We start from the raw sequence: 68,609 nt of genomic DNA on the forward strand, positions 1-68,609 counted from the left end.
GGTGCAATAGGCCGAAGCGGCGCCAGAGGTGCGAGGGCCTCCAACGCTGCTTGCAGCTTTAATTAGGCCCGAGCACCGAAGGCGGTGCGAAGGCCTGTTGTAATTCGAATGTTTTTTCCGTATTATAATTAGGCCCGAGCACCGAAGGCGGTGCGAAGGCCTATTGTAATTGCTCCGTTTCTTCCTTATTAGGCCCGAGCACCGAAGGCGGTGCGAAGGCCTGTTGTAATTCGAATGTTTTTTCCGTATTATTAATATTCTTCTTCTCCTCAAAAGTAAATTGCATTTTAGGGGACCTGAACATGGGGGAAAACGCGCCTAATTCTGCGTACCCCCCCAAAGGAATGCGTAAATTTACGTATTTTGGGGTGCTCGGGACTGTTCGGGCAAAATTGAATGAGAGCGCCACCTATTTAATATGCCCCGCCACTGCACGTCACCAATCTTCATGAAATTCGCGACACATATTCTAAATGCTCGCGCGAACAAAAAAGCCTCCTGGAGCAACAGCCTAAAAACAACAGGAAGTCGGCCATTTTGGGTCAAAGTCGCCATTTTGGCGTTTTACTGACATTTTCAAAATCTATCTCCTCCTAGAGATTTCATCGTACCACTACCAAAATAGCTCAGGATGTCCAGAAGGCATGTGTCTTTAAAAGTTATTGAAAGTTTTCTAATAGGAGAAAGGGCATGGAGGGGGCGGGGCCTCAAAGTTTGAAGTCTCGCCGTGAAGAACAAAAGTGATATAACTTCCACATAAAACAATATATCTGAACCAAAATGGCCACGTATGATGCCACTGCCATTCTGAACACAACTAGATGTCAATATTTGGGTTATGAATTGGCCACGCCCCCTGGCGACAGGAAGTCATGGTTTTTACTCGGAGACACACTTCTCTGACGTTTTGGACACAACCAGGTCAAAGCTAGGTCAGACAGCAGAAAACAAGTTGGTGATGATATCCACTGAAAACTGTTGCTCTATGCTGCAGGGCGATACCGTGGCGCCATGGCGAACTTCGATAAGACGCCATGACGTCATAAATCACTATAAATCCCTCAATTCTCATCCAATCCCCATCAGACTTGCAGAGATTAATCAGGGTCTGGCCCTGAACAGATCCATATGACCAATTCCAGACTAGCCCTAAGCCCCGCCCACTTCCAACAGGAAGTGCTTTTTTTCAGACGCCGGGGTCCATCTTCTCCGGAATGAAACTTACACACTTGAAAGTGCTTCACAACAGGTCAAACCCTTTCATGATACTACAATAAAAACCTCAAGTTCCTTCGCCAAACGTAACCATGGCGAATAGTGGTCCGACGCCATCAAACAGGAAGTACTTGTAACTGACCCATTGTGTTATTGATCTCCATCAAACCTGGCAGGAAGGACCGCGGTCAGGCCGAGAACTCAGCCATCTTGACATATGTTGGAAAAATTGCAATACGGCTCTATAGCGCCCCCTACAAATGTTTACTTGATCATATCTGCCCACTACATTGACCGAGATGGCTGAAATCCAGTATATTGATAGAACTTGGAAGGATGTACAAAAAAGCCTCTTGGACCTATATGATAACTTCAACAGGAAGTCGGCCATTTTGAAAAAATGGGGTCATTTTTGCATGTTTCTTTGCCTTGCATTTGAACGAACTCCTCCTACAGATTTTATCGTATTTACCTCAAACTAAGTCTGAACACTCCAGAGGCATGTGTGGTTAAAAGTTATTGAAAATTCTCTAATAGGAGGTGGCGTTCAGCGGCGTCGCCTCATCAAGTTGTGATGTTTCGCCATCATGCACGGAATCCATTATTTCTGACATACAACACTCATTCTGTACCAAACTGCACATGTTTCACTTCAGTTCCATGCCGACCACATCTACATGTCCAGATGTTGTCACCTGGACATTGCTTAGCGCAGCATGGCGAGACCGTGGCGCCATAACGAACTTGGATAAGACGCCATGACATCATTACTCAGAATAAATCCCTCAATTTTCATCCAATCACCATCACACTTACAGTGATTGATCAGGGTCTGCTCCTGAACAGAAATATAGAACTACTTCTGATCTTGGCTTAAGCCCCGCCCACTTGAAACAGGAAGTGCCTTTCTCAGACACGAGGGTCACGCTCATCAGGGATTAAACTCACACACTCTACAGTGCTTCAGATCAGGTCAAACCCTTTCATGACACTACAGAAAAAAAACCTCAAGTTCCTTTGTCAAGCAAAACCATGGCGAATGGCGTCCACCGCCATGAAACAGGAAGTACTTGTAACTGACCCAATGTACTCCCTATCTCCACCAAACTTGGCAGGGAGGACAGTGGTCAGGCCTGGAACTGATTCAAATAGACATATGCTGGTATTTGGCTCTACAGCGCCCCCTATGGTTATATCATTCGCCATGAAACAGGAAGTGTCTCTAGCTCTGCTGTCAGTTGACCAGTTGAGCTGATATTTTCCTGTTCTCATTAGAGTTCCAACCTGAACATGGTTCTACATGAAAACGAATATAGCGCCACCTAGTGGCCACGTGGAATGTTCCTCTTGATAAAATCATGCTCCGCTTTGTGGGAATTTAACACAGTTTGTAAGAAAAAAGGTCATGAATGCTCCAGATGTCATCACTGGACAGGCTGAGGTGCAAGTTGATCCTCTCATGTCGAAAATCACCTCTTGATGGAGATAAACTCTGCAAGAATGGGTTGATTGCTGTGGGCAAGAGTGGCTGTGTTGCTGGAGGGAGGCTGTTGGCCGATGGGGCGGTGCAATAGGCCGAAGCGGCGCCAGAGGTGCGAGGGCCTCCAACGCTGCTTGCAGCTTTAATTCTTCTTCTTCTTCTTCTTCTTCTTCTTCTTCTTCTTCTTAAACATTGGAGGCATTTTTGGGGACCTGAACATGCACGAAAACGCGCCTATTTTTGTGTACCCCCCCAAAGGAATGCAAAAAATTTGATATTTTGGGGTGCTTGGGACTGTTCGGGCAAAACTGAATGAGAGCGCCACCTATTTACGATGCCCCGCCACTGCACGTCATCAATCTTTATGAAAATTGCTACATATATTTTAAATGTTCGGGCGAACAAAAAATCCTCTGGGAGCAACAGCCTAAAACCAACAGGAAGTCGGCCATTTTGGGTCAAAGTCGCCATTTTGGCGTTTTACTGACATTTTCAAAATCTATCTCCTCCTAGTACCGCTTACGTACCGCTACCAAAATAGCTCAGGATGTCCAGAAGGCATGTGTCTTTAAAAGTTATTGAAAGTTTTCTAATAGGAGAAAGGGCATGGAGGGGGTGGGGCCTCAAAGTTTGATGTGTCGCCGTGAAAAACGAAAGTGATATAACTTCCACATAAAACAATGTATCTGAACCAAAATGGCCATGTATGATGCCAGTCCCATCCTGAACACAACTACATGTCAATATTTGAGTTATGAATTGGCCACGCCCCCTGGCGACAGGAAGTCATGGTTTTTACTTGGAGACCCTCTTATCTGACGTTTTGAACACAACCAGGCCCAAACTGGGTCAGACAGCAGAAAACAAGTTGGTGATGATAACCAGTGAAAACTGTTGCTCCATGCTGCAGGGCGAGACCGTGGCGCCATGGCGAACTTTGTTAAGACGCCATGAAATCATAAATCACTATAAATCCCTCAATTCTGATCCAATCCCCATCAGACTTGCAGGGATTAATCAGGGTCTGGCCCTGAACAGATTCATATCACCAATTCTGGTCTAGCCCTAAGCCCCGCCCACTTCCAACAGGAAGTGCTTTTTTGTCAGACGCCGGGGTCCATCTCCTCAGGAATAAAACGTACACACTTGAAAGTACTTCACAACAGGTCAAACCCTTTCATGATACCACAATAAAAATCTCAAGCTCCTTCGCCAAACGTAACCATGGCGAATAGCGGTCCGACGCCATCAAACAGGAAGTACTTGTAACTGACACATTGTACTGCTGATCTGCACCAAACCTGGCAGGGAGGAGCGCGGACCAGCCGAGAACTCAGCCACATTGACATATGCTGGAAAAATTGCAATATGGCTCTACAGCGCCCCCTACAAATATTTAATTGATCATAACTGCCCACTACATTGAACAATATAGCTGAAATCCAGTATATTGATAGAACTTGGAAGGATGTACAAAAAAGCCTCTTGGACCTATATGATAACGTCAACAGGAAGTCGGCCATTTTGAAGAAAGTGTCATTTTGGGGGTCATTTTTGCATGTTTCTTTGCCTTGCATTTGAACGAACTCCTCCTACAGATTTTATCGTATTTACCTCAAACTAAGTCTGAACACTCCAGAGGCATGTCTGGTCAAAAGTTATTGAAAATTTTCTAATAGGAGGTGGCGTTCAGCGGCGGCGCCTCATCAAGTTTTGATGTTTCGCCATCATGCACGGAATCCATTATTTCTGACATACAACACTCAGTCTCCACCTAAACTGCACATGTTTCACTTCAGTTCCATGCCGACCACATCTACATGTCCAGATGTTGTCATCTGGACATTGCTCAACGCTGCACGGCGACACCGTGGCACCATGACAAACTTGGATAAGACGCCATGACATCATTACTCAGAAAAAATCCCTCAATTTTCATCCAATCACCATCACACTTACAGTGATTGATCAGGGTCTGCTCCTGAACAGAAATATAGAACTACTTCTGATCTTGGCTTAAGCCCCGCCCACTTGAAACAGGAAGTGCCTTTGTCAGACACCGGGGTCCCGCTCATCAGGGATTAACCTCACACACGCTACAGTGCTTCAGATCAGGTGAAACCCTTTCATGACACTACAGAAAAAAAACCTCAAGTTCCGTTGTCAAGCAAAACCATGGCGAATGGCGTCCACCGCCATGAAACAGGAAGTACTTGTGACTGACCCAATGTACTCCTGATCTCCACCAAACTCGGCACGGAGGACAGTGGTCAGGCCTGGAACTAATTAAAATAGACATATGCAGGTTATTTGGCTCTATAGCACCCCCTATGGTCATATAATTCGCCATGAAACAGGAATTGGCTCTAGCTCTGCTGTCAGTTGAACAAAGGATGTGATATTTGCCTGTTGTCATTAGAGTTCCAACCTGAACATGGTTCTTCATGAAAAACGACTATAGTGCCACCTAGTGGCCACGTGGAAATTTCCTCTTGATGAAATCATGCTCAAGTTTGTGAGAAATCAACACAGTTTGTAAGAAACAAGGTCATGAACGGTTCAGATGTCATTACTGGTCAGACTGAGGTGCAATTTGATCCTCTCATGAGAAAAATCACCTCTTGATGGAGATAAACTCTGGAAGAATGGGCATACGACTGCAGCAAAAGGAGTCGTGGTGTAGGAGAGAGGTTGCTGGCTGATAGGGCGGTGCAATAGGCCGGAGTGGCGCCAGAGGTGCGAGGGCCTCCAACGCTGCTTGCAGCTTTAATTAGGCCCGAGCACCGAAGGCGGTGCGAAGGCCTGTTGTAATTGCTCCGTTTTTTCCTTATTCTTCTTCTTCTTCTTATTAGGCCCGAGCACCGAAGGCGGTGCGAAGGCCTGTTGTAATTGCTCCGTTTCTTCCTTATTCTTCTTCTTCTTCTTCTTCTTCTTCTTCTTCTTCTTAAACATTGGAGGCATTTTTGGGGACCTGAACATGCACGAAAACGCGCCTATTTTTGTGTACCCCCCCAAAGGAATGCGAAAAATTTGATATTTTGGGGTGCTTGGGACTGTTCGGGCAAAATTGAATGAGAGCGCCACCTATTTAATATGCCCCGCCACTGCACATCATCAATCTTTATGAAAATCGCTACATATATTCTAAATGTTCGGGCGAACAAAAAATCCTCTTGGAGCAACAGCCTACAACCAACAGGAAGTCGGCCATTTTGGATCAAAGTCGCCATTTTGGCGTTTTTCTGACATTTTCAAAATCTATCTCCTCCTAGAGATTTCATCGTACCGCTACCAAAATAGCTCAGGATGTCCAGAAGGCATGTGTCTTTAAAAGTTATTGAAAGTTTTCTAATAGGAGAAAGGGCATGGAGGGGGTGGGGCCTCAAAGTTTGGTGTCTCGCCGTGAAGAACGAAAGTGATATAACTTCCACATAAAACAATGTATCTGAACCAAAATGGCCATGTATGATGCCAGTCCCATCCTGAACACATTTACATGTCAATATTTGGGTTATGAATTGGCCACGCCCCCTGGTGACAGGAAGTCATGGTTTTTACTTGGAGACCCACTTATCTGACGTTTTGGACACAACCAGGTCCAAACTGGGTCAGACAGCAGAAAACAAGTTGGTGATGATATCTGGTGAAAACCATTGCTCTACGCTGCAGGGCGAGACCGTGGCGCCATGGCGAACTTCGATAAGACGCCATGACATCATAAATCGCTATAAATCCCTCAATTCTAATCCAATCCCCATCAGGCTTGCAGAGATTAATCAGCATCCCGCCCTGAACAGATCCATATGACCAATACCAGACTAGCCCTAAGCCCCGCCCACTTCCAACAGGAAGTGCTTTTTTTCATACGCAGGGATCCATCTTCTCAGGAATGAAACTTACAGACTTGAAAGTGCTTCACAACAGGTCAAACCCTTTCATGATACCACAATAAAAATCTCAAGATGCTTCGCCAAACGTAACCATGGCGAATAGTGCTCCGACGCCATCAAACAGGAAGTACTTCTAAGTGACCCATTGTACTGCTGATCTCGACCAAACCTGGCAGGAAGGAACGCGGTCAGGTTGGGAACTCAGCCGCATTGACATATGCTGCAAAAATTGCAATATAGCCCTATAGCGCCCCCTACAAATATTTAATTGATCATATCTGCCCACTACATTGACCAATATGGCTGAAGTCCAGTATATTGATAGAACTTGGAAGGATGTACAAAAAAGCCTCCAGGACCTATATGATAACTTCAACAGGAAGTCGGCCATTTTGAAAAAATTGTCATTTCCGGGGTCATTTTTGCATGTTTCTTTGCCTTGCATTTGAACGAACTCCTCCTACAGATTTTATCGTATTCACCTCAAACTCAGTCTGAACACTCCAGAGGCATGCGTGGTCAAAAGTTATTGAAAATTTTCTAATAGGAGGTGACGTTCAGCGGCGGCGCCTCATCAAGTTTTGATGTTTCGCCATCAAGCATGGAATCCATTATTTCTGAAATACAACACTCATTTTGCACCAAACTGCACATGTTTCACTTCAGTTCCATGCCGACCACATCTACATGTCCAGATGTTGTCATCTGGACATTGCTCAACGCTGCATGGCGAGACCGTGGCGCCATCACAAGGTTGGATAAGATGCCATGACATCATTATTGAGTATAAATCCCTCAATTTTCATCCAATCAGCATCACACTTGCACTGATTAATCAGAGTCTGCTCCTTAACAGATACATGTAACTACTTCTGGTCTTGGCCTAAGCCCCGCCCACATGAAACAGGAAGTGCCTTTTTCCTGCAGCAGGGTCCCTCTCAGCAGGGATTAACCTCACACACTCAAAAGTGCTTGAGATCAGTTCAAACCCTTTCATGATATTAGAGAAAAAAAACCTCAAGTTCCTTCCTCAAGCAAAACATGGCAAATGGCGTCCACCGCCATGAAACAGGAAGTACTTGTAACTGACCCAATGTACTCCTGTTCTCCACCAAACTTGACAGGGAGGACAGTGGTCAGGCCTGGAACTGATTCAAATAGACATATGCTGGTTATTTGGCTCTATAGCGCCCCCTATGGTTATATCATTCGCCATGAAACAGGAAGTGGCTCTAGCTCTGCTGTCAGTTGACCAGTTGAACTGATATTTTCCTGTTCTCATTACAGTTCCAACCTGAACATGGTTCTACATGAAAACGACTATAGCGCCACCTAGTGGCCACGTGGAATTTTCCTCTTGATGACATCATGCTCCGGTTTGTGTGAGTTCAACACAGTTTGTATGAAACAAGGTCATGAATGCTTCAGATCCCATGACTGGAAAGGCTGAGGTGCAAGCTGATCCTCTCATGACGAAAATCACCTCTTGATGGAGATAAACTCTGGAAGAATGGGTTTATGGCTCTGGGAAAGAGCGGCTGTGTTGCTGGAGTGGGGCTGTTGGTCGATGGGGCGGTGCAATAGGCCGAAGCGGCGCCAGAGGTGCGAGGGCCTCCAACGCTGCTTGCAGCTTTAATTATTATTCTTCTTCTTAAAGGTAAATTGCATTTTAGGGGACCTGAACATGCGTGAAAACGCGCCTAATTTTGCATACCCCCCCAAAGGAATGCGTAAATTTACGTATTTTGGGGTGCTCGGGACTGTTCGGGCAAAATTGAATGAGTGCGCCACCTATTTATGATGCCCCGCCACTGCACGTCATCAATCTTTATAAAAATTGCTACATGTATTCTAAATGCTCGGGCGAACAAAAAACCCTCTTGGAGCAACAGCCTAAAACCAACAGGAAGTCGGCCATTTTGGGTCAAATTCGCCATTTTGGCGTTTTACTGAAATTTTCAAAATCTATCTCCTCCTAGAGATTTCATCATAACGCTACCAAAATAGCTCAGGATGTTCAGAAGGCATGTGTCTTTAAAAGTTATTGAAAGTTTTCTAATAGGAGAAAGGGCATGGAGGGGGTGGGGCCTCAATGTTTGACGTCTCGCTGTGAAGAACGAAAGTGATGTAACTTCCACATAAAACAATATATCTGAACCAAAATGGCCATGTATGATGCCAGTCCCACCCTGAACACATCTACATGTCAATATTTGGGTTATGAATTGGCCACGCCCCCTGGCGACAGTAAATCATGGTTTTTACTCAGAGAGCCACTTATTTGAGGTTTTGGACACAACCAGGTCCAAACTGGGTGAGACAGCAGAAAACAAGTTGGTGATGACATCCAGTGAGAACTATTGCTCTACACTGCAGGGCGAGACCGTGGCGCCATGGCGAACTTTGATAAGACGCCATGACATCATAAATCACTATAAATCCCTCAATTCTGATCCAATCCCCATCAGACTTGCAGGGATTAATCAGGGTCTGGCCCTGAACAGATCCATATGACCAATTCCAGACTAGCCCTAAGCCCCGCCCACTTCCAACAGGAAGTGCTTTTTTTTAAGACGCCAGGTTCCATCTCCTCAGGAATAAAACCTACACACTTGCAAGTACTTCATAACAGGCCAAACCCTTTTATGATACCACAATAAAAATCTCAAGTTCCTTCGCCAAACGTAACCATGGCGAATAGCGGTCCGACGCCATCAAACAGGAAGTACTTGTAACTGACCCATTGTACTGCTGATCTCCACCAAACTTGGCAGGGAGGAGCGCGGACCAGCCGAGAACTCAGCCACATTGACATATACTGGAAAAATTGCAATATGGCTCAACAGCGCCCCCTACTAATATTTAAATGATCAAAACTGCCCAATACATTGACAAATATGGCTAAAATCCAGTATATTGATAGAACTTGGAAGGATGTACAAAAAAGCCTATTGGACCTATATGATACCTTTAACAGGAAGTCGGCCATTTTGAAAAGAGTGTCATTTTTGGGGTCATTTTTGCATGTTTCTTTGCCTTGCATTTGAACGAACTCCTCCTACAGATTTTATCGTATTTACCTCAAACTCAGTCTGAACACTCCAGAGGCATGTGTGGTCAAAAGTTATTGAAAATTTTCTAATAGGAGGTGGCATTCAGCGGCGGCGCCTCATCAAGTTTTGATGTTTCGCCATCATGCACGGAATCTATTATTTCTGACATACAACACTCATTCTGTACCAAAATGCATATGTTTCACTTCAGTTCCATGCTGACCACATCTACATATCCAGTTGTTGTCATCTGGACATTGCTCAACGCTGCACGGCAACACCGTGGCACCATGACAACCTTGGATAAGACGCCATGACATCATTAATCAGTATAAATCCCTCAATTTTCATCCAATCACCATCACACTTACAGTGATTAATCAGGGTCTGCTCCTGAACAGATACATACTACTACTTCTGGTCTTGACCTAAGCCCCGCCCACTTGAAACAGGAAATGCCCTTTTCAGACACGGGGGTCCCTCTATTCAGGAATGAGTCTCACACATTCGAAAGTGCTTCAGATCAGGTCAAACCCTTTCATGACACTACCGAAAAAAGCCCTCAAGTTCCTTCGCTAAACAAAACATGGCGAATGGCGTCCACCACCATGAAACAGGAAGTACTTGTAACTGACCCAATGTACTCCCGATCTCCATGAAACTCGGCAGGGAGGACAGTGGTCAGGCCTGGATATGATTCAAATGGACATATGCTGGTTATGTGGCTCTATAGCACCCCCTATAAATATTAAATCTATCAGCTCCACCCACTGCTTTAACTAACATTGATGAAATGTGGCATATTTATAGAACATGCCAGGAAATACAAAAAAGCCTCTTCATGTCCTGATGTTGTCAACGCCATAGCCCCGCCCCCTGGGAACAGGAAGTCCCACCATTTTAACCCTTTATTATCTGTAAAACCGATTCGTACTCATTAATATCATCCTTCATGAACTCATGGTTGAAAATATAACTGACTTCTTGCAGCATAATGATTAAAATAGCTTCCTATTCCGCTGGAGTGAGGCTGCTGGCTGATTTGGCGGTGCAATAGGCCGACGCGGCGCCAGAGGTGCGAGGGCCTCCAACGCTGCTTGCAGCTTTAATTATTATTATTATTATTATTATTATTATTATTATTATTATTATTATTATTATTATTATAGAATAAGGGCTTGTTAAGTTAAAAATCTTCAGAAAAAAATCAGGATCGTCAGTGTTTGGGCCATAGATATTAAGCATTGCTACTGGAAGGGAGTTTATGTAGCCTGAAATCTTTCGATATCTACTATATGGATCTGCATTCATGGAATCTCGACGGATTGGTACAGTATGTTCTTTCTAAACAGAATAGCGACGCTTCTGGCTTTATGAGTGAATGTAGCCAAAGCTAACGGAGATAAACCTGGGAAATCTAATTTCCTTTCAGGCTTCATTGATTATTGACACTGATGTGAGTTTCCTGAAATAAAATTTTGTCTGGTTTCAACGATTTAAGATGTGAGAAGACTCAACCTCTCTTAATTACATGTCCTAAGCCCTTTAAATTCCAGAAGACCGCTGTCAAATTATTTGTGCTATGTGCACTGCTGTGGCATACTGACATCGTACCTTACATGATAATGCTATGGTATCCACCCCAAACAACACAGAATCAACTGAAAAGTAAATAAGACACAATGTACGACATACACATAATACAGTGTATAAATACCATCTAGAACCAACACATGAACAACGCACCCACCCACCAAGCACTTCCCCAGATGAAGCACTCATGTGCCTCTAGGCCTGGGAACGCTGTGCAGATGAATGGTGACTTCGCCAACTCGCTCTAGAAAGTAAGTGTGCTGCTCCGTGACCAAACATCACTAGTTCCATAACATAAAGTGAGTTAATATCAATGTCTCTCTTAATAGAACATTAGTAGAACATAACCTCTTAATTAGAACATAGAATAATAATTAAAGACAAAACGTCAAGATATTGCATTTTCCACAACATACTTTGGCTGATCTTCTCCTCAAGGAAGGTTCCTAAGACATTGTTTATAAAAGTCATTGCCTCACTAACATTAACTTGGGCAATGATAGGTCTAGACCTGGCTCCTTCAGGGGGTGGCGTTCACAGAGTGCAGTGCTCCTGGTCAATGGTCACCAGTGATTTTAAGTTATCCTCTCCAAGAAAAGCTTAGGAGTTTATATCTCGATAAATTTTACAGGTCTGCTGCTTTCTTCCTTTTCTGGTATCCCAACTATCTGAATGTTATTACGTCATGACAGGCCGTCTAGTTTAGCAATCTTCAGCTTGAGCACACCACTTTCATCCTTCAGGTCAAAAAATTCCTTCTCCAAGCGTCATGTTCTGTGGCCCCTGAAGAGTTTGTTCCAAGCATCAGCTGAAGCTAAGGACTGTGGAAGAGGGTTGGCTGGTTGGCACGGCATGATACAAACCCGGTTACTGAAGTTGTATTAAAGTCAAAGATTTAAACAAGACGACAATAGCAAGAGTATATATATATATATATATATATATATATATATATATATATATATATATATATCGCGATTGTTACACGCAAAATGTCTCTTTCCTTTAAAAGAAGGCCTACAGTTTTATAAAGAAAATACAGTAAATTCTGGTTTACAAACATCAGGGGTGTCCAACCTGCAACTCTGGACCTTCCACAATGCCTCTAAAGAAGTGACTGAAATATTTTTTTTAAATCTATCTTTCTTGTCATTTGATTGGAAACCAGGGACTTTTTTTTTTTTTTTTTACTTTACATAGTTTTCCACAAATATCTACATCCCTTAGAAGAAAGTCTGTTTATCCTCTCTTTATAAAGGTCTATGTTTTTCTTTATTTTCAAACCTAAAAATTGAAATTAAAAATGTGGTTCTTCAAAAATAACAAATATCCTATGGTTACTCTTCATTAAAATATATATTAAGTTTCCTTTTTTAAAAGTCTGGTAACATTTGCATCTCTAAAGGAGTTTTATTTAGCTGGCTGAGGGAAAAATGTCTCTTTGGATTGGAAAGGCTGCAGACCCCTGCACTAAACACATAAACAGGTTTAGCAGCAGTTTTCTCTTTAAACAGCAACAGTTAAAATATTTCTTCATATAAATTTATAAAACCAAATATTTATGAGAAAGTAGGATGAAATGTTCAGGATTTACTAACTAAAAGGTAAAAAGTCAGCAGGATGAATTTAAAGCTGTGAAGCTGCTTCCTTCTAAACACAGAAGGAACAATATGTGATGAATATCAGCATCAGGTGAACAGACAGAAAGCAGGATGAGAATCTCACAGCTTCTAGATGGTGAGGAGAGAGAAATATTCACAATATGCACAATAACTTCCATCCATGCACCTTCACTGCTTCATTATCCACATTTCTGGATATAAATTCTCTTAATCTGCATTCTTAGCTTGACTGTTTAGCTTCACCTCTGCACCTGTCTGTCCTCTCCTTGGTCCTCCTGGTCACTGTTGTCCTCCTCCTGTCTGTCCTCTCCTCGGTCCTCCTGGTCGCTGTTGTCCTCCTCCTGTCTGTCCTCTCCTCGGTCCTCCTGGTCGCTGTTGTCCTCCTCCTGTCTGTCCTCTCCTCGGTCCTCCTGGTCGCTGTTGTCCTCCTCCTGTCTGTCCTCTCCTGCTTTTCCTGTCCCTCCTCTGTCAGCTCTGCTCACTGCCCTTTTTCTTTTCAGGGCCTGAGTTTGTTCAAACCTTGCCATTTGGTAAATCCTCTTCCGCTTGTTGGGAGAACTTAGATGAGGAAACATTGTTGGCACATAGTCTGGGCTTAGTGGGTTCTGGCTTTTTGCACCTGATGAGACAGAGGTTTCAGTTAATATTACTCGACCTGTTTTCCAGGCAGCTACAACCAAGTAACCAGATGAATGAAATATCTTAAGTTGATTTAAGCACAATAAACTATCAACATTGACCTTCCACCCGAAGTTAACAGAAACTGAAAACTGTAAATGCTGCTAGTGCACAGAAGTGGCCATAAATAAAACAATAGGGAAACCGATTAAAATATCCGCTGCTGTTTTACCAATCGTCAGTTATTGTTAAGACAGCACAGACTGCAGAGGAGCGTCTTTTGGCAGCTTAGCTTGTTGTGGTGTAAGCTAACTTTTGTTGCTGTAGACCGATATGTAAGCCAAGCTAACAACTGCTATCTCTGTTGAAAGATCTTCATATGAAATGCTAATCAAATGCATTTGTTGCACAAAGGGTCTAATCGGATTTAATCTAATCACTTACTTCTCTAAAAAGTTTGTTTATCAGACCTCGCTAGCTAAAGCTAGCTCTCCTAGCTAGCATTGAAACTCACCTGATATGAAATGTACACTGCATCGGCGTCCAGTTAACCCTCCTGATCGCTGAAAGCCATCTCTGACGACGTTCTTCTTCCTTTGGTAATCGATAAAAAGCTATATCTCCGTCTCCTTTCTTTTTGTCACACCCAACTGCACAGTATTTTGATGGCATCTCCGACTACCTGTGTGGTTCAGGTACTCAGCGCAGGTACTCAATATGGCGGCGGCAAGCATTCGAACGCAGTGGAACGCGTCTGTGACGTCTGCTGCAATGTATCAATAGGAATAACAGTCTAACTTGCTGCTAGTATCAGAAATAGGTTTCCTGCAGCATGCACTAATCAATATTCCAGCTCCTGGTTTGCATAATTTTTAGATTAACAACAACTACACAAACGTGTGTCTTAAATTTGAACAACTTTTTCCGAATAAAGAAACCCCCTCTAACAGAGAGTCTGAACGAGAAGCCAGATAAAGTCTGAGACTCCCTCAATGAATGACTTCCACGCACCAAGCGCAATCTTGTAGGAGGGGGTTGACTCAACAGACAGCAGTGTGGAAAAACACTTTGGCCATGTGAGGTGGAGAGCATAATAATATGCCATGTGATAGAGCAGTCACTCATAACGATACTTCTGGTTGAAGGTGGTTCCTGGTGTAGTCCTGAAGTTTTAAAATATTATTTGTTGGCTTTAAAAGATTTGTTCACCACCTGTAAATAAATCATCAGAAGGAAGAGTGTTCAAAAATCCACATTTTTAAAGGAAGGCAAAAAACACCAGAGTTTGAGTAGAATTGACAATTCTTTGTTAAGCCAGTAAAGTAAGAAAATAATACATATCTCTGTCAGAGGAGGCCTGTTAGCTTAGCTTCTGGTCCACTAATACATGAAGTGTCGGGACCCTTCGGTTCAGCCAAAAGACCCGCCTACCTAAATTATCCTCCTCATTTATACTGATACAAAGCATTGTGGCTATGTGCGTGCATGTAGTGTGCATTCATGTGAATGTGTATTTTGCAAGGTGGTCCCTCCTTCTTCCGGGAACTTGATTCCTCCAGGTCCTTCGTCTGAGGTGCGTCAGAGCTGAAAGGAAAAAGATACTTTGCTCTGCCTTGTTATCTGTCTGCCTTTCTGCTGACTCCCTTCTACCTGTTGCCACAGTTTTACACAAAGGCTGTTCTTTAATAATTTTTCTGAGTTACTGGAAAATTCCGTTCTGCTAGGAGTGAATAGATAAGTAAGGAGATACAACAATATTTACAACCACTCCCTACTGGACATCAAGAACATTTTCAAGGTCCCTAGTCCTTAGTTATTTTCTCAGTATTGAACTCAGTAACCCTGTATGAGTTTGTGTCCTGTTTGTGAATGCATTATCTGTAAGCTGTGAAGGAATAATAATAATTAAGCTGTTTTCACCTCAGCACCACTATATATTTTTTTTTTTTTTTTTCTTCTTCTCTGGCGCTGACGGAAGTCGGCGGCCTCGCCAGTAGCTCCGTCTTCTTTCTCCTTATTTAAGTGTTTTTTGCACTTTTCTACCCTTTCCTTTTCTTTCTACACGCGTCTGCTGTTTATTTATATTATATCCTAAGGATATGGAGTATTTGGAGAGGCAAAGTTGTAGTAGAATCCTTGTTTATTCTAAGGAGAAGCTACTCGAACTATGGACAATAGGGCGAGCCGGCATTGTTCACCCCATACCTGCAGAGCTGCGCCGCCTGTATCGCGGCTGCCGAGCTGGAGCGAAGCTAAAGGCCAAGCTACAGGCAAAGCGGTGGAAATACAAGCCCGCAGTTCCTTCGATAGTTATGGGGAACGTAAACTCTGTGTCAAACAAGATCGACGAGCTGGCCGCCCTCGTTAAGACCCAGAGGACCTACAGAGAGTGCAGTGTAGTGTGTTTCTCTGAAACATGGCTGAGCAGCAGCACGCCCGATACCACCGTGGAACTACCTGGATTTTACCTGGTGAGAGCGGACCGGGACTGTAAGCTCAGTGGCAAGAGGAAAGGAGGGGGACTCGCACTGTATGTGAACAACAGATGGTGCCACCCTGGGCATGTTACGGTGAAGGAGACTGTCTGCAACCAGGACACGGAGCTTTTAGCGGTGAGTCTCCGACCATACTACATGCCACGGGAGTTCTCCCACACCATCGCCATTGTTGTTTACGTTCCTCCACGGGCACACGCTGACACCGCGTGTGACGTCATTCAATCCGTCGTTGCCAGGCTGCAAACACAACATCCAGACGCGTTCGTCCTAATATCTGGGGACTTTAACCATGTCACACTGGACAATACATTGCAGGACTTTTATCAGTTTGTAAACTGCCACACCAGGCAGAACCGGACAATAGACCTCCTGTATGCAAACACTAAGGATGCATACACCGCCATACCCCTCCCCCCACTGGGAAAGTCCGACCACAACTTGGTCTATCTCCAGTCTCAGTACAAGCCAAAAGTACAGAGGCAGCCTACAACCACCCGCTCCTTCAGGAAGTGGACCCCTGAGGCAGAGGAGGCTCTGAGGGACTGTTTCAACTCCACAGATTGGAATGTACTCATTGAGCCACACAGTGAGGACATTGAGGGGGTTACTCACTGTTTCACAGACTATGTGAACTTCTGCAGGGATACTGTTCTCCCTATTAAGACTGTGCGCTGTTTCCCCAACAACAAGCCTTGGATTACCAGCGACATCAAGGAGGTCCTCAACAGAAAGAAGAGGGCGTTCAAAGATGGAAACAGGGAGGAGATGAAGCAGGTACAGAGGGAGCTCAAGATTCGCCTGCGGGAGGCCAAGGAGTCCTACAGCAGGAAGGTGGAGCAGAAGCTGCAGCAGAACAACATGAGAGAGGTCTGGGAAGGAATGAAGACCATCACAGGCTGCAAGAAGAACCGCAGCACAGCAGAAGGGGACACAGAGAGAGCAAACCAGTTCAACCAGTTCTTCAACAACGCCCCCTCTCTCCCAACCCGCCCACCACCTATCATCATCAGCCAGCAGGAGGACACAGGCAGCGCCACAGCACCCATCACCATCACGGGTCAGCAAGTCAGCAGAGAGATGAAGCGGCTTCGCCCTGGTAAGGCAGCAGGTCCGGACAAGGTGTGCCCGAGATTACTCAAGGCCTGTGCTGCTGAGCTGGGGGATCCCCTCCAGCGGGTCTTCAACATGAGCATCAGTCTGGGGAAAGTTCCAACCCTGTGGAAGACATCCTGTCTCGTCCCAGTCCCCAAGAAGCCACACGCGAGTCAACCAGAAGACTTCAGGCCGGTGGCTCTAACATCACATGTGATGAAGACCCTGGAACGGCTGATGCTCCACCACCTCAGACCCCAGGTTCAACACGCCCAGGACCCCCTGCAGTTTGCCTACCAGGCAAAGGTGGGGGTGGATGACGCCATCCTGTACCTCCTTCACCGGGCACACACTCACTTGGACAGTGGCAGCGGCGCTGTGAGGGTCATGTTCTTCGACTTCTCCAGCGCCTTCAACACCATCCAGCCCACTCTTCTGAGAGACAAGCTGCATAACATGGGAGCGGACTCACATCTGGTCTCCTGGATTGTGGACTACCTCTCAGAGAGACCACAGTACGTTAGGCTGGGTGGCTGCACATCTGACACTGTGGTCAGCAGCACCGGAGCACCACAGGGCACTGTGCTCTCCCCTGTCCTGTTCACAATCTACACATCAGACTTCCAGTATGAGTCTGAGCTCTGCCACATGCAGAAGTACTCAGACGACACTGCCATAGTTGGATGTATTAAGGATGGACAGGAGGAGGAGTACAGGAGTTTGGTGGAAGACTTTGTTGGCTGGTGCAGGGCGAACCACCTGAAGCTGAACACTTCCAAAACCAAGGAGCTGGTGGTGGACTTCAGGAGGAACAGATCAGACCTGAGGCCCGTCTCCATAGAGGGTGTGGAGGTGGAGTCGGTCAGTTCATATAAGTACCTGGGACTGCAGCTTGATGACAGACTGGACTGGTCAGAGACCATCAACGCCATCCACAAGAAAGGACAGAGCCGTCTGTACTTTCTAAGGAGGCTGAGGTCCTTCAACATCTGCAAGAAACTGCTGCTGATGTTCTACCAGACTGTGGTGGCCAGTGTCCTTTTCTATGCTGTGGTGTGTTGGGGAGGCAGCATAAAGAAAAGGGACGCAGCACGGCTGGATAGAGTGATCCGAAGGGCAGGATCTGTGGTGGGCACAGAGCTGGACTCTTTGGTCTCAGTGGCAGAAAAAAGGACCTTGGACAAGATCCTGACCATCCTGGACTCCTCCTCTCACCCTCTGCATAGAACTCTGAGCAGGCAGAGGAGTGTGTTCAGCCCCAGACTACTGTCCCTGACCTGCTCCACCAACAGACTCAAAAACTCTTTCGTACCCCGGGCCATCCGGCTGTACAACATCTCGCTGAGGGCGCAGGGGTCACAACCACAACCATAGTCTGAATAGTTTTTATGGACATGTGCCTTTTTCTCATTTGGAAGCACATTTGCTCTTATCCCATTCTGTTAACACTGTCTCAGCAGTTTTTGCACATCCTGCACTTTTTCACTCATGCACCTTGTTTGGCTACCACCGTCAACATATGTACATACTTGATCACCTGTACAGTATATATGTACATAGACCATAATAATGGTCTTCTTTGTCTACCGTTGCCTCTATTTAATTTTAAATTAGTCTAGTTATGCTTAAGTACTAACCCCTAATGTCAAGTACTAACCTTTAATGTATGTATATGCTACTGGATGCTTGAATTTCCCTCGGGATCAATAAAGTATCTATCTATCTATCTATCTATCTATCTATCTATCTATCTATCTATCTATCTATCTATCTATCTATCTATCTATCTATCTATCTATCTATCTATCTATCTAATGTAGCTCTATTAATTAAAATCAGAGCCTAATGCATGTTACTAAAATCTAAGGATAAAATGTAAATGAATAAGAATGCTTAAATGAGTAAATGAATAATAATGTTTAAAAATATTTGCAACAACTCCCCCTGGTTCCTTCAGTCCACTAAACCATCCTCCTGTGTGGTTAACCCTTAAATAGCAATTGTCTGAGAGATCCGTTGTCTCCCGGAGCTTCAAACCCTCATCAACCAACACAGTACTGTCTGTATCTTTAAGCAGGAAGTCAGCTGCAGAAAATATGGTTAAGGGGTCTCAAACCTCTGTGTCCTCCCCTGACACTTCTCCATCCAGGGGGCCATCAGAGTCCAGCAGGGACTGGACCTCCAGAAGGGGAAACTGAGCTGAATAAGGTGGTGGAGGAGAATACTTTTTGTCAATCGCTGCCTGAATAGAACGCTCACAGAGAGAACAGATTAGTGTAATACAACAGCAACCACAGATCAATTTCATCTTAAAAAATAGGCTATGAAAAAAGGAAAAGAAAAAAACAAACATGGTTCAGTTCCAAATTTTGTCTTAAAATAAAAATTATGACTGATATGATTTTAACATCTGCTGAATTGTTTTCAGTGAGAATATGACTTCTCATCTGTTCAGAGTGTTAAATTAATGCCTTTACTGTAAATACAACAGTGTCCAGGTTCATTATCTGTCTTTTAAGGAATGTATGGAAATAAGACCTGTCCTCTGAGTCATTTATAGCTTTGTGTGGTTCAGCGAACCATCTCGGAAAGGGGGTACTTTATAATTATTTATTTATTTATTTTTCTAAAGACAACTAAAATGAATAAAATAAGAAACTTGCCCTATAAGCTTAAACAGTGCTGCTTTATAATAAAAATACAATACAATTTTAGAATATAAAAATATTAAATTTCATTAGCTCCCAAAAAGGTCTGAGAAAGGAAAAAATTTAAATATCAAATGAATAGTAAACAGTAGTTTTTATAATCTCTGGTGATGCTCTCAATTCCTGTTCCTCTATTTCCTTCAGTCCCTCCTGGTCTGAGAGTAGCATCTGAAATAGCTGTGGTCGATAGCCAGTGACGTTTTTTGCTGCTTTATCTGCCTCTGCGTTTCCTCTGGCTTGCCTGTCCTGGTCTTTCGTGTGTGCTCTGACTTTAACAACTGCCACTTCTGTGGGTTCTAAGAGAGCCTGTGCCAAGTCCTTCATGAGTTTGGCATGTTTAATTGGTTTGTGAGTGGATGTCAGATATCCACCTTTTTCCCACTGTGGAAGTTCCATATGTACAGCATTTACAATGTAAGCAGAATCTGAAAAAATATCCACTCTTCTATGTTTTGCATATTTTAAGGCTGCAATGATAGCTTTTAGTTCAGCTTTTTGTGCTGACTTGTGTTCATCTGTAATGATTTCAGCTAGGACAGTTTCAAACTGTCCTTCTTTTCCCTGTGTATTTACATCTTGGACCACTGCAAATCCGGCCCTTAACTCCCCCTGTGCGCCCCTGAAACAACAACCATCTGTAAAGAGTGAGAGATCAGGATCAGAAAGAGGTGTGGCATACAGGCCAGGGCGAAAAGATGAAAGAGAGATAACTCTGGGCACACAGTCATGTGATTCTCCTTCAGGGAAGGCCTCAGCAGCATTAGAACGGGTGCACTCAAAGGTGATATGGGGCTGACACACAATGCGGGACATTTTTGTGCGTCTAAGAGGAGAAAGAGTGAAAGCAGAAGAGTCCAACAAAGCTCTAACTCCATGAGGAGTGTGTACAGTGAGAGGATGACACTGAACCACAGGAGCAGACTTCACCAGTAGAGCAGCGACAGCTGCAGTCGCGGTGACACAAGTTGGCTGTCGGACCTCCATGGGGTCAAGTGTGACACTGTCATAACGAAGGATATTGCGTGATCCCTCCTTAAGCTGATATAAGACAGAATGAGCATGTTTTCCTGACAATGAGGTGTCCAAGTGAAAAGGTAAGGAGTAGTCAGGTCTGGCCAATGCAGCCGCAGAGGCCAGATCCTGTTTAAGGGAAATGAAGGCTTCCTCAGCTGTAGTAGTCCATGAGAGTGTGGCTTTAAGATTACGGTGACCAGCCTCTGTGACCATGTCTCTGAGAGGACTGGTGCGCTCCGTGTATGAGGGGATATGATTTTTGCTATATCCCACTAAGCCAAGAAAAGAAAGCATGTCCTGAACAGTAAAAGGTTTGTTAGCATGAAGAATGGCATTTCTGTGATCAGGAGAGACAGTCAGATTCTGGCCAGAAATAAGACGTCCCAAAACCAGAACTTCAGGTCTACAAAACTGCATTTTATCTTTTGAAACTTTGAAGCCACCGTTTGCCAGTTTCTGCAGCAGGGACATGGTGAGATTAAGACAGCTTGTCATATCCGTTCCAGCCACTAGGAGGTCATCTACGTACTGTAAAAGAGTGGTACCTGGAGGAATATCCAGGTCCTCCAGAAAAGTTCTGAGACATTGGTTAAAGATCCCAGGGCTCAGAACCCAGCCCTGAGGAAGAACACGATAAGTGTATTGCTGTCTTTCGAAGGTGAAAGCAAAGAGAGGTTGAACTGATGGGTGGAGAGGAATGTGAAAGAAAGCATTCTTCAGATCAATGACAGAGAAAAACTGGAACTGGGAGGTGATGGAGTTCAGGCAGGTATAAGGATTAGGGACTGCTGGTGGTTTGGTTTTGGTTATCTGATTAATGAGTCTGAGGTCATGAGCCATTCTGAAAATGTCAGTTCCTGGTTTGGGGACAGGAAGAATAGGAGTGTTCCAGGGAGAAGAGGTAGGATAAATAACCTGTTTAGCTTTGAGATCAGCAATGACAGGTCTCAATCCAGCCATAGCTTTTTCAGAAATGGGATATTGAGCGTGAAAGACAGGTTTGGGGGACTCATAGTCAAAAGTAACATGGGAAACCTGCATAGGTGTTCCCACATCACCAGGCCCCTCAGCCCACAGGGAAGAGGGCAGAGTGGAGCAAAAGAAATCTTTATGTGGATGGTCAGTTTTTTCACGGCCATGCTGTCTGTCCAAAAGAAGAGTTTCAGGTGTAGCTTTGTCCTGAGTGAGGGAACAGATTTTGTACAGTGAAGTGGAAGGCCAGACAGGTCCCAGGTCCCCACAGCCTCATCTGTCCATCTGTGATAATAATCAGTGCTGGTGTCCCAGCGATCATATAACATAGTACAGTGAGGAGGGTCAGGAGGGGGGCAGTAGGGAGCATGGTGATGGATCCAGGGGGACCATTGAGCATACAGGGTGAGCAGTGACTGTGGTGAAGGTGTGAGGTCATCCAAAAGAAGCCAGAATATACGTGCATGTTCAGTTTGCATGCTGGGTGGAGAAGCAGGAGGGGTGGAAAGAAGCCATTGTCCATGTGAGGCAGAATGAATGAGACCAGAGTTACAGTCCACTATATTTCCATTAGGGAATCTGACAGTCACTCCATCTAGAGAACAAAGAATTTCTGCCCTCAGCTTAGTGAGGATGTCTCTGCCCATCAGTGGAACAGGACAGTGTGGAGAGGAAACATAGCGATGTTCAAAATGATATCCAGCTGCCTCGGTGGGAAAAATGGCAGATGTTGAACAGTCCCAGAGAAGCCAGTGAGTGCCAAAGTATCAGTGGACAAAAGTTCAGGTGAGACAGAGGTTAAAGTGGACCATTTTGCCCCTGAATCTACCAAGCAATTCACAAACTTTCCACCCACTCTGACGGTCATCATGGGCTCTGCCTCCTCCCCCATGACTGGATAGGCTCCTCCTGGGCATCCCTATTGCTGAGGTATCCACCCTCCAGTTCCAGGAGGAGGTGGTGGGGGCGGAGCTGCAGAGGCATAGGGTGCCTGCTGTGGGAGTGGCTGAGAGAGGAGACACTCCTTATGCCAGTGGTCGAACTGTCCACAGTTGAAACACCCCTGCTGTCCTGGCCCACCCCTTCCTCGTCCACCACGCCTAGGGCCACCCCTTCCACCGCGTCCCCTGAAATTTCCCCGCCCCCTAGGAGGGCCGGAGTATGGAGGATAATAGGACTGCTGCGTAGCTGGGGGAGGGGCCTGTGGAGCTACAGTCACCGGGGCCTGAAGTGGAGTAGGGGGTGTGGCTACCATCTGTTGCTTAGCTTTTTTCTCTCTGTTTACATCATCTCTGAGTTTTGCTAACTGAAGCTTCAACACTGAGACCTCCATCTCCTCTTTCTGATTCTGCTGTTCCTTCTGCTTTTTGTCATACTGATTAAGATGATGCTTAGCAAACATGCAATAACGCTCAAAAGCTTCTGAAGGGAAAAGGTCAGGCTGGTCCCCTAATTTGTCCTTAACCTCAATAGGGAGGCCATACTCAAACGCCTGCTTAAACCATGAACAATGGACCTCACTACGGCTGGGGTGATGCCCGACCCTGTCAGTGTATGTAGTAATGCATCTCAGTACATAGTCCTCTGGTGTCTCTTTGTCATCTCTCTGGAAAGTCATTTTAGCTACATCACCCGCAGGAGGGGGAAATGTTCTGTCAAGTGCCGCTGACCATGCAGTAGCATAAGGTCCCAAAGGGGTGTCATTAGGATGAGTAAAAGTTCCTGCCAAGTAATCAAGTTCTCTGAGAGTCAGAGTCGAAGTACAGGAGGCAACCATCCCTCGCACATCTCCCAGAGCCAATTGAGTCCCTGCGGTAAGAGAAATCATTTTGTTCCACCACATCAATCCCCCAGAAGTGAGAGCAGGTAACTTAGAAGTAAGAGAATGCATATCTGTCAAAGAATAAGGCTTGTAAACTGAGCCTCCAGCTTGGTGTTGCATCAGAGGAAAATTTCCTCCAAGTCGCTGTGGCATATTCTGAAAGTATGGTGGGCCCAATTGTGGCTCGGTGGAAAGAGAGCTCTGCGGTTCCACTGAAGAAATGTTTTCTGTGCTTTTAAAAGTAATCAAGTCAGAAGTGGCCATGCTGGTAGAGGGAGCGGGGTCCCGAGAAGAATGCCACGAAGAAGTGGAATCCTGAGTGACCTGTTGATGGTTCTGTCTAGAAATGTCCTCCATCTGCTGCAGAAAGGGGTTCGTGCTGGCTTTTACTGGAGTGGCACTCAAAACACCTGCCACTGTCATAGAAAATGTTCCGTCTGAACCAGAAAGTGGTTCAGTCTGGGAGCAAGACGTGTGCTCAGTCTCCTGAGGGTGGTCTATAAGCTGACTAGTAACATTCCTTCTGCTAGAACTGTCCCTCTTATCCTGTTCCATTGATGTAGAATGGAGAAGTCCTGCAGGACTAAGTGATGGATACAAGGTGGTATGAGAAATCAAAGACTCTTCCCGAGCCTCCTCACAATCCAAAAATCCTCCTTTTACATTAATGATGGGCGCCTGAAGAGCAGGGCTTGGAGAGGTCTGATAAGGAGGTGGACCAGGGCGGGAGGGAGAAAAGCTCGACTCCCCGTGTCTGCTCCGCTGGTGTCGCTGAAGTGCAAACAATGCTGTTGCAGTAATATAGATATGATGAATAAAAGCTCTCCAATTCTCGGCTTCTTCAAATTTTTTCTTCTTCTTACCCATAGTAATCCTACTCGCGTTTTCCATTTCTTTCTTAACAACCTCCTTAGCTCCTTCTGCCTGAGATTCTGCACACTTTAACCATGTCAGTACCTTTCGAGGATCAGGGTTTTCCACATTCACCTGGCTTGTCTGCATTCTAGTCACACAATCTGACCAAAAAGAATCAAACTCTTTTTCTTTGCCTGCAATGCTTGACTGGGCTTGGTTTTTTACACAAGTTAAAAAGTTATCTTTCTTGCCCTCCGCAGGAGGGACTTGCTCTGCTGAAATAGACATGTTTTAAATATGGACTCTGATGTATGTGAATGGATCGTGTCCCCGAGTTTGCTACCTTCACACCACCTGCGAGATCACAGATCAACCTACTTCACCAGACCACTGGCTTAAGTTAACACCGTTAGGTTTTCACCAGTGCGATGCTTCAGTCAAAATGTTCACTCAGCGTCCGGTGTGATATTCGCAAAACCCGGTTTTAATTCTCCACACAACAGAAGTCAACAATCAATACAGTTCCCCCACAGAGCAGAAAAAATTTATCCAGTAAAAAGGTGCGCTGTCTCAATCCTCTACTGTCCGGAATTAAATGAAGACAGCGGAGAGTTTTTTTTTTTCTTTTCAAAACACTTAAAGCTCTGTGTTTAAAAGCCTCCCCACAATATAATTCCCCCACAATGCAGAAATATCACAATGCCACATGCAAAATCAGCATAGCAAAATCAATGAAGTTCTCAATGAAAAAATGTCACAATGTCACATGCAAAATTACCATAGCAAAAATCACTAAAGCTCTGAATACACTCACAATGCAAAAATGCAACAATGCTGCAGGCAAAATACCATAGCAAAATCACTGAAGCTCTGAAAACACTCACAATGCAAAAATGCAACAATGCTGCAGGCAAAAATCACCACAGAAAAATCTCTGAAGCTCTAATAACACTCACAATGCAAAGATGTCACAATACAGTATGCAAAATCACCTCCTTCTGAGCTGCTGCTGTCCGGTTCTAGAATAGGACAGTGCAATCCCACACTTTTAGGTTATTATCTTCAGTTGCTCTATGTTCTGTGTATCAAAGCCACCACAGTTTGCTCTACATACAATTTATATATATATATTTATTTTCTTCCCCACAATTATTGTTGTAATTATATATTTATATTGATATTTATATTTATATTTATAAATTATTATTCATAAGACATTAGACAAACATAAAACATACAATGGGGTACCCCAAAACTAGAAAGGGACTCGAACCCTTTTTACTCACAGGAGGACTGAAACCTCCTGTGGTGAGGACTGGCACCTCACCTTTACAGGGACTGAAACCCTTTTACTTTTTTTTACCATATAATGAATTGCTTTCCTACAGACTGGCTTTGTACTCACCAGAGTGAGGGTTCAGGATGTCTGATAAATTTGGTTAAAATCGATCTGCAGTATTCAGTACATTAAGTACAATAGGTTACTGCTTACCTTTGTTGCGGTGGGATCCCAGACTCAGACAACCCGGATCCTGCTCTGGATACTCTCCGTTGCCGTTCTTAGTGGATCACGTCGTGGGTCACCAATTGAAGTTTTAAAATATTATTTGTTGGCTTTAAAAGATTTGTTCACCACCTGTAAATAAATCATCAGAAGGAAGAGTGTTCAAAAATCCACATTTTTAAAAGAAGGCAAGAACACCAGAGTTTGAGTAGAATTGACAATTCTTTGTTAAGCCAGTAATAAGAAAATAATACTTATCTTCTCGAGAAGGAGGCCTGTTAGCTTAGCTTCTGGTCCACTAATACATGAAGTGTCGGGACCCTTCGGTTCAGCCAAAGGACCCGCCTACCTAAATTATCCTCCTCATTTATACTGATACAAAGCATTGTGGCTATGTGCGTGCATGTGGTGAGCATTCATGTGAATGTGTATTTTGCAAGGTGGTCCCTCCTTCTTCCGGGAATTTGATTCCTCCAGGTCCTTCGTCTGAGGTGCGTCAGAGCTGAAAGGAAAAAGATACTTTGCTCTGCCTTGTTATCTGTCTGCCTTTCTGCTGACTCCCTTCTACCTGTTGCCACAGTTTTACACAAAGGCTGTTCTTTAATAATTTTTCCGAGTTACTGGAAAATTCCGTTCTGCTAGGAGTGAATAGATAAGTAAGGAGATACAACAATATTTACAACCACTCCCTACTGGACATCAAGAACATTTTCAAGGTCCCTAGTCCTTAGTTATTTTCTCAGTATTGAACTCAGTAACCCTGTATGAGTTTGTGTCCTGTTTGTGAATGCATTATCTGTAAGCTGTGAAGGAATAATAATAATTAAGCTGTTTTCACCTCAGCACCACTATATAATGTAGCTCTATTAATTAAAATCAGAGCCTAATGCATGTTACTAAAATCTAAGGATAAAATGTAAATGAATAAATGAATAAGAATGCTTAAATGAGTAAATGAATGAGAATGCTTATAAAATATTTGCAACAGTTCCAACACTTGTCTTCAGAGACGAGCAAAACTGGACAAGACGCTGACGCAGGTAGCTTTCAGGGTCTTCTGAAGTTTACATGACAGAAGAGAAAGAAGAGGGTTAGAAGATCTGTAGAAACACACAACTAAAATATTGAACAGTCAGATAAGAATTGTCTTAGCTGTATTTTCTTATATTTTCTATATTGTATATATATTAATCTATATAAGCTATATTAATCCTTCCTGTGGGAATTGTGTTTATGTACATTACAAATACCAGACAAGTTTAAGGGTACAGACATCCGCCTGAACAATATGAAAAAAAAAATTAATTGTGATTTCTCTGACCATTACTGTGATTGTGTTTGCGATTTCATCTTTTAAATTTTACTGCTCTATATTCTAACAAGGACAATAGAACAGGTTTCTACTTTGTCCTTGTAATAAAAACTAAATAGTCTGATGTTACTGATCTGATTTCCACCATTGCTCCGCATTTCTCTCTACATGATTTCTGGATCACACATACAGGTGATCACACCCCAACCATGCAGGACAACAGGGGTTCATCCAGCCGGAAATCAGACAAAAATCCTGGTTTTGTAAACTCTTCCATAGAGGTGAAACTGCTGACAACTTCGTGTCTATCCAGCAGACACAGCTGAACAAGCTGAATCTACCATCATTGGAAGAATTGGAGTTGTATTACAGCTTGAAATAGATTAAATATTTTTTGTTGGTTTTATTAACATCAACACATTACCTGAGATCTGAATAGTTAGAGCGACTCTGCACAGTAACACAGTTAGACATTGGACATTTTTCTGTCCTCTGTAATTTTTGTCTCAGCATTTCAGTCATTTATAGAAAAGTAGACCATGATGAGGTAGGGAAATGTTACGTGACTTTACAGCCGAGTGTAGCTGTGGCCTTCGTCATCTTACAAAGATATTAAAACCTGTTCTGTGCAGTTTTTTTTAACTTGTCCTGTCCAGCATCATAGCAGCAAAATGATAATCTGGTTGCTGTATCGTGCTGAAAAAATTTGCTCTGCCAAGGGGAGGCCTATGGGTAAGGCTCCTCTTGATAATGTGATTAATTTATTTATTTATTTACTTTGAATCACGGAATCTATGTAATCTTGCTGGACCTGACCGGAGGGGACAGAAAAAGATGGAGAATAGCAAAAAAAAGAGCAAAAGGGAAAGAAGAAAGGAGACAAAAAGATCACAGACAGAAGGAAAACGACCCTTCAATCCACACCATCACCAGACAACAAACTGTTACACCTGTACATGAACACACCAGAAAATTTCCTACAACTTTTACAAAAGCAGAAACACACACACAGAAAAAAAAAACAAAAAAAAAAACAACAAAAAACAAAAAAAAAAAACAGGGCTGCCAGTCATTAAGAGTTTCTAAATAATAACCAAATCAAATCAAAAAGACATAACAGCAACCAGATACTAACTCACAGGAAAAATACAATTTTTTTTTTTTCTCTCCTCTTTTTCCTTTTTTAATAATTATCGCTTAATATTAAAAACCCACTAGACAACTCAGTGACTGTGTCAGCATGCAGAGCATGAGAAACAAGGAGTGATCAGTGATGAAGAGTGGTGAGTGAGATCATGCAAATGCGACCTTGCCTCCATGGAGGCCAGAGGCAGACCAGGGCCTGGGCCGGGCCCTCAGCAGCAGACCCGGAGCACCAACCCATGCCACCCCACCACAAAGACAACTCCAGCCCCACCCGAAGGGCAGCAGAGGAGAGCCCCAGCAAGAGCCCCCCACGGTCCCGGGGCACAGGCCCCAGTGGGCCAAGATCAGCAGCCGCCGGCCCCGCCAGGGACCGGCCCACCCAGGGCAGCCCAAGCGAAGGGCCCAGGACCCCGGGAGCCCAGAGGCGGCCGCCCCACCCCCCAAAGGCAGCGGGCCCGCAACATGCCCAGGAGGACCACGCCCCCCCAGACAGCCACCCGGCGTAGGCCAGCACACACCCCGATGTTCCAGCCGCACACCCCGGGAACCAGGGTGCTATCGGCCCCTCCCCCCACTCCCCATCTACTTCAACCTGCACCCCATATAACCCCACACTCACACCCTCCCCCGTACCACACCCACAATCGCTCACCACCACACAATCACGCCACACCCCAGGCGGACACCCCAGGCGGACCAGCGGACAGCGGGCCCCAACCCCCATAGAGCCAGCAGCCCACCAGCGTAGCCATCCCGGGACCCGGCCCCTAACACATGCATACGCACGCACACAAACATACCCCCCCATTCACACAAACATCCAAAGTATAGACACACACACAACATACAAGCATCCCTGTCTCACACCCCAGCACCTCCCCCTATAATCCCCCGAATCCCACTCAGCCCTCCTTCAAACCCCTACACCCCCCCCTGCCCCCGGGCCATACCCTGGGTCCCAGGGTGTCAACCAGACACCAGGGCATGCACCAACCCACACCATGGCAGCACATCCGGGCAGGCCCAGACCCCAGGCACATACGGAGCCCACAACCCCGGAGGGAGGAGGACCACCCCCAGGCACCAGAGCCCAGAACCCCCGCCCAGCCCGCCCCAGAATAGCCCGGCCACCCGGCTCAGGACCGACGCCCACCAACCCAGGCACCACCAGTGGCCTCACCCCCCGCCACGAGGCGACTCCAACCGCTGGCCCCCACAGCCCCCAACGGGGCCAGACTCAGAGCCACCCCCACCGCAGAGCAGCCCGGTCCCGCATCACGGGCAACCACAAAGAACCCGCAACCGCCAGTCACTCCTGGCCCTTTCTCAAACCCCCATAGCAACGAGGTCACAGTCCTCCACCTACACTAAGTGATGGAACTAAGCACAGGGGACCAGAAGGAATGAGATTCAGCCGAATGGTTCTTTAAGGAGGCAGACATTGTCTCATTACTGATGTGGTCAACTAAGAGATTCCTAAACTGCTGAATACACAGATTATTTTTGTTTTTCCAGTTCACAAGGATAGTTTTCTTTGCGATGCATAATGCTGTGCGTATCAGGTGTGCAGAGTTAATTGCCATATTAATGTCACCCAAGTCACCTAGTAGACATAGTGCGGGGATTGTAGGAATATTACATTTAAACCATGTTGACATGTCCACACATACCTGAAGCCAGAACCTGCGGACAGGTGTGCAGGACCACAAGGCATGGAGATAGTTGTCAGGTGTGTTTTCATTGTCGTGTGAGCAGATGTTTGATTGTGACAGACCCATCCTGAACATCCTGTATAATGAGTTCTGTGCAGAATTTTGAATTGTATTAGTTGCATATTTGAATTCTTAGTCATTTTAAAGGTGTTTAAACATATTTGTGACCATTTATCTTTATTAAAGTTACTGGATAAGTCACCCTCCCATTTTGAAGTTGGAAGACAGATTGAGTCTTCTAGTTTGGATAATAGTCTATATGTTTTTGATAATAGCTTTGGGGCATTGAGATTCATGAATTCAGCCACCCTAATAGGTAGCTGTAAGTTTAATTGATTAATGGTATATTTTTCACATATAATAGATTTAAGCTGGTGATATTCTAAAAATGTTTTGCTACTGATTCCATATTGTGAAGTGAGAATATTAAATGATAAGAAGTTTCCATTTTCTATTATATGTTCTAACTGTTTTATTCCTTTATTTTTCCATTGAGTAAAATTGATAAGCTTTTTGTTTTGCAGGATGTCAGGGTTGTTCCAGAGGGGTGTAAACTTACATGGAAAAAGTGAGGATTTGGTTATTTTTAGAAAATCCCACCAAGCCACTAAGGAGGAACTGATATTGATGCTTTTAAAACACTTATGTGTTTTGATGGTTGAGCTGATGAATGGCAGATCAGAGATAAACACATCCTCACACAATGCTTGCTCTACATCTAACTATGTTTCATCCAGACTGCTAGGTTTAAGCCATTTGGAGATATACTGCAGCTTGTTAGCTAAGAAAACATGATTAAAGTCGGGTAGCTCCAATCCGCCTCTATCTTTAGTCTGTTGTAAAGTTTTTAGACTGATACGTGATGGCTTATTTTTCCATAAAAATTTAGATATATGTGAGTCCAGTGACTTAAACCAACTGGAGGATGGTTTAGTGGGTATCATTGAAAACAGGTAGTTTACTTTAGATAGAACCATCATTTTAACTGTGGCAACCCTCCCCATGAGTGATATGGGTAAGCGCCTCCACCGTGAGAGATCATCCTCTATTGCTTTAAGTAGCTGGACATAATTTAGCTTTGTTAGTTCTGATAACCTGGGGGAAATGTTTATGCCTAGATATCTAATGTTTCCAGACTGTATTGTAGTATTGGGTATGTTTTGTAGGTCACAGTTGATGGGCATAATAATAGTCTTAGACCAGTTAATAGAGTATTCAGATATTGATGAGAATGTGTTAATAAGTGTGATTGTCTGGGGGAGAGACGTCGGTGAGTTCTGGAGAAAGAGTAATACGTCATCAGCATAAAGACTTATCTTGTGTTCTATATTTTTGGCATGGATTCCTTTAATCTCTTTATTTTGTCTTATGGCAGCAGCTAGGGGTTCAATAAAAATAGCAAAGAGTGATGGAGAAAGTGGGCAGCCCTGTCTAGTGCCTCTCTGCAAACAGAAGCTTGGAGAGGTTTGATCATTGGTCTTCACACATGCATTTGGGTTGTTATATAATATTTTTATCCAATCTATGTAAGATGATCCAAACCCAAATTTGTTTAACGTTGCAAATAAAAATTTCCAGTTTACTCGGTCAAACGCTTTTTCTGCGTCTAAAGAAATTACTGTGGATTCCAGATTATGTAGAGTAGAATAATCTATGATGTTAATTAATCTACGCATGTTAGTAGAGGAATGTCTACCTTTAATAAAGCCTGTTTGGTCAGGATGTATTATTAGAGGGGTTATTTTTTCTATTCTTCTGGCCAAAGCTTTGCTAATTATTTTGAGATCTACATTTATTATTGAAATTGGACGGTAACTGGATGGAAGTGTCGGGTCTTTACCTGGTTTTATTAGTAGAGTAATATTGGCTAGGTTCATATTTGAAGGTATTTTTTGTTTTTCCTTTATTTCTAATATCATATTGTAGAAAGTGGGTGCCAACATTGTCCAGAATTCTTTGTAGAATTCTGCTGGGTAACCATCTGGACCTGGGGCTTTATTGTTGGGCATATGCTGGAGAGCTTCATGGAGTTCGCCGACTGAAAGGGGGGAATCCAAGACCATTTTATCTTCATGTTTTAATTGTGGAAGATTAATGTTACTAAGAAATTTATCAATATTGTCATCTGTTGTAGTTAGTTGTGATGTATATAATGTTTTATAGAATTCTTTGAAAGTGTTATTTATCTTGTCAGGGTTGTGGCTGATGTTTCCTTCTGGATCTCTGACAGAGGAGATGGTTGTTTTCTCCTTATTTGTTTTTAACTGATTAGCCAGGAACCTTCCGGATTTGTTGCCATGCTCAAAATTCTCCAATCGAAGTCTTTGCACCAAGAATTGCGTCTTTTAATCTATTATTTTATTAAGTTCAAGTTTAGCTTTCCTTATAGCATTTAGTGTGTGTTCTTCTGGGGAGACATGGTAAGTGTCCTCTAAGGATTTAATTCTGAGTTCTAACTCTGAAATTCTCAAAGTTTCCTTCTTTTTGTTATGAGAAGAAAAGGAAATTATTTTCCCTCTCATTACTGCTTTTCCTGCTTCCCAAAGAACACACGCTGAAGTTTCTGGCAAGTCGTTATTTTCTAGATATAAGGACCATTCTCTTTTGAAGTAGCTGATAAACTCAGGATCTTTAAGTAGTGACGTATTAAATCTCCAGTTTCTAGTTGCTGGTTTATTGCTCTTACTTCTCAGAGTGAATGATACTGGTGCGTGATCACTAATGCTAATAGGATGGATCTTGATTTCTGACATGTCATTCATCAGCGAGCTGCTAGTTAAGAAATAATCTAATCTAGAATAGGAATGGTGGACTGAAGAGAAGAAGGTGTATTCTCTTAGTGTGGGATGGTGAGAGCGCCAAGCATCACAGAGACCAAAATCCTTCATGTACTGTTTTACAGTTTCTGAGGATTTCCAGACTCGATGAGCTCCTGTGGTACTTTGTTTGTCCAGTATAATGTTAAAATCACCTCCTATAATTAGTGTGTTATCTGAGTGACCATAGAGGCGAAGAGGGAGTGAAAGAAGGAGGATCATCTACATTTGGACCATATATATTTGCGATACATAACTTAACATTTTTAATAGATAATGTAATTATTATAAATCTGCCTTCTGGATCTATGATTGTATTATCTATATCAAAATTTAACCTTCTATTAATAAGAGTTGCTACTCCTCTTGGCCTAGAATTATAACAAGCTGAATACACGCGTGGAAACTGGGTTGTTGAGAGAAGATCTATTGTTGAGTTTGATAAATGAGTCTCTTGGAGTAATATTATATCTGCTTTCATTTCTTGCAAACGATTAAAAATTTTTAACCTCTTTTTCCCTGTGCCAGCTCCACGCACATTCCAAGTGACAAATGTGAGTTCGTTCATGAACCAACCACAGAAATGAGGCTATATGCATATTACTTGCATATTACTATGCATATTGTGCGTGCATCCTACTGCTTCTCTGCGTGCATGTGTATGTGCCTGTTGGTTGTGACAGGGATGTATGTGCACTTGTGCTGTTCTGTGTGTGTTCCTGTGAATCATGAAAAGTGCTGATGTGTATATAATATAATGACAAGTGTTACCGTTAACCGTTAAAGGGTCGGAGAGAAGAAGTGTGAAGAGTGAAAAGAGCGACAGTGCCAAAGGAAAAAAGTAATTTAAAAAACGCATCTGTGCTGAGAACAGTGTAGTGGAGACGGGCAGTGGATTTACTGTTAACTAAATTATCTTTTATGGCAGTTTTGTGGATATAACATGATCTAGTGAGAAAACAGGAAAATTGAAGCACATACCAAGTCAGTAGAGCCACGGAGTGATGTCCTGGTCGCGGTACAGCTGTCCATTAATAAATAATTTATCCACCGCGATGACAGCGCGAGCGCATTGCGTGATGGAATTCCTCCTGATGGGAAACAGGACTCTCCGTCGGTCCAGAATCTCTCTCGGATATTGGTCGTTTACTCCGAAGTTCGTTCCCTTCAGTTCGCGGCCCTGGTTCTTCACCTGCTCCTTCTGTTTGAAGCTGACGAACTTCGCTACAATAGGTCTTGGTCTGCTGGACCCAGGTTTCCTCCCGCCGAGCCGATGGACTCTGTGAAAGGAGATGTTTTTCACCGTTTCCTCTGGGAGCTTCAGGTGGGTTTTGATGAAGTTTTTCACCGTGGTTTCGGGATCCTCCTCCGTCTGCTCTGGAATCCCTGCAAACACCAGGTTCTCTCTCATGCTCCGCGCCTGCAGATCGATCACCGTTTCCTTCATCTTCTTATTTTCCTCCGAGAGACGGGTCAAGCCCTCGTTGAGGGATTTTACCGACTCTCTGAGACCAGCATTTTCTACAGCCAGAGTTTCCACCTGCTTCTGGCTGAATTCTAGTGATTCACGTAGCCCCTGGAACTCTTTGTGGAGAATTTCTACCAGGCTCAAACGCGCATCAAAACTACTGAGTTTTTTATCTATAGAGATCAGAACATCTGTTGAGTCGTTCCCCGGTGGAGAAACAGCTCCAGGTGAATCCTCATTTCGCTGTCTCTTGGACTTGGATGAGGTGGAGGGGGTGGACGTGTTGTTTGGTTTCCCCATGACGATTCTGTCGTAACAACGATCTATAAAATCTGTCAGGCTGGCCAAATCCTCCTCGCTGTGCTCCAGAGTGTACCTTTTAAAGACACTATTTTCCTACTTTAAAGAATATTTTGATTAGACTGGCACAAAATACAATTGAATGAAAGTATAAATGTTTGGGCGCGCCTAGTTTGAATCTGCCGTCTCCCCCGGAACTACGTCACCTACAGCATTAGCGTCACTTACCTGCCACCAGCGTCACCTACCTGTGGAACTGGCTACCTTACTTGTGGAACTCACGGGCAACATTCTAAACACCATGTTGACATGAAGGACAACATTCTAAACACCATGTCGACATAAAGGGCAACATTCTTTTTTTTTTTTTTTCCCCTGTCCTATCCAGGATCTTTGCAGCTGACTAATGGTTTGGCTGCTGTGTTGTGCTGAAAAAATTTGCTTTGCAAAATGGAGCTTTATGCTCATAAGGCTCCTCTTGATAATCTGAAATGATTTATTTATTTTACTGATGACTTTAAGATTTAAAACAAGGGAGGACATTTAGGAACACCATGTCGACATAAAGGGCAAAATTCTAAATACTATATCAACATAAAGGGCAACATTCTAAACACCATGTCGACCTAGAGGGCAACATTCTAAACACCATGTCGACATAGAGGGCAACATTCTAAGCACCATGTCGACATAAAGGGCGACATAGAGGGCAACATTCTAAACACCATGTCAACATAAAGGGCAACATTCTAAACATCATGTCGACATATATAAAGGGCTACATTCTAAACACCATATCGACATACATAAATGGTCTTATCCAGGATCTTTGCAGCAGACTAATGGTCTGTCTGCTGTGTTGTGCTGAAAAAATTTGCTTTTCTAAAACGAGCTTTATGGTTATAAGGCTCCTCTTGATAATCTGAGATGATTTATTTATTTATTTACTGTTACTTTGAATTATGGAATCTATGTAGTCTTGCTGGACCTGACCAGAGGGGACAGAAATAAGAAAAGAACAGCAAAAAGAAGCAAAAAGGAAAGCAAAAACAAGAAAGAGGAGACAACGACACAGCACATAGAAGGCAGTGACCCTTCAATCCATACTACAACCAGACAACCAACTGCTACACCTGTACAAAACCACAACAGAGAATTTCCTACAGCATTTACAGAAAAACAAAGCTGACAATCATCAAGAGTTTCTAAATGATAACCAAATTAGCAACGCAAGGTAATAATAATAAAAAAAACAAAAAAACAAAAAAGAAGAAAAACAATGTATCAACTGTGTCAGTACACTCTCATTTTAGTTTGCATTTTCTCCCCGTGCATGTTTTGGTGTCACTCCAGTTACTCCGACTCTCTCCCACAGTCCAAAAGCATTCCCCCTAGCTTAATTGCTGCCTCTAAATTCTCCATAGGACTGAGTGTGACTGGTTCTTGGTCTCTCTGTGTTGGCCCTGTGATGGAGAGGTGATCTATTCTGGATGAAGGTTGCCTCCTGCATAGTAGCTGCTGGTACAGGCTCCATCTCCGCACCCCTCACCCCAACCCTACAGTGAAATAAGCTGCTAGAGATAATGAAAGGATGGACGGAGTCTGGTGCAAGAAGCTGCTTTCCTGTGTGTTCCTCATTCCCCAAAGCAAAAGTTCTCCAGCTCTTTCAGACGTGGATATGTCCCACTGCTGTACAGCAATACGGAAGGCATGCCAAAGATTTTCACTTGGTTTGAGATCAAGGCTATGTCTGCGCCATTCCAACACATTTCATCCTTTCCTCTTAGAGTGCTCCAGTTTTGCTCTACCAGTAAGCCGAGCATCATTGTTTTGGTGGAACTAGAACCTCCGTCCCAGTGGGAAATCTTCAAAACACTGAAACAGATCTTGAGAATTTTCCTGTATTTAAAGCCATTCATCATTCCTTGAAAATGGACCATGTTCCCAGTGTCTGCTGATGAAAACCACCCCCCGCAACATAAAGCTACATCCACTGTGCTTGACTGTGGGAATGCTGTTCTTAAAAATAATGAGAGGTGCTGAGTTTACTACGAATATAACATTTTACTGGATGGTCCAAATATCAATTTTCCTTTCAGTTGATCAAAAGACCTTGTTCCACATGCTTCAGGGAGTCTCACACATGTCTTTTGGAATACAATGAATGTGCTTTCTCTAGCTTTTTCTTTCTCAGGCATGAGAAATGGAAAGTCCTGAACGTCTCTGAGACAGAATTCTGGACACTTTCGGGATTAGACGGGTTCCTTTAAAGAAGTTAGGAAGACAGTGGCTATACTTTTTTGAATGTCTTAGGATATCCACCAAGGCTAGAAGGTCCAATGAATTCTGTCCAACTGGATTTTGTCCAATGGTCCAACAACCCACCACATGCCTCGGGGGGAAGGAGAGGAGGGGGAGAGGGACAGTAGGAAAGTAAAGGGCAACATTCTCAACACTATGGTCACATAACGAGGAAGACTCTAAACACTATGGCGACAAGTCGAAAGATTCTGAACAGTATGGCGCCATGTGGGGAAAGATTGTAAACATTAAGGAAAAGTTCTAAATGCTATGGCAACAGAACAGGGAACACTCTACATTCTATGAATACAAAGGGAAACATTGCATGCACACAAAAGAGGAGAATTCCATTTTCAGCCAATGGGAAAGCGAGGAGATGTGAGAGCATTGTGAAGGTTTGATTTGTCAGCTTCTGTTATTTTATTTTTAATTTAATTTAACTTTTTTTTGTATTAAATGTTAGTATTCAGTGTCCTTGAATCTGTAAGTAAAGGCTCTGCGTACTTGGACGATTGATGGAGATTGAAAGAGATTGTTGAGCCAGAAGACCGAAGTAACCTGTACATCAGCAACTGTGGACCTCTTGAGCCAGTGTGGTGCAAATATTCAGTGTTTTTTTTTGTGCAACATGGTTGAGTGGAATGAATGGGTTGTTAAGAAGCTCGCGTAGAAGTTGACAAGAATGTTTTGAAGAAGCATTTAATTTGAAGCAGGAGTGCTACAGCAGGGAAAGCTGAAAACGCTGCAGGACAGTGATCCGAGAAGTCCTGTGTTGGTTATCTAATGGTAGGCAGTTGGTGGCATACGCTGAACATGTGTGAGCAGTTGAGTAGATGCAAGAAGATGTGAAAACACATGCCCCGTGTGAGGCTTGAACTCACGACCTTCAGATTATGAGACTGACGCGCTACCTACTGCGCCAACGAGGCACGAAAAGCCTACTTTTGACATATTCTCAGTGTAGGTCGGACCTGTCAAACTCACATTCTTACATCCCTAAGTGAGAGCAAAAGTCTAATCCTAACATGGTATGCTGCGCAAATGGCTTCTCCCACACAAAGCCTGTGGGTCAAGCGCAATGCCAAAACTCTACTCACAAATGTGTCAGTACACTCTCATTTTAGTTTGCATTTTCTCCCCGTGCATGTTTTGGTGTCACTCCAGTTACTCCGACTCTCTCCCACAGTCCAAAAGCATTCCCCCTAGCTTAATTGCTGCCTCTAAATTCTCCATAGGACTGAGTGTGACTGGTTCTTGGTCTCTCTGTGTTGGCCCTGTGATGGAGAGGTGATCTATTCTGGATGAAGGTTGCCTCCTGCATAGTAGCTGCTGGTACAGGCTCCATCTCCGCACCCCTCACCCCAACCCTACAGTGAAATAAGCTGCTAGAGATAATGAAAGGATGGACGGAGTCTGGTGCAAGAAGCTGCTTTCCTGTGTGTTCCTCATTCCCCAAAGCAAAAGTTCTCCAGCTCTTTCAGACGTGGATATGTCCCACTGCTGTACAGCAATACGGAAGGCATGCCAAAGATTTTCACTTGGTTTGAGATCAAGGCTATGTCTGCGCCATTCCAACACATTTCATCCTTTCCTCTTAGAGTGCTCCAGTTTTGCTCTACCAGTAAGCCGAGCATCATTGTTTTGGTGGAACTAGAACCTCCGTCCCAGTGGGAAATCTTCAAAACACTGAAACAGATCTTGAGAATTTTCCTGTATTTAAAGCCATTCATCATTCCTTGAAAATGGACCATTTTCCCAGTGTCTGCTGATGAAAACCACCCCCGCAACATAAAGCTACATCCACTGTGCTTGACTGTGGGAATGCTGTTCTTAAAAATAATGAGAGGTGCTGAGTTTACTACGAATATAACATTTTACTGGATGGTCCAAATATCAATTTTCCTTTCAGTTGATCAAAGGACCTTGTTCCACATGCTTCAGGGAGTCTCACACATGTCTTTTGGAATACACTGAATGTGCTTTCTCTAGCTTTTTCTTTCTCAGGCATGAGAAATGGAAAGTCCTGAACGTGTCTGAGACAGAATTCTGGACACTTTCGGGATTAGACGAGTTCCTTTAAAGAAGTTAGGAAGACAGTGGCTATACTTTTTTGAATGTCTTAGGATATCCACCAAGGCTAGAAGGTCCAATGAATTCTGTCCAACTGGATTTTGTCCAATGGTCCAACAACCCACCACATGCCTCGGGGGGAAGGAGAGGAGGGGGAGAGGGACAGTAAGAAAGTAAAGGGCAACATTCTCAACACTATGGTCACATAACGAGGAAGACTCTAAACACTATGGCGACAAGTCGAAAGATTCTGAACAGTATGGCGCCATGTGGGGAAAGATTGTAAACACTAAGGAAAAGTTCTAAATGCTATGGCAACAGAACAGGGAACATTCTACATTCTATGAATACAAAGGGAAACATTGCATGCACACAAAAGAGGAGAATTCCATTTTCAGCCCATGGGAAAGCGAGGAGATGTGAGAGCATTGTGAAGGTTTGATTTGTCAGCTTCTGTTTTTTTATTTTTAATTTAATTTAACTTTTTTTTGTATTAAATGTTAGTATTCAGTGTCCTTGAATCTGTAAGTAAAGGCTCTGCGTACTTGGACGATTGATGGAGATTGAAAGAGATTGTTGAGCCAGAAGACAGAAGTAACCTGTACATCAGCAACTGTGGACCTCTTGAGCCAGTGTGGTGCAAATATTCAGTGTTTTTTTTTGTGCAACATGGTTGAGTGGAATGAATGGGTTGTTAAGAAGCTCGCGTAGAAGTTGACAAGAATGTTTTGAAGAAGCATTTAATTTGGAGCAGGAGTGCTACAGCAGGGAAAGCTGAAAACGCTGCAGGACAGTGATCCGAGAAGTCCTGTGTTGGTTATCTAATGGTAGGCAGTTGGTGGCATACGCTGAACATGTGTGAGCAGTTGAGTATATGCGAAAACACATGCCCCGTGTGAGGCTTGAACTCACAACCTTCAGATTATGAGACTGACGCGCTACCTACTGTGCCAACGGGGCACGAAAAGCCTACTTTTGACATATTCTCAGTGTAGGTCGGACCTGTCAAACTCACATTCTTACATCCCTAAGTGAGAGCAAAAGTCTAATCCTAACATGGTATGCTGCGCAAATGGCTTCTCCAACACAAAGCCTGTGGGTCAAGCGCAATGCCAAAACTCTACTCACAAATGTGTCAGTACACTCTCATTTTAGTTTGCATTTTCTCCCCGTGCATGTTTTGGTGTCACTCCAGTTACTCCGACTCTCTCCCACAGTCCAAAAGCATTCCCCCTAGCTTAATTGCTGCCTCTAAATTCTCCATAGGACTGAGTGTGACTGGTTCTTGGTCTCTCTGTGTTGGCCCTGTGATGGAGAGGTGATCTATTCTGGATGAAGGTTGCCTCCTGCATAGTAGCTGCTGGTACAGGCTCCATCTCCGCACCCCTCACCCCAACCCTACAGTGAAATAAGCTGCTAGAGATAATGAAAGGATGGACGGAGTCTGGTGCAAGAAGCTGCTTTCCTGTGTGTTCCTCATTCCCCAAAGCAAAAGTTCTCCAGCTCTTTCAGACGTGGATATGTCCCACTGCTGTACAGCAATACGGAAGGCATGCCAAAGATTTTCACTTGGTTTGAGATCAAGGCTATGTCTGCGCCATTCCAACACATTTCATCCTTTCCTCTTAGAGTGCTCCAGTTTTGCTCTACCAGTAAGCCGAGCATCATTGTTTTGGTGGAACTAGAACCTCCGTCCCAGTGGGAAATCTTCAAAACACTGAAACAGATCTTGAGAATTTTCCTGTATTTAAAGCCATTCATCATTCCTTGAAAATGGACCATTTTCCCAGTGTCTGCTGATGAAAACCACCCCCGCAACATAAAGCTACATCCACTGTGCTTGACTGTGGGAATGCTGTTCTTAAAAATAATGAGAGGTGCTGAGTTTACTACGAATATAACATTTTACTGGATGGTCCAAATATCAATTTTCCTTTCAGTTGATCAAAGGACCTTGTTCCACATGCTTCAGGGAGTCTCACACATGTCTTTTGGAATACACTGAATGTGCTTTCTCTAGCTTTTTCTTTCTCAGGCATGAGAAATGGAAAGTCCTGAACGTCTCTGAGACAGAATTCTGGACACTTTCGGGATTAGACGGGTTCCTTTAAAGAAGTTAGGAAGACAGTGGCTATACTTTTTTGAATGTCTTAGGATATCCACCAAGGCTAGAAGGTCCAATGAATTCTGTCCAACTGGATTTTGTCCAATGGTCCAACAACCCACCACATGCCTCGGGGGGAAGGAGAGGAGGGGGAGAGGGACAGTAGGAAAGTAAAGGGCAACATTCTCAACACTATGGTCACATAACGAGGAAGACTCTAAACACTATGGCGACAAGTCGAAAGATTCTGAACAGTATGGCGCCATGTGGGGAAAGATTGTAAACATTAAGGAAAAGTTCTAAATGCTATGGCAACAGAACAGGGAACACTCTACATTCTATGAATACAAAGGGAAACATTGCATGCACACAAAAGAGGAGAATTCCATTTTCAGCCAATGGGAAAGCGAGGAGATGTGAGAGCATTGTGAAGGTTTGATTTGTCAGCTTCTGTTATTTTATTTTTAATTTAATTTAACTTTTTTTTGTATTAAATGTTAGTATTCAGTGTCCTTGAATCTGTAAGTAAAGGCTCTGCGTACTTGGACGATTGATGGAGATTGAAAGAGATTGTTGAGCCAGAAGACCGAAGTAACCTGTACATCAGCAACTGTGGACCTCTTGAGCCAGTGTGGTGCAAATATTCAGTGTTTTTTTTTGTGCAACATGGTTGAGTGGAATGAATGGGTTGTTAAGAAGCTCGCGTAGAAGTTGACAAGAATGTTTTGAAGAAGCATTTAATTTGAAGCAGGAGTGCTACAGCAGGGAAAGCTGAAAACGCTGCAGGACAGTGATCCGAGAAGTCCTGTGTTGGTTATCTAATGGTAGGCAGTTGGTGGCATACGCTGAACATGTGTGAGCAGTTGAGTAGATGCAAGAAGATGTGAAAACACATGCCCCGTGTGAGGCTTGAACTCACGACCTTCAGATTATGAGACTGACGCGCTACCTACTGCGCCAACGAGGCACGAAAAGCCTACTTTTGACATATTCTCAGTGTAGGTCGGACCTGTCAAACTCACATTCTTACATCCCTAAGTGAGAGCAAAAGTCTAATCCTAACATGGTATGCTGCGCAAATGGCTTCTCCCACACAAAGCCTGTGGGTCAAGCGCAATGCCAAAACTCTACTCACAAATGTGTCAGTACACTCTCATTTTAGTTTGCATTTTCTCCCCGTGCATGTTTTGGTGTCACTCCAGTTACTCCGACTCTCTCCCACAGTCCAAAAGCATTCCCCCTAGCTTAATTGCTGCCTCTAAATTCTCCATAGGACTGAGTGTGACTGGTTCTTGGTCTCTCTGTGTTGGCCCTGTGATGGAGAGGTGATCTATTCTGGATGAAGGTTGCCTCCTGCATAGTAGCTGCTGGTACAGGCTCCATCTCCGCACCCCTCACCCCAACCCTACAGTGAAATAAGCTGCTAGAGATAATGAAAGGATGGACGGAGTCTGGTGCAAGAAGCTGCTTTCCTGTGTGTTCCTCATTCCCCAAAGCAAAAGTTCTCCAGCTCTTTCAGACGTGGATATGTCCCACTGCTGTACAGCAATACGGAAGGCATGCCAAAGATTTTCACTTGGTTTGAGATCAAGGCTATGTCTGCGCCATTCCAACACATTTCATCCTTTCCTCTTAGAGTGCTCCAGTTTTGCTCTACCAGTAAGCCGAGCATCATTGTTTTGGTGGAACTAGAACCTCCGTCCCAGTGGGAAATCTTCAAAACACTGAAACAGATCTTGAGAATTTTCCTGTTTTTAAAGCCATTCATCATTCCTTGAAAATGGACCATTTTCCCAGTGTCTGCTGATGAAAACCACCCCCGCAACATAAAGCTACATCCACTGTGCTTGACTGTGGGAATGCTGTTCTTAAAAATAATGAGAGGTGCTGAGTTTACTATGAATATAACATTTTACTGGATGGTCCAAATATCAATTTTCCTTTCAGTTGATCAAAGGACCTTGTTCCACATGCTTTCAGGGAGTCTCACACATGTCTTTTGGAATACACTGAATGTGCTTTCTCTAGCTTTTTCTTTCTCAGGCATGAGAAATGGAAAGTCCTGAACGTGTCTGAGACAGAATTCTGGACACTTTCGGGATTAGACGAGTTCCTTTAAAGAAGTTAGGAAGACAGTGGCTATACTTTTTTGAATGTCTTAGGATATCCACCAAGGCTAGAAGGTCCAATGAATTCTGTCCAACTGGATTTTGTCCAATGGTCCAACAACCCACCACATGCCTCGGGGGGAAGGAGAGGAGGGGGAGAGGGACAGTAGGAAAGTAAAGGGCAACATTCTCAACACTATGGTCACATAACGAGGAAGACTCTAAACACTATGGCGACAAGTCGAAAGATTCTGAACAGTATGGCGCCATGTGGGGAAAGATTGTAAACATTAAGGAAAAGTTCTAAATGCTATGGCAACAGAACAGGGAACACTCTACATTCTATGAATACAAAGGGAAACATTGCATGCACACAAAAGAGGAGAATTCCATTTTCAGCCAATGGGAAAGCGAGGAGATGTGAGAGCATTGTGAAGGTTTGATTTGTCAGCTTCTGTTATTTTATTTTTAATTTAATTTAACTTTTTTTTGTATTAAATGTTAGTATTCAGTGTCCTTGAATCTGTAAGTAAAGGCTCTGCGTACTTGGACGATTGATGGAGATTGAAAGAGATTGTTGAGCCAGAAGACCGAAGTAACCTGTACATCAGCAACTGTGGACCTCTTGAGCCAGTGTGGTGCAAATATTCAGTGTTTTTTTTTTGTGCAACATGGTTGAGTGGAATGAATGGGTTGTTAAGAAGCTCGCGTAGAAGTTGACAAGAATGTTTTGAAGAAGCATTTAATTTGGAGCAGGAGTGCTACAGCAGGGAAAGCTGAAAACGCTGCAGGACAGTGATCCGAGAAGTCCTGTGTTGGTTATCTAATGGTAGGCAGTTGGTGGCATACGCTGAACATGTGTGAGCAGTTGAGTAGATGCAAGAAGATGTGAAAACACATGCCCCGTGTGAGGCTTGAACTCACGACCTTCAGATTATGAGACTGACGCGCTACCTACTGTGCCAATGAGGCACGAAAAGCCTACTTTTGACATATTCTCAGTGTAGGTCGGACCTGTCAAACTCACATTCTTACATCCCTAAGTGAGAGCAAAAGTCTAATCCTAACATGGTATGCTGCGCAAATGGCTTCTCCCACACAAAGCCTGTGGGTCAAGCGCAATGCCAAAACTCTACTCACAAATGTGTCAGTACACTCTCATTTTAGTTTGCATTTTCTCCCCGTGCATGTTTTGGTGTCACTCCAGTTACTCCGACTCTCTCCCACAGTCCAAAAGCATTCCCCCTAGCTTAATTGCTGCCTCTAAATTCTCCATAGGACTGAGTGTGACTGGTTCTTGGTCTCTCTGTGTTGGCCCTGTGATGGAGAGGTGATCTATTCTGGATGAAGGTTGCCTCCTGCATAGTAGCTGCTGGTACAGGCTCCATCTCCGCACCCCTCACCCCAACCCTACAGTGAAATAAGCTGCTAGAGATAATGAAAGGATGGACGGAGTCTGGTGCAAGAAGCTGCTTTCCTGTGTGTTCCTCATTCCCCAAAGCAAAAGTTCTCCAGCTCTTTCAGACGTGGATATGTCCCACTGCTGTACAGCAATACGGAAGGCATGCCAAAGATTTTCACTTGGTTTGAGATCAAGGCTATGTCTGCGCCATTCCAACACATTTCATCCTTTCCTCTTAGAGTGCTCCAGTTTTGCTCTACCAGTAAGCCGAGCATCATTGTTTTGGTGGAACTAGAACCTCCGTCCCAGTGGGAAATCTTCAAAACACTGAAACAGATCTTGAGAATTTTCCTGTATTTAAAGCCATTCATCATTCCTTGAAAATGGACCATTTTCCCAGTGTCTGCTGATGAAAACCACCCCCGCAACATAAAGCTACATCCACTGTGCTTGACTGTGGGAATGCTGTTCTTAAAAATAATGAGAGGTGCTGAGTTTACTACGAATATAACATTTTACTGGATGGTCCAAATATCAATTTTCCTTTCAGTTGATCAAAGGACCTTGTTCCACATGCTTCAGGGAGTCTCACACATGTCTTTTGGAATACACTGAATGTGCTTTCTCTAGCTTTTTCTTTCTCAGGCATGAGAAATGGAAAGTCCTGAACGTCTCTGAGACAGAATTCTGGACACTTTCGGGATTAGACGGGTTCCTTTAAAGAAGTTAGGAAGACAGTGGCTATACTTTTTTGAATGTCTTAGGATATCCACCAAGGCTAGAAGGTCCAATGAATTCTGTCCAACTGGATTTTGTCCAATGGTCCAACAACCCACCACATGCCTCGGGGGGAAGGAGAGGAGGGGGAGAGGGACAGTAGGAAAGTAAAGGGCAACATTCTCAACACTATGGTCACATAACGAGGAAGACTCTAAACACTATGGCGACAAGTCGAAAGATTCTGAACAGTATGGCGCCATGTGGGGAAAGATTGTAAACATTAAGGAAAAGTTCTAAATGCTATGGCAACAGAACAGGGAACACTCTACATTCTATGAATACAAAGGGAAACATTGCATGCACACAAAAGAGGAGAATTCCATTTTCAGCCAATGGGAAAGCGAGGAGATGTGAGAGCATTGTGAAGGTTTGATTTGTCAGCTTCTGTTATTTTATTTTTAATTTAATTTAACTTTTTTTTGTATTAAATGTTAGTATTCAGTGTCCTTGAATCTGTAAGTAAAGGCTCTGCGTATTTGGACGATTGATGGAGATTGAAAGAGATTGTTGAGCCAGAAGACCGAAGTAACCTGTACATCAGCAACTGTGGACCTCTTGAGCCAGTGTGGTGCAAATATTCAGTGTTTTTTTTTGTGCAACATGGTTGAGTGGAATGAATGGGTTGTTAAGAAGCTCGCGTAGAAGTTGACAAGAATGTTTTGAAGAAGCATTTAATTTGGAGCAGGAGTGCTACAGCAGGGAAAGCTGAAAACGCTGCAGGACAGTGATCCGAGAAGTCCTGTGTTGGTTATCTAATGGTAGGCAGTTGGTGGCATACGCTGAACATGTGTGAGCAGTTGAGTAGATGCAAGAAGATGTGAAAACACATGCCCCGTGTGAGGCTTGAACTCACGACCTTCAGATTATGAGACTGACGCGCTACCTACTGCGCCAACGAGGCACGAAAAGCCTACTTTTGACATATTCTCAGTGTAGGTCGAACCTGTCAAACTCACATTCTTACATCCCTAAGTGAGAGCAAAAGTCTAATCCTAACATGGTATGCTGCGCAAATGGCTTCTCCCACACAAAGCCTGTGGGTCAAGCGCAATGCCAAAACTCTACTCACAAATGTGTCAGTACACTCTCATTTTAGTTTGCATTTTCTCCCCGTGCATGTTTTGGTGTCACTCCAGTTACTCCGACTCTCTCCCACAGTCCAAAAGCATTCCCCCTAGCTTAATTGCTGCCTCTAAATTCTCCATAGGACTGAGTGTGACTGGTTCTTGGTCTCTCTGTGTTGGCCCTGTGATGGAGAGGTGATCTATTCTGGATGAAGGTTGCCTCCTGCATAGTAGCTGCTGGTACAGGCTCCATCTCCGCACCCCTCACCCCAACCCTACAGTGAAATAAGCTGCTAGAGATAATGAAAGGATGGACGGAGTCTGGTGCAAGAAGCTGCTTTCCTGTGTGTTCCTCATTCCCCAAAGCAAAAGTTCTCCAGCTCTTTCAGACGTGGATATGTCCCACTGCTGTACAGCAATACGGAAGGCATGCCAAAGATTTTCACTTGGTTTGAGATCAAGGCTATGTCTGCGCCATTCCAACACATTTCATCCTTTCCTCTTAGAGTGCTCCAGTTTTGCTCTACCAGTAAGCCGAGCATCATTGTTTTGGTGGAACTAGAACCTCCGTCCCAGTGGGAAATCTTCAAAACACTGAAACAGATCTTGAGAATTTTCCTGTATTTAAAGCCATTCATCATTCCTTGAAAATGGACCATTTTCCCAGTGTCTGCTGATGAAAACCACCCCCGCAACATAAAGCTACATCCACTGTGCTTGACTGTGGGAATGCTGTTCTTAAAAATAATGAGAGGTGCTGAGTTTACTACGAATATAACATTTTACTGGATGGTCCAAATATCAATTTTCCTTTCAGTTGATCAAAGGACCTTGTTCCACATGCTTCAGGGAGTCTCACACATGTCTTTTGGAATACACTGAATGTGCTTTCTCTAGCTTTTTCTTTCTCAGGCATGAGAAATGGAAAGTCCTGAACGTGTCTGAGACAGAATTCTGGACACTTTCGGGATTAGACGAGTTCCTTTAAAGAAGTTAGGAAGACAGTGGCTATACTTTTTTGAATGTCTTAGGATATCCACCAAGGCTAGAAGGTCCAATGAATTCTGTCCAACTGGATTTTGTCCAATGGTCCAACAACCCACCACATGCCTCGGGGGGAAGGAGAGGAGGGGGAGAGGGACAGTAGGAAAGTAAAGGGCAACATTCTCAACACTATGGTCACATAACGAGGAAGACTCTAAACACTATGGCGACAAGTCGAAAGATTCTGAACAGTATGGCGCCATGTGGGGAAAGATTGTAAACACTAAGGAAAAGTTCTAAATGCTATGGCAACAGAACAGGGAACATTCTACATTCTATGAATACAAAGGGAAACATTGCATGCACACAAAAGAGGAGAATTCCATTTTCAGCCAATGGGAAAGCGAGGAGATGTGAGAGCATTGTGAAGGTTTGATTTGTCAGCTTCTGTTATTTTATTTTTAATTTAATTTAACTTTTTTTTGTATTAAATGTTAGTATTCAGTGTCCTTGAATCTGTAAGTAAAGGCTCTGCGTACTTGGACGATTGATGGAGATTGAAAGAGATTGTTGAGCCAGAAGCTACATCCACTGTGCTTGACTGTGGGAATTTTGTTCATAAATGTTATGATGACTTTAAGGGCGGAAGATTCAAATCAAGGTAGGACATTTAGTAACACCATATCGACATAAGAGCAACATTCTAAACACTATGGCAACAAAACGGGAACAATTTCAAACACTTTGGTGACCTTAAGGGCAACATTCTTTTCTTTTTTCTTTTTTTTCTGCCCTGTCCAGGATCTTTGCAGAGATTAATCGTCTGGCTGCTGTGTTTTGCTAAACAATTTTGCTTTGCTAAATGGAGCTTTATGGGTATAAGGCTTCTCTTGGGGAAAACTGAGGCATAACAAGACCGTCACTAAAAGAGCATCATGTAGAGGATGGTTTTCAAGGAATAAAACTGTTTTCAATTTGGACCCAGTTCTTTTTGCCAGGGTGAGTTCTAGAGAGTCAGGGGTGATGCCAATCACAGCCCCAGCTTTTTTAATCAACTTGTTAATTTTGTGTTTTTTTTCCCCAACACAACACAGCATAGAAAATAACACTGGCTCAAATTCCCAGGTATAACACAGGAAGAAGGTTTCTGCTTACATTAAAGGATCTGAGTTTTCTCAGAAAGAAGAGTCTTATCTGAGCCTTTTTGAAGGCCACTTCCGTGTTCTTTTTAAAATTTAATTTATCGTCCAGAACAACAGCAACATATGTGTAGGATTCACCCACCTCTATTTCATGACCCTTAATAAAAGTTAATAAGGGCTCCTCATTCTTCCTCCTAAAATCAATAATGGGCTCTTTTGTTTTCTCTACATTCAGTTTTCAAAAGTTTGCATCACACCAGCTGACAAATGCTTCCACCTCTCTTTTGTAGGCACTATCATCACCTCGGGTCAGCAGACCCACAAGTGCAGTATCGTCTGAGTACTTCTGCAGTACACAGGATGGCTGACTGAGCCTGCAATCAGCTGTGTTCAGAGAGAATAAAAGAGACAGAACTGTTCCCTGTGGAGCTCCTGTATTTGTCAAAATAATATCAGACTGCTTACTACCAAGTTTGACATACTGAGGACGGGACAGAAGATAATTTAAAATCCAAGCAGTAGTTTTATTATGGAGTTTAAAATTTATTAGCTTACTGGCTAAAATATGTGGCTGAATAGTATTAAAAGTGCTGGAAAAATCATAAACCAGAATCCTCACTGAACTAGCAGAGGTTTCAAGATGCTTGTAGATGTTGTGAAGCATATATAGCAATGCCTCATCCACTCCCTCCTTTCCTATAAGCAAACTGCAGGGAATCTAGAAAATCTGAGACTTGACTACTTAGATGACCCAGAACAAGTCTTTCCAAGCATTTCATAATGTGTGAGGTCAGAGCTTTGAGTCTGAGGTTGGACAGAGAGCTTCTCACGTTGGTTCTTTTGGGAAAGGGAATTATACATGATGTTTTCCATACTGCTGGAATTTTAGATGTAGACAAGGACATAGAAAAGATATAATGCAAAATAGCTGACAGCTGATCAGCACAAACCTTCAGACAGAAGGAAACGACCCTTCAATCCACACCATCACCAGACAACAAACTGTTACACCTGTACATGAACACACCAGAAAATTTCCTACAACTTTTACAAAAGCAGAAACACACACACAGAAAAAACTAGTCATGAAGAGTTTTTAAATAATAACCAAATCAAAAAGACATAACAGCGACCAGATACTAACTCACAGGAAAAAAAAAAAAAAAAAATTATCTCTTAGTATAAAAACCCACTGGACACAACTCAGTGACTGTGTCAGCATGCAGAGGATGAGGAAGAGGAGTGATCAGTGATGAAGAGTGGTGAGGGAGATCATGCAAATGTGACCACGCCTCCACGGAGGCCAGAGGCAGACCAGGATGTAGTGGAATTTTATTTATCAAAGATCACACATGAAGTGAGAATCAAACAAAGCATTTTTATGAAGAGCTGATCAGCAATGAGAATCACACAGTCAAAGAAGTTTTGACTGCGCGAGTCTGAACAGATGCATTTGGGTTTGGTTTATATAGACAAGCATGAGCTGATCACATCAAGATAAATCATTAGTCCTCTGTCTCAAAGGAATGTTATCAGAAGATTGGAAGGGGAGGTAAATGGAACTCACTCAGTTCTTATCTGGGTAGAAGTCATCCTCCTTCCTTAGTAAATCACAAGACAAGGTTTTGTAACAATACAAAGTGCAGACATGTGTATAAAATTTTCCATTACAAGGGCCAGAGGCCCAGGCCCTCAGCAGCAGACCCGGAGCACCAACCCAAGCCACCCCACCATGAAGACGACTCCAGCCCCACCCGAAGGGCGGCAGAGGAAAGCCCCAGCAAGAGTCCCCCATGGTCCCAGGGCACAGGTCCCAGCGGGCCCAGATCAGCAGCCGCCGGCCCCGCCAGGGACCGGCCACCCAGGGCAGCCCAAGTGAAGGGCCCACACTCAAAAAAATAAGTTGTCCAATCTACTTAATATAGTTATGTCAACAATTTCCACATAACTGTGTTGTGTTCAAACTAATTTAATACTATAATTACAGAGGAAAGAACTAACCTGTGTGAAACCAACAAGACTGTATTAAGTCATTTCAATATTCTCTGGTCAAGTTATATTTAATTGATCAGACTGTGTTCCACTAACTAAACAGACATCCTTTACTCTAACACAACTCACATGTAATTCTAACTCAGCTGCATTTAGTAACACCAATTAAACAGCTCCTTGTAGCTCCAACTTAACTTACTCGAATAAGCAGTATTTAAATAGTTTTCATTGTATAAAGCTAGTGAATTTATGTTGGACTTATTAAACCTAGTTATGTCAGCAATTTCCACGCAATGCTGTTAAGTACATTTAAATCAGAACACCTTAGTTCTGTGAAAAACATTATTTATTGTCAATAGAATACAACCATCAGAAATAAAACACTAATGGCAATATTGTTTGCGGTACAAACATGAATAATACCCCCAAATTACTCCTGCATATTAAAGAAAATATGTAGTTTTCCAATTTCTAAATAAAATTTATAAATAAAAATGTTTCCTGCTAAACTCAATTACAGGACTTATCTACACTCATCTACAAACATTGCTGTGTTTGGCTTTAAAACATAGCCCACTCTAGTAAGTATACCTTAAAATTTATACTTGTTGAAGCAAAAGAAACAAGCTATGTGAATTCAACATAACACTGTTGAGTAAATCGCACAATCAACTCTGTACGCACTAAGAATGTCCTAGAAGGGTTTCCGTAGGCCTGACATTGCGCATGCTCAGAAGCTGCCTGAACTGACTCTATTTTGAAAGCAATGCGGTATGCATTTTGGCGGGCGACTGTGGGAACTGCCTGGACTTGCATCCATCTCTGTCTGAGTTTATTATTATTTAATAAAGGGACAGTGCATATTGATTACAGAGGCCTGGGGGACAAATCCCATACCTGTAAATATGCAGGATTATAGCCAGTGCTAATTTCCATCCTTTTAAGGAGTAAGTCGAGTAAGTATATTTATTAATGTGCTCTGTGATGTTCAAAGATTAGTGCATGGCAAGCGATTAATATTGCCGGTCCATCTCTATTTGTCTGAAAATATATCATACATCTCATGTTAACTAATGTTAATTAGCTAGTTAGCCAATTAACAAAATTGCCAGATGACAGACATACGTTAAATAATCGATTCGACTCTGTAATTGTAGTTTAGTAATCTCCTTCTCCGTGTGCAACATTAAATTGGTTTAGTTTAATGGTGTTTTATTGGTTACAGGTCATTGTTTGGGCATTAGACCTCTGTTGAACGGTGACGTGGGCTTTAAAATAGTGGTGTTCATGGTTCTCAAGTTGAGGATAAAAGGTTTTTGAACAGCTGGGTCGAAAAGCAGTGGGTGTGTCCCAATCCGCGCACTTCTATACTTCGAACACTACATTTAAGTACTTAGTGCGCTGACACAGAAATTTCAGTAAAAACTCAGTGCACTGAAAGTACCCGGATGCTGCCCTAAACTCGGCCAAAAATCTAGTGCGAAACGATGGACACTACACGCACTAAATGGACGCCATCTTGCTGACGTAGCGGAAGGGGAGGGACTTTCAACCAGTTTTTCAGAGCTGGCAGCCACCGACTAAACGGTACCGATGCAGGCGGAGGGTATTTTCAACTGTTGTAAGTATGAAGTTATTTGATCAAAATTCTAATATAAACTGCAGCATGCTTCTTATCTCTTCTATCCCTGATGACAGTTATGGATCTGATCATTTGTTGGAGGCTGCAGTAGAGTTAGCAACGTAAATGTTAGCAGTTTTATAGCCGATTTCGCGGATGTAGATGGGCTTTAAGTGTTAAAAATGATTAATGCTATAGGTTCCCTATGTTTATTCATGATTGTTGAACCTCCAGATTAAGCACTGTGGGGTCTCTGGCGTAAACGAAATGGTCTTTGATCTGAAAACTGATTAGGAAACACCGCTGGTTAGAGAACCGGCCCGTTTCCATGGTAACGCTGACGAAGCCGTAGCTGATTGTACATCACTTTAAATAAGCGTCTGCAAAGTACCCATAAAGTACATATATATAATAATGTTTGCTTTTATATAAACTGCCATTCTGTGTTCACTGTAGGTCACTGTGGCATCAAACCACCGAGCCAGCAGTGGCACTGAGGCATTTACCACCTGCGGGCTAGGACGCTGCTGTGGAGAAGAGGAGGTGGCAAGAGAGAAATGTTTTAATAAAAAGTTTAAATAAAATGTTTTCTGTATCCCTGTTTTAGCGTCTTCATTACTGCGTTTCATATTTTAAATGATGGTTTCTAGTAAAATCGGTTTCCTGTTGCAGACGTGAAGGTATCAGTGTAAACACCAATGAAAACAGATGTATAATGTAACGTACTTTAATTCAGTTAAGATATCTTTGCTTATTTAAAAGCTGTTTTTTAGTGTTTTAAATTGCACTTTATACTAACAAGTATGGGGGAGACATGCAAAGACACATGAACGTGTGCTGATGGTTTCTATTGTTATCTACTGAGATAGATTAATACAGTGGAGGCCACGGTTCTTTGTTTCACTAAGGAGGCCTTTTAAAAGACATTTAATAGAATGCAAACACGTATGTTAACGTGATTTTGGAAGAAAAAAAAGTATATTAACAGAGCAGCGCTGCTAAGCTGGTACGTCACTACCGGTAAGTGCAAAACGTTAGTGCTCAATTTGGATGGACTTACCCACGATAGTGTCACTACAGAAGGTAGAGCTTAGTGCGCACTACGCACTACCTTCCAGTGCACTCATGTAAGTGCACGGTTTGAGACACACTCAGTGTTATTTGCTTGTAATTTAACTCCAGGCCATGAGGGCAACTGCTAACGGTAAGCTAGCGAAGTGACAGTTTTTTCCCCACTGATGTTTGAGTGAGTGGGTGATCAAGAATGAGGGAGCGTCGGCTCTGTCAGAACAGACAGCGCCCATTACTCATTAAGAAATGGCTCAGCATTTGAAAATTAGTAAGGCTTAGTAAGTATATATCATGAGGTACATTTTGTGATAAAATTAGTGCTGGGTACGTTAACACGTTATGGGCTCGACACACGGGAGGCGACGTCGCTCCTCCTCCATTCATTTCCTATGGCATCTGCGTATTGAGGCGAAAATCGCTGCCCTCAACCAGCCAAGCGACAGGCGACATTCGTGCATGTGAAATGTTGCGCTCGTTCATGTAGACGTGCACACGATGCTTGCGACGCGACATAAGAAAATAGGAAAATGTTCCATTTTTGTCGCTGTCGCCTGGCACTGCAGCCAACCAGCGAGGGGCTTCATGGACTGACCAATGAGAGCAGGCTAGACAGCGCAGTCTGCAAACACTTTGACATGGAAGAATGGATCGTTTTAGCTTAATAAAAGGCAGCAGCGTGGCTCCAGAGTGAATTAGTCAAAACGTAGGCTCTGGATTTATCTGGATCAGCCTCGAGGTCCATCAAATGATGATATTCACGATGCTGTTTCCTATTTTGTAAACTTGGATGAAGCCAGAGTTGTCTTTCTTTTATACTAAACAGCAAGATTTCTGTTAATTCCTGCAAAATATTCTGACTCTCCATCTGTCATACTTTGTCACATCAGGGACTGGTTTGAAAATGTCAAATCCCCACCAATATCATAACCAATCAAATTTTATTAGAGAAAAGCGATCTTAGAGCGCGATGCACGGCACTGCTGCCATTGCTGTCGTTGGTCGCCTCCCGTGTGTTCGGTTTCACGAAGGCTGCGATGAGTTTCGCCTGTCGCTGTCGTTGGTCGCGTACCGTGTGTCGAGCCCATTAATCGCGCGTTAACGCAACGCTTAATAGACGCCGTTAATTTTTTAATCGCACGTTATTTTTTGTATTTTATTTTATTTATTTTTTCTGGCCGCTGGCTTTGATGACAGAAACATGGCGTCCGTGTCTCCTTTTCCTGCTGCAGCGGTGTGTCTGATGTAATCAGGAGAGAGCGGGTTTATTAAAATGAAGACACATTTTCTGTCTGGAACTTAAGAAAGAAGAAGAACCGACGTTTCTCTTTGTCAAAATACATGCAGATGGAAAGCACGTCGTGATTTTTGGACGGGAAACTTTTTATGTATTATTTTTTTAATAAATGCGGTTTTAATTTATGTAAGACAGCAAAGGTAAGACATGCTTTCTGACTAATACAAACGTGACGCATAAATCGGGTCTTATTCTGTCTCTGGTTCGGTGAATCTTGGTCGTAGCGAGATGAAACTTCCAGCTGTGGAATCTGTGAGATGTGAGCTTTCAGTAGAGGAGTCGTTTGTTCGTGTTCATGCCGTGGGGTGGACACGGGGAGACATCTTTTGTGTTTACATATTTTTCGGACTTTGTGCAGCTGCTCTTTAAATTATTTGTTGTCTTAACTGTGTTTGTTGGTGATAGAAATGGTTTTACTGAGCTGGTAGCTGAGATTCTGGACTTTCTGTGGATACCACACATGTTTATAGTTACATCTACAGACATGACGCTACACCCGGAAACGAGGGGTGAATCCCATTTCACCCCTTGGCCCTACCCCTTAGCCCTTCCCCTTCGTTTTGCGCGTTCACGTGTAGGGGTGGGGGTGTCCCAATTCCTTTTAGGACAGGGGTAGGGGTAAGGGGTAGGGCTATATACCCCTTCAGACGAAGATTTTTCAGAGGCACACTTGAAACGGAGGGGTATGAAAAATTTCCTGTTCTATATGAGAAAGCAAGTGTTTCTACGCACATCACGCTTTCTTGAGGTGCAGGACAACACACACTCGCACTAAAAAAAAAAAAAAAAAAAAAAAAAAAAGCCACAGAGAAAAAGAGAGTATATCAGCACACACAATTAATTTTAATTGCATGCAAAATTCGTACATTACGTCCCACATATGCCTGTCGATAAGCAATAAGTCAATTAATTGCACGGTAACGAAAAAATAAGCGCAACAAGTTTGCGGCCGCGATAGTTTTTATTAGCCCCCCCCCCCCCCATCTTACTGCACCATAGACTGTGTATGACAACAGGTTTCACTATGCAGTATCTGGACTGAACGCTCTTGTGGAGTGATCTCTCTCATGTCATGTTTGACAGCAGCATAGCAGCACAAGACCGTGGTGAACCATAACCTGTGCGAGCCGGTACGCTGCGTTTGTTTACAGGGCTACTGTCACGCATCGGCCGTTAGACTCGTGCAATTGAATGGCTTCTTACGCTCTCACGCTAAACCTCTGATTTCTCACGCTGGAATACACTTTAAGAGCAATGCTAGCTAATTGAGAGGTTTTAGAGGATTCCCTGTGGGCCGCATTACTTTTGTGCTGGTGTCCCGGCGTATATGTCAAAAAGACACAGCGTTCGCTCACTTTCAGCTTCACAAACAGCAACGATGCACAATATAGTTTTTCCTAGTTTTTTTAAATACAGTCGGCAGTTTTGCTGGTTTTTCCTGTTTGAGCCCCATGTTTAATATTTTTAAATATATTTATTGTTTTTTTTTTATTTAGTTTCTTCTAGTTCCTGTGTAAAATGTTCTTTAGTGACTACTGATGACGTATGTGACTGTTGAAGGGGTGTCCCAATTCGTAGGGGTTGACTTTTCAGCCCTACCCCTTCTAGCTCCGTTTTAAGGGGTAAGGGCCAAGGGGTGAAATGGGATTGGGCCGAGATGTTAACCCTTAACTCCCGGTAGCGGAGGCTGAAAATGAAAGTTTAGAGAATTTATATCCAGAAATCTGGACAATGAAGCACTGAAGGTGCATGGATGGAAGTTATTGTGCATATTGTGAATATTTCTCTCTCCTCACCATCTAGAAGCTGTGAGATTCTCATCCTGCTTTCTGTCTGTTCACCTGATGCTGATATTCATCACATATTGTTCCTTCTGTGTTTAGAAGGAAGCAGCTTCACAGCTTTAAATTCATCCTGCTGACTTTTTACCTTTTAGTTAGTAAATCCTGAACATTTCATCCTTCTTTCTCATAAATATTTGATTTTATAAATATATATGAAGAAATATTTTAACTGTTGGTGTTTTCAGAGAAAACTGCAGCTAAACCTGTTTATGTGTTTAGTGCAGGGGTCTGCAGCCTTTCCAATCCAAAGAGCCATTTTTCCCTCAGCCAGCTAAATAAAACTCCTTTAGAGACGCAGATGTTACCAGACTTTTCAAAAAGGCAACTTAATATATATTTTTAATAAAGAGCCACCATAGGATGTTTGTAATTTTTAAAGAACCACATTTTTAATTTCAATTTTTAAGGTTTTAAAATAAAGGAAACACATAAAACCTTTATAAAAAAGAGGATAGATAGACTTTCTTCTAAGGGATGTAGATATTTGTGGAAAATTCTATAAAAGAAAAAAAAAAACTCCCTGGTTTCCAACCTAATGACAAGAAAGATAGATTTAAAAAAAAATATTTTAGCCCCTTTTTTAGATGCATTGTGGAAGGTCCAGAGAGCCACTTACAGTTCCAGAGTCGCAGGTTGGAAACCCCTGATGTAGTGATTGTAAACCAAAACTTACTGCATTTTCTTTATATAGCTGTAGTCCTTCTTTTATAGGAAAGAGACATTTTGCGTGTAATGATGCAATTAATCGCAGCATGTCATGCAATTAATCGCTATTAAAAGTTTTAATCGTTGCCCAGCACTAGATAAAATACAATGCAGTAGCTTTGAGCAAAGCAGAGAGTTTGAGAAATATGTCAGATATTGCTGTATACCACAACACAAACGCAACTTTGCCAGTTATTCACCACTACCCTTGATAGCAAAACGTTTTAAAGTATCATTCGTTTTCCACCGCTAAATAATTATTGCTGCTGTTGTGGTGCTGTGAGGCCAGTCGCCCAGGTGGTTTTAACCTTAGCCTTGGTTTAAGTGTGTGCGCTCTCAACCTAACATACAGCAACCATAGCAGCACATCTGTGGCGGTGGCTAAATATAATCATTATTAGCTGAAATATAATAATCAGGGTACATGTCTGTTCTGATTAAGCACGTCAGTAGTGTAAAGGTCAAGCATATTTTCTTCCTCCTTCTGAATGTTGATGGGTTTGTTGTATATAGGTAATAATATTATATTGTTAGGAACCATAATATTTGTGGTAATGTTTGACAGTACAGCTGTCAACATGTTGCAAGCTATAACTATTTTGTTATAAGTAATTACTGATATTAAATGGACTGTACCTCTGTATTACAGGTCTTCCCTACATAGCTGAGCTTCGGGACCAGACATTGCATTTGTTTGTGGCTCTTCAGCAATGGTAAGTATTATGATGTAACTGATCCAAACTAACATGTTCACATTTTCACAAATCTAAGCAATAATGTAGCCTACACGGGGTGGTAATTTTTAATGTTGGGTTGTGTTGTGTTTCATTTTCAGTATTATGAATCTGGAAGTGTAAAGAGTGTGCTGCCCAAGAACAAACCCGCTATCAATTATTGAAGCACTATAGGTTAAAACATGGCCACTTTGGCCGCAAACACCCTTATCCATGCACATATTCCAATTGCCCATGTACATTTAAAACTTGGAATGCGCTCCGAAGTCACTTGTGTCGATCACATTTTGATCAGGCCTCTCAAACATCAGTAGATTGCACAACCTTTAGCTGCCACCATTGTTCAAATAGCTGCATTGCTTCCTTGAAAGAATTTTTAACTCATGTTAATAGCCACCTAAAAAAAACTCAAAACTGTATGTTGCATTTTTGAAAACTGTTCCTTTCAAACAAATATTTATGGAACATATCAAACTCACAAGAACAGAAAACATAGTGCATTTACACTGAATGATTTAAAAGCTGGAATTGTGAAAAATGCCACAGCAGATTCACTAAAGTGTTCTTTTGGGGGTGCACGTCTAAGAGATAGTAATGAGTCAGTTGATGCTGAACCTGAGGATAATGCATTGATCCCAGAACCTGAGAATGTGCCAGAAGTTATAGACATTGGCATATGTCTTATTAAAGTTGGAAAATTGTTTCCATGTACCAGCCTCAGCTGTCGATGAGCTGTTAAATGAGTTTCATTATTTGGTTGGTTCTGCTGTGGTGCCTGTAGCTGACAACATTCTTGCCAACTTCTTCAGTGAACATAACTTGCAGGTTGATCACTTACTCGTCAAAGAGTTGAAGTCCACACTATCTTCATCTAACCCTTTATCAAAAGCTTTAGGCAAGGAAGGGCCATTATCTATTGCTTTTAAACGCAAGGAATATTATAGACGTCATTTTAATATTGTTGATCCAGTTGAGTTTATACTTGATGCAAAGGCCAAAAGAAGTTTTCAGTATGTCCCTTTGCTAAAGTTTTTGCAGCAGCTACTTAATCAAACAGATGTGTTTAGCAAGGTTATTGAAAAGAGAAGACTGCAACAGAGAGCGGGTGACCAGCTGCATTACACATCCTTTGAAGACGGTCAACACTTTCAGAATAATGGATTTCTGTCAGGAGGGGAACTAAGAATCTCTCTCTGTTTATACGTAGACGATTTTAAGGTTTGTAACCCCCTCGGTACATCACGGAAAACACACAAACTGCGTGCTGTCTATTGGATTTTGGGAAATTTGCCCCCAGGCAGCAATTCTTCTTTGGCCTCAATATACCTGGCTCTCATATGTAAATCTGTAGATGTAAAGACCTTTGGGTACCACAGGATACTTGAGCCACTACTCCAAGATCTTGTTACCCTAGAGCAGCAGGGTGTTTTTGTCTCACATCTGGGTAAATTTGTGAAGGGGACACTTCTGTGTGTGATATCGGACAACCTTGCAGCACATGGAATAGCTGGCTTTGTGGAAAGTTTCTCTGGCCAGTATTTTTGTAGATTTTGCACCGCTCAGCTGGAAGAAACTTAAGTCAAAGAAGTAAAATCAGGTATATTTGCACTTAGAAACAAAGAACTTCAACAGTTGCATGTTAATTCTGCACAGGCAAAAGGAGGTACTGTTTTTGGTGTGGAGAAAGCTTGTATATTTACCGAGAGACTTGCAAACTTCTGTGTCACATCAGGGTATCCCCCTGATGTCATTCATGATCTTTTTGAGGGCATAGTCCCTGTTGAACTTGCACATTGCTTGGGAGTTCTCATATCAAAGAAGTTGTTTACACTTCAAGACCTCAATAGTAACATTAAAAACTTTCAATACAAAATCGCCCTAACTTAGTACCACATAACTTTGCACAACGGAAAACAGTTGGTGGTAACGCACATGAGAATTGGTGTTTGTTAAGATTGTTACCATTTCTGATTGGTCATTTGATCCCTGAAGATGAACCAGCCTGGAAAGTGATTTTAGACTTAAAAGATATTGTAGAGCTGGTCGTTGCACCTGTCCACTGTGATGAGTCTGTGGCATATTTGGAGTATAAGATCTCAGAGCACAGACAGCGGTACCAGGAAGTATTTCCAGGTGAGAGACTCTTGCCCAAACATCACTTTCTGGAGCACTACCCAGAAATGATAAAGCTGTTTGGCCCTATCGTACATTTTTGGACAATGCGATTTGAGGCCAAACACAGTTTCTTCAAACAGGTTGTCAGACACACAAAGTGTTTCAAAAACATCAAATTGTCTTTGGCGAATAAGCATCAGCTGATGATTGGCTGTCACCTTTATACAAGGACTTATGAGAGATCAGCCTTTGAGGTGACACATGTCTCGTCAATTCCGGTTGATGTCATGAAAGAGGATGTATTGCTTCATCTACAACAAAAATATCCTGATCTCACAACAGTTACTCTAGCACAGAGTGTCTCTTGCAAGGGCATACAATATAGAAATGGAATGATTATTGTGCATGGATCAGTTGGTGGATTGCCTGAATTTGTGGAGATACTTCAAATGTGTATATTGGAAAACACATTAATCTTCATATGCAGAAAATTAGCATCATGGTACATGGAGCACTACAGGGCATTTGAGATTCAGGCATCCTCAGCAACAGAGATTGTTTTGGCTGAATTAAGTGAACTGATTGACGACTATCCTCTGGTTGACTACCAGTGTGGAACCCGCCGAATGGTCACCCTTAAAAGATACACACACGTGTCTGGTAATTATTCTTGATTATTATTTGATGCTGACTGTCTTTATGATAATACAGGTTAAAAGAATACATAAGGTAGCTCTTCAGAGACAACTATTTTACACAGAAACACGAGTTAAAAATTTGAGCCAGAATCAATCAAGTACAAGTTTGATAATGAAATAAAGCAGAAGAAGATGTTGAGTTACTTGAAGATCCTGTTGAGGCAAAAAGTTACTCTGTCAAGGAATTAAGAGTCTGGTTCTGAAGTGAAAAATGATTACAAGTTTATTGAACACAGGATTAAAATACAAAGAATAGAATGAATAGGAAGAATAGAATTGCAATTCCTGAGAGACTGCTCAGAGGTCTGACAGCACAGAGATCTGAACAGAATCTGATAAGAAACACGCATGCAGCATCTTTTAAGCAGAATGATCACGTCACAGCACATCATGAAATACAAACAAAGAGATTGTCTGTTCCTCACACAGGATTAGACACTTCAACAAACCTAATGAGCTTTTTCAGTTTAGTGAGCACATAAACAACCCCAGTGACATTAAGACAGAATGCCCAGCTGGGTCATCCTGAGGCGCCTGGCTGGTATCAGATAAGTCACACAGGTCAGAGCGAACTGTTCTAAAGAATGCATCCACATTTATGATAGCAACAGGCTACTCAGTATTAAACTCAATTACCAAGAACTTAAACAAGCTGTTTACCCTGAGAGGGATCAGTAGACATAATATAGTAAAAGGAATAATATGAAATTTCCACAACAATTCCCCTCTTATGATCATAATGAAACCCATTTCATATTGATCACACCAGAAAAGAAAATTTCATAAGATTAAAGCATAAAAGAAAAAAACACCAAAAATGCATCAAACAAGGATAACCACTGAGGCAGAGATGCACAGTGGATAAAAATGAGAACCCCACAATCAGCTAGTGAACCCAAAAACTCTCACGGTGACATCAACCTGCTAATGAACACATAAAAACAAAGAAAAAAACAATTGAAACAAAAAAACAATGGGAAGACAGAAGAAACAAAAAAAATAAAAAAACAGAAAACCCATAAAAGATAAAAGTAATAAAAGTAATGTATTTGTAGTAAAAAAAACCCTTAATGATTATATTCAACAAGCAAATCAACTCCCCATTTTCCCAATATACATACAGACAAAACATCAGAAGTTGAAAATCACGAGGATTCGAGAAACTCCATCATAACTCTGAATGGGGAAATAAAATAAACCTCAATTCAACACATGTGATTTCCAGCAAAAAAAAAAAAAAACCCACATCAGAATACATATGAATGAGAAGAAGAGCAAACTAAGATGACTAAACAGAGAACTATCCACACAATCTAAACTTCATCATCACTAGAAAAATCAAGCGGAAGACCAGTATCATCATAACAGATCCGGGGAGGCTAAGCGGGAGGAGAAACCAGGAATTCTAACGGGGTGTTAGAAAAATCACCCTGAGCACTAACAAACATCTGGAGGGAATGACCAGGAAATGCAGATGTTATCATAACCTTGAGGCACCGGGGGACGACAGTCACCACAAGCCAGCAGGTAATCAGAACAGCAAAAATAGGGCCTAAGACTGTGAGCAAGATATGCCACCAGCCACCTGCCTGAAACCAAGACCATAACTCAGAAGAAGAACCAGAGCTATCCAGAGCCTCCATCCCAGATAACAGATCTCTAAGGTGACATGAACAGAAGACAGATTAGTAGACATATCAGGAATGAATGTACAACACTCGTCCCCTATAACCTTGCAGGTCCCCCCTTTTCAGCTAAGAGAAAGTCCAGAGCCATCCTATTCTGCAGGGTCATGACCCGGAGGGCCTTTAACTCAGGTCCTTCAGCAGCAGACTGTTACACCCACGGTGTAAGAAAGAGGCTCCGCCGATCCTTCATCCCAACTGCTGTCAGACTCTACAACAATCTGTAACCCCTGAACCAGGCTGTCATGTTGTAGTCTGTTTACACTGTTTACACAGTCATTTATACCGTCACCTTATTCTGTTATTGTTTTTTTTTTTTATGTTTATCGTGTTATATTTAACTCTTAAGTTTATCAATTCTATTCTTTCTTTTTTTCTTTCACTTTTTAAATGCTGCCGTAATAAGTGAATTTCCCGTCCGTGGGATCAATAAAGTTTATCTAATCTAATGTAATCTAACACGTCGAACCCCTTAGTTTTAGAAAAGTGAGACTTTGTAACTCTACAGCTAATGCATCCATTTGAAAAGCATTGTTAACTGTACCATAGTGTGGAAAAAACACCCCCAAGCACTGAGTTAGTGATGGAGATACGAGCCCTTGTAGTCATATGAGGAGGAGCGAGAACAATCCACAGAGTTGCTATTTAGCTTGCTATTCATGGCAAAGTGTGTTTATGACAGAGTTGCACATGAGCAGAGCAAGTCAGTTATGTTCCCTGGTGGTGTGTTTTTTAAATCACAATTTACTATATTTTTTTAATAAACCCCCTGCTGCAAAATGACCGTTTTATACCACTCTAGAAATTAAGTGAAATGCGGTTGTTGTAGTGATACTGATGATAAATCTGTACTCAGTAGACTTTTATTAGATATAGTTTAATCATTTTTTTCTGCTTTTCTTCAGAGTAACCTGTCAAGAAACATGGGATCAGCAGTTCTTCGTATCATCTTTGGAGAAAACGACTCTTCTAAAATAAGTTTGCCTTCAGGAATACCTGATTCTGTTGAGGAACTAAAAAATGAGATAAAGGGACAATGTGAGGTGTCAGGTGACTTCAGACTGCAATACAAGGACAAGGACTTTGATGAGTTCATAAATCTGCAGTTTATGTCAGATATTCAAAACAAAGCAACTCTCAAAGTGATTTACCTCTCAAGTACTTTGTCTTCAAGTAACCTTTGCATGTCTTCAGTGGAACCTAGCCTGGATGAGGCTGCTTCTGCTTCGTCTGTGGACACTGACATTCTTTCATCTCCTGGCTCATCATCTTGCTCATCATCGTCATCCCTCAGATCTGAGCCGTGGCCAGACGTCTTCCCTATACCTGAGTTTGCTCATGATGTTGAGCTGCAGCTCCAGCGTGCAAATACTGACTTTCAAACTAATGGTATCCTTTTCAGTCCAAGTCCAAGCATGAAATCATGCATTCTTGAAAGTCTGGCATCCCAGATAATCAAATACAAAGCTTATCCATCCAGTGCTGATTTTGATGCCGTGAGTGAAGCCCTCGTGAAGAAACACCCATGTTTAAAGGAGCAGGGTTCTGTTTCAGGCTTTCATCGGTGGAAAATAAGCTCAAAATATAAGATGGCGAACTACAGGACGAAGCTGCGCAATATTGGATGCTCTGAGCTGAATCTGATTTCCTTCAAGCGTAAACAAGGTGTTTCACGCACGTCTCCAAATCAAGTGAAGAAAGCTAGGAGAGCAGAGGTAAACTATTGTCCAGATTATCCAGCAGGACAATCCCAAGAGAGCCATGAAGAAGAGAGGCTGGCACTATTGTCTGAAGTGAGAAAGAGTAACAACCAACAGGTGGTTAAGGAAAAAATGGAAAAGACATTTCCTTGCAGGCGTCATGAGGTGATTGAAGATAGGCCTATTATTGCCGAGTTGAAAAGAAGGTGGCCAGCTCTTTTCTCTGAGCATGAGGTGAGTCATAACTTAAGTTATTTTTATATTAATGTTGTTTTTCAAACATAAAAATTATGTTAATTGTCCAGAAAAAGCATTGTGTGATGTAACACACTAAATTCTTTAACCTCCAAAATTATAATTGAGGGATCTCCCTTATACTTTATTGTTAAATGTGTGTAGGTGGAAGCTGAGTTTATTCGCATCACCACTGTCCCACTGAGACCGACATTTATGCACCAGTTGGATCATCACTCCACAAAGCTCAAGACAATCTTCAAAAGGAAGGGAGGAGCAGCAGGACGCAAAATAAGGAGCATCATGGCTGACTTGGATAAGGTATTTTTTCAATTTTAAAAATATTTTTGATGATGATTCTGAACTGAATAGCTGGTCATTCTTACTTCACACAGTTATAAGCTTACCTACGGGTTTGTATGTTTCACAGTGTGATGTTAGATAGGAAAATAGACATTGTAAAGTGGCTCCATTCACTGCAAACCATAAATGTGCACAACACACATTTGTGGTCATGTAAAGATAAACAGAAAAAACATGTTTTGTTTATTTTATTCATCCAACTCAAACAGATGCACATCCCACCAGGCCAAACATACCTAAACTTGCCTGTACATAAATTTAAAAATGCATAGCAAAAGCTAGTAGCCACACTTTGGTGTAAGAGTGATAATCTTTAGGGGCGATTGCTTCACCAATCCAATGACTACATCACCTCTATAACCCTCCTGACATTGTTCCCTTAGTCCCCTGTAGAATAATAATAATAACTTTATTTGTATAGCACTTTTCAAAACAAAGTTACAAAGTGCTTCACAGCATTTAAGAACACATACACAAAGGTAAAACAATAAAACATGAATTCAAAAGAGACAATAAAATTAATAAAAACAAATTCACAATAAGAAAGCCATTCTATAAAAGTAAGTTTTTAATTTAGTTTTAAAAGTGCTAACAGTGTTGGCTGCCCTGAGCTCCTCAGGCAGAGAGTTCCACAATTTAGGAGCTCTGACTGAGAAGGCCCGGTCTCCTCTAGTGAGGAGACGGGAGGGGGGCACAGTCAGGAGGCTCTGACCTGAGGAGCGCAGGCACCGACCCGGGACATAGGGGGAAAGCATGTCACAAATATAGGTGGGGGCTACACCATGGAGGGCTTTAAAAGTAATTAATAAGATTTTAAAATCAATTCTAAAATTGACCGGTAACCAATGTAGGGAAGCTAAGATAGGGGTGATGTGTTCATGTTTTTTAGTGCCTGTTAAAAGTCTTGCTGCAGAGTTTTGGACCAGCTGGAGACGACTGAGCAACTTCAGACCTAAACCTGCGTATAGTGCATTGCAATAGTCCAACCGGGAAGAAATTAGTGCTTGTATCACCTTTTCCAGGTCAGACTGGGAAATAAAATGTTTGATCTTGGCTATGTTACGAATCTGATAAAAACAAGATTGGACAACCTTTGTAATCTGAGGGCTAAAATCAAATTGTGAATCTAAAATAACCCCCAGGTTACGGGCAGATGGTTTTACCAGATTGGATAAACTATCAAGAGAAGAGAGATTTTGAGTGACTTGAGGTGGACCGAATAGAATTATTTCTGTTTTTGATTCATTGAGTTCTAAAAAATTTTGGGACATCCAGACCTTTATGTCAGAAAGACAGTTAAAAATGGGAGTGAATGATTCAGGGTCGTTCATAGCCAGCGGGACGTATAGTTGTGTGTCGTCTGCATATAGGTGGAAATTTATATTGTGGTTTTGAATGATTTGACCTATGGGAAGCATGTAAATGGAAAATAAAATAGGTCCAAGGATGGAACCTTGTGGAACACCGTATGATAGGGGGGCAGAGGAAGATGAAAACTCTCCAAGTACTACAGAGAATGACCGGGATGAAAGGTAAGAGGAGAACCAAGATAATGCAGAGTCAGTAATGCCAATAAAATTTCTGAGACGCTTTAACAGAGTGGCGTGGTCAACTGTATCGAATGCTGAACTTAAATCAAGTAAAATTAAAATTGAACATAGACCAGTATCAGCGGCTAAGAGCAGGTCATTGGTGACTTTTATAAGGGCAGTTTCGGTACTGTGGTGTGAGCGAAAGCCGGATTGAAACTTTTCAAACATGTTGTTATTTTTCATGTGCTCGGAATGATACCATTGAAATGAGAAGAGCCTGTGTTCTCAAAGCACTAATGGTTTATCTAAATGAGGACCCTGAAAACCTCATAAGAGTATTTGGTAAGTATTTTTGTGTCTGATGCTATTGTACTTTCTTTCCAGAAACTCAAAACATGATGTGTTATAACTAAAGGTTTATTGTTTTGTTTTAGGACGTTGAACACAACCAGGACTCCATGGACCAGACAGTCCTTGGAATTTTTGCCATGAAGAAGGAGGGTGCCGAGCCTAGATATGAACAGGAGGATGTGGGAATCATCATTGAAGGTGTGGAAGTGCTCCGTGAGCTTGATAATGTTGCAAATGCAGTCGCCATTTTGTTTGGACTCACATACGCACTGGACTTGAGCTATCCAAAAACACTGATGTACACATTTGAGGTTCTGCAAAAAGGTCCAAGTGCTAAAGAACAAACTGTTTGAAGGGACATTTTAGAGATGTTTTGTGTTGAAGGAAGGATTCCTTCCCAAGTCATATGGTTCATAATGTATTTGCCCATTCCTCACTGAATGTGGTGGATTCCGTTTCTTTTTTTTTCTTTAAGCCTTTGTGAGTTAATTTTATAATTGCATAGAGTTGTTTTTTTAAAGCCCTATGCTGATGTGACAGAGCGTAAGCAATTATTTTGAAATATTTGTTGTATAACTTGTTTACTCCATTCACGATGGTTTATCTTAAAAAGAAAAGTGAGTATATAAGGTTTCATGGTGCTACCATGATTGTTAGAGGAAAAGGGCCCCAGGAGCCCAGAGGTGGCCGCCCCACCCCCCAAAGGGCAGAAGGGCCGCAACATGCCTAGGAGGGACCAGGCCCCCCCAGACAGCCACCCGGCATAGGCCAGCACACACCCCGATGTTCCAGCCGCACACCCCGGGAACCAGGGTGCCATCGGCCCCCACTCCCCACCTACTCCAATCTGCATCCCTGTACTATTCAACTAAGTACTTCCTCTACTACTTCACACTTAATATGAAATACTTTTAGCGTGTACTTTTTCCAGTAATTTAATGTCAAAGTCCCTTATGGATAGCTAAAAGAAGCATTATTGTCTAAATTTGAAGTGCAAAAAATCACTTTTTCCATAAGTAGTACACAACACATAGTCTATTCAAATAAGTACTTCCTATAATTACTTACACAATTAATATGAAATACCTTTACTGTGTATTTTTTCCCTTACAGATAGGAAAAAGGAGCATTATCGTCTAACTTTGAGCTCAAATAAAATCACTTTCTTCCATAAGTAGTTCACAAAACCTGTACTATTTGTACTAAGTATTTCCTATACTACTTACACAATTAATAATAATAATAACTAATAATTCTTGCTTGTGTTGTTGTTCCTCTCAAATGTAAGTCGCTTTGGATTAAAGTGTCTGCTAAATGACTGTAGAATAGAATAGAATCATAGAGCATCTTATTTCACTATTCATCAACTAGCATGCAACTACACCCCCATGTGGTGAGACAGAGTACTGCTGCCTCTCCTGACCGCATGTCACTGCTGTATAATATGTACTGGCTCTGCTCAGTTTATTAATAACCCAATAATTAATATGCATCATCATATTTTGTGAATATATTATCGTGTATTTGTGTTTGTGTGTGTGTGTGCGTGTGTGTGTGTGTATGTGTGTGTGTGTGCGTGTGTGTGTGTGTGTGTGTGTGTGTGATCTACATTAACTCTGTTCCACCAGCAGCAGCATCTTACCAGCAAAGCGAACCTGCAGCAGGTGGAAATAAAGAACCAGAACATGTCTCAGAGTGGGAGGAATCTTTGAAGAAATGTTTGTTCTAAACGTGTTGAGCTGTAAACATGTTGCTCTGTAGATACCAAGACAACGTCAGAGACCACTGCTACTGGTGGTCCTCCCCCTGAAAACCGTGGGTCTGGTGGTCTGAATACACTTTGAATTAAGTGTGCGCCCTCTGCAGGGTCATCAATAAAAGACCGAGCCATGGTAACCAGAAAGGAACCCTGTCTCTATCTATCGTTCTCCGTCTATTGCTTTAGATTTGCGTTCCCTTTTCTCTATCTCGCTCTTTAAATACTCTAGGCCTGTATGGCAGTGGAGGTCTGGTGTTGCATAAATT

General features: G+C 42.6%; 3 long non-coding RNA genes and 5 other non-coding genes across 8 annotated transcripts; 2 read left to right on the forward strand and 6 right to left on the reverse strand.

Annotated features, from left to right (window-relative positions):
- The first annotated feature begins 22,004 nt into the window (after positions 1-22,004).
- On the forward strand, positions 22,005-37,794 carry LOC121642738. The gene is made up of 4 exons (XR_006010962.1): positions 22,005-22,466; positions 22,547-22,552; positions 23,944-23,949; positions 37,782-37,794. It is a non-coding gene; the product is annotated as an uncharacterized LOC121642738 (long non-coding RNA).
- Positions 25,896-29,902, forward strand: LOC121642740. Its single transcript, XR_006010964.1, has 3 exons — positions 25,896-26,041; positions 29,357-29,359; positions 29,891-29,902. It is a non-coding gene; the product is annotated as an uncharacterized LOC121642740 (long non-coding RNA).
- A 53-nt stretch (positions 37,795-37,847) lies between the features above and the next one.
- Positions 37,848-37,920, reverse strand: trnam-cau. The gene has a single exon. It is a non-coding gene; the product is annotated as a tRNA-Met (tRNA).
- A 2,028-nt stretch (positions 37,921-39,948) lies between these two features.
- On the reverse strand, positions 39,949-40,021 carry trnam-cau. Its single transcript has one exon. It is a non-coding gene; the product is annotated as a tRNA-Met (tRNA).
- Positions 40,022-42,059: 2,038 nt separating this feature from the next.
- Positions 42,060-42,132, reverse strand: trnam-cau. The gene has a single exon. It is a non-coding gene; the product is annotated as a tRNA-Met (tRNA).
- A 2,040-nt stretch (positions 42,133-44,172) lies between these two features.
- Positions 44,173-44,245, reverse strand: trnam-cau. Its single transcript has one exon. It is a non-coding gene; the product is annotated as a tRNA-Met (tRNA).
- A 2,038-nt stretch (positions 44,246-46,283) lies between these two features.
- trnam-cau lies at positions 46,284-46,356 on the reverse strand. The gene has a single exon. It is a non-coding gene; the product is annotated as a tRNA-Met (tRNA).
- A 15,094-nt stretch (positions 46,357-61,450) lies between these two features.
- On the reverse strand, positions 61,451-62,321 carry LOC121643669. The gene is made up of 2 exons (XR_006011150.1): positions 62,234-62,321; positions 61,451-61,785 (listed from the first exon to the last, which is right to left on the reverse strand). It is a non-coding gene; the product is annotated as an uncharacterized LOC121643669 (long non-coding RNA).
- Between the last annotated feature and the right edge of the window lie 6,288 nt (positions 62,322-68,609).

This window comes from Melanotaenia boesemani, chromosome 7 (assembly GCF_017639745.1).
Source record: "Melanotaenia boesemani isolate fMelBoe1 chromosome 7, fMelBoe1.pri, whole genome shotgun sequence".
Taxonomy (NCBI): domain Eukaryota; kingdom Metazoa; phylum Chordata; class Actinopteri; order Atheriniformes; family Melanotaeniidae; genus Melanotaenia; species Melanotaenia boesemani.